Source organism: Apteryx mantelli, chromosome Z (assembly GCF_036417845.1).
Source record: "Apteryx mantelli isolate bAptMan1 chromosome Z, bAptMan1.hap1, whole genome shotgun sequence".
Taxonomy (NCBI): domain Eukaryota; kingdom Metazoa; phylum Chordata; class Aves; order Apterygiformes; family Apterygidae; genus Apteryx; species Apteryx mantelli.
Genome location: NC_090020.1, coordinates 26720957 through 26792578, shown reverse-complemented (window position 1 = coordinate 26792578; position 71622 = coordinate 26720957). Strand labels below are relative to the sequence as shown.

Below are 71622 nucleotides of genomic sequence, written 5' to 3'. Positions count from 1 at the left end.
TCATAAAGTAAATGTATGACCGTTGTCATAGTACACAGTCAATGAAGAACCTCAGTCAGATATATAAAGAAGGGTACTTCCCGTTGTCTGTTAGGCATCATAGGGTAGCTTTGTACTTTTTTAAACAAGAAACAGTAAGCTTCTTCCTAAGATATCTACAGATAATATCATCCCAGATTGAATTCTGTAATTACTTAAAGAATTATTGTCTTTAGGTAACATACATGAAGGAATGACCTCTTTGGTCATTGAGATCAGCCAGCTGATACCACCTCATAAAGTCCCATAAATCCAGGCAATATCAATTTCCATCTTAAAGCTAGCTGGGCTTTCTGTCCTGACTCCTGTGAAGTGGCAGCTGTTCCAGAGCCTCATTTCTCTAATGGTAAGGATTTTTCTTCTAATTTCTAGCCTAAATGTATTCATAGACATCTCAGGGACTGGATGAGCAAGGTAGATGAAGATACAGACATAATTCTTTCCATGCACTAGCAGGTTTGAAATCCAACTGATTTCTGTTAGCAATTATTTATAAATGAGTTATTTGATTTATCTTTTTTTTTTCATGCAGCACTAAAACTATAATTAGGTGTCTCTGCTTGCTTTTTATAGGTTTCCAGATTATAAACATTTCTATCAAAACTCACCTTTTTTGCTTTAATTATTATAAAGGAAACAGTAACAGAGGTCTGAAAGCTTCCAAAACGTGGTGCCAGGATACAGAGTCTCTGTAACTCAATACGAGGTTCTTAATAGCTTTTATTACTCCCTGAAGGAAGCATAGTATGGAGTGGGAAGAGGATTTTTGGCCTCAGTCTCCATGATTATGGCTGCTATATACTGTCAATACTTGAGAGGCTAAAGTAAAGGGCAGAGCAAGGGAGCTTTCATTGCTACTGGTCCTATGATCAACAAATATTAGGAGATTTGTGAATTGTGAAATAATAGTGGCAGCTCAACACTGCCTATATGCACGATGTATTTATTCATCTTAGTTTTCGTTCATAGACCAGACATTTTCTTAAAACTTTATTAAGTAAATGACTTACATGTGCTGAAAGGAAGGGAGAGAATGTTTTGTTATTTTTTTCTAAGCTTGTTACACGATGGCACTGAGAGGATAGATGAAAGCAGATAAGGCATGTAAGTTTGAAAAGACAGTGCATTCAGATCATGCTTTCAGAGACTGCACTAAGTCTGTTTCATGCTGCTGCCCTCAGAGGCACAGTACTGTGGCTGCAGATGTGTGACAGACTTTCCATCTGTCTTATCCTTCTGTTCTGCACTGAGACTGAAATCAATACCCAGGTCATCCTTTGATTTGTTCAGCAGCCAGAAGGACAAATAGTTATAACATAATAAACAAATATAGAAACAGAGCAGACATAAAGGCGTTTTGTTTGATCAGCACTATGTATTTCTGTTATGATGACAACTGAATAAAAACCAACCTTAACCAGTCAGATTTAAATAAATAGTTCTCACAAGTAGGTATTAAATGATCCTTAAAGGAAAAGTTCTTTAATGAGTGCCCAACATGCCCAAAAGATTTCCATTCTGTGGACATGCACAAATCCATCTTTTTGGATTTAGGCAGTTTTAATGCAGCTTACGATCTGAGCAGTTGCTCAGCGCTCTGGCTTATAACTTTCAGGTTTACAGTAGCTGTGCTGCACTATTCATACATAGCAGCTATTATCAGTCTATGGTATATTCCTTTACAGTTTATCCTTCTTGCTTATACATCATAATAATCAGATGCTCAAATGAGAAAAAGTGGGAAAGGGGTTGAAAATGGAGATAATGGACATAACGGAGTTGAAATCACCTTTATAAAAAGTAACGGTTCTGTCCATGTCAGCTAGCAGAGACAGTTTCCTCCCATGGTTCTTCTGCCAGGGACACCTCCATCCCACTCCAATTACAAAGAGCTCCAAGGCAGTCTGAGACTCACAGCGCAAGGCAGTCTGCAGACAGGCCAAGGTCTGTTTCTGCTCCCAATAGGGTTGCAATGATAGCCCAGTTTTGTAAATGCTCAGCAAGCAGTCTAGCTCCTCCTGAAAAAAGCAGCTCACTTCGCTGCACCCAGTCTTAGTATTATTATTACTGGCCCCACTCTGAATGAAGAACATTACTCTGTAGCACTGCTTTCTTCTTTGACTGGTCTGTGCCTGCACTCATTTTGACCCAAGAGTCAGACAGGTCTTTGCAGGCCCTACCTGGATGTGGATGCCTGAGTTTCTTTTCAGGCATTTTTTTTTTTCTGTTCTATTGCCAGCTGGAAAGGGCTGAAGTAGAAGATCTTGAAAGCACTGTGTGACAGAGGACACATGGAAGAACAGTGAAAAAGGCAATTCTTGCTTGCAGGCTTGGGTACTTTCACTCCTGTGGGAAGGACAGAAGTCCCATGTCTGGGGCTTTTGTGCTAACACTGTCATTAAAATATCAGTTGTAGGAAGAGGAATTTCTCAGAACAGAGAAGCTGCATACAATATTTTAGGATCATAGGATCTTAGGAAATTCAAGTTGGAATGGACCTAGGAGGTCTTTGGCCCAACCTCCTGTTCAAAGCAAGGCCAGAAATGAGATCAGATTTTATCAGGGCTTTACAAAGTCAGGGCTTGAAAACTTCCATGAAGAGAGATGGCACAACCTCTCTGGCCCATATCCACTGCTGGGCTGTCCTCAGGAGGAGAAGTTTCTCCTCTTCTTTCGTCTGAGCCCCTGGTGCTCCCCCATGCCAGCTATTCCGGTGCTGCTGCCATGCAAGCTGTGCCAAGCCCAGCTCTGCAGAGCTGCCCCCAGCCCCAGCCCAGCCCACAGCACTGCCAGGCTCTGCTGGCCTGGGCAGGGTTGGGCCCTCATCCCAGCTTAATTTCTTCAGGTCCCTGTGGCCCCTTCCTCCTGTCTGACCGGGGCCTTCTGCATGGCAACTGCCCTCTCACGTAGCCGTTGGTCATCCCTCAATTCAGGGTCATCTGCACACTCCATGGAGTGCACTCCATCCCGTCCTCCAGGTCACTGATGGATGAGTTGGACAGGACAGGTCCCAGCAGAGACTCCTGCAGTGCCCCACGTGACATATAACCACAACCCTCTGAGCCCAACCCTCCAACCAGTTCTTTACCCATCTAGTTGTCTTCCCTGCCAGGCATAATGTCCCAGCTGGACACAAGAATATTGTGGGAGACAAAACCAAAAACCTTGCTAAAGCTGAGGTAAATGATGACCGCTGCTCTCCCCTCATCCACAGATCTGGTCATTTTATCAGAGAAAGCAGTCAGGTTGGTCAGGAATGATTTGGTAAATCCATGCTGACTGTTCCCAGTCATCACTTTCTCCATTACATGCCCAGGCATGTGGTCCAAGAGGACTTGCTCCATTTTTTTCCCAGGAAGCAAAATGATGATGACTAGCCTGCAGTCTTCCAGATTGAGGTGTTTGCCCTTTTTGAAGGCGGATGCAACACTCGCCTCTCTCCAGTTGTTGGGAACCTCCCCCAGTCTCCACAACCTGTCAAAGCTGATGTATAGTGGCCTCGCAAGGACATCTGCCAGTTCCCTCAGCATCTTCGGTGCAGCCCAGAGGGTCCCAGGGACTTGTGTGGGTCGAGTGCTTGCAAGTGATCCCTGACTTGATCCTCACCCTGGCTGGTGGCTCCTTTCCTCCTTGAGCCCTGTCACCAGAGGCCTGTCAGACCTTGCTGGTGACAGCAGAGAAGGCAGCAAGAACTTCAGCCTCATCTGTGTCTGCTGTCACTGATTCACCCACCCCATCCAGCAATGGGTGCACATTTTCCTTGTTCAGCCTTTTACTGCTGAAGTAGCCATGGAAGCTCTTCTTGCTGCCCTTGACGTCCCTTGCAAGTCTCAACTCCAGCTGGGCTTTGGCTTTTCTGATACCATTCCTATGTGCCCAGGCAGTGTTTCTAATTTCCTCCTTTGTAACCTGTCCCTGCTTTCTCCTCCTGTCTGCTGCCTTTTTGAATTTTAGCTGTGCCATGACTTTCCTGATTAGCCGAGCTGTCCTCCTGATATATGTCTTTGTTTTCCTGAGAATGGACCATTCTTGAGCTTGGAGGATGCTCTCCTTAAAGATCTACCAGCTTTCCTGGACTCCTTTGCCCTTCAGAGCTGCCTCACATGGGACCCCACCTACCAGTTCCCTGATAAGCCAAAGTTTTCTTGCTTGAAATCCAAGGTTTATGCTCTGATACTTGCCTTCCTGCATATGTCATTAATATTAAACTGGCATTCGAGTACTTTTCAAAGGCTGGACCAACAATTGTTAACTCCAAAAGAATCCTATCTTCAGCAGACTTAGCTGTGAAGTTTTTTATTCCTGGAAGAAAAGAACACACTCTCTGTTTCTAGAGAATTGTTTTCTGTTTGTTCGTTTTTTCCTATAACATCATTCCAGTTTTCAGCAAAAGGTATGAGAAAGACAAGCAACTATACAGAAGATTAAGCACAATCACTGCCTAAAATCAGATTGGGAAATATGTGTGTATGCAGTTTTCCTCCACAAGAATATTCTGTGAAACAAACAACTAAATTTCCTGTTATTATCTCAGCTAAATTTGTCTAGAAAATAAATCTGTGCTTCACACTTTCTAGAGGGTTTTACATGATATAGCAGTTGCTTAGGTAGTACTGCTTTACCAGAATGGAATAAAAGACACATTGAACACAGATAATTTGTCAATTTGACATTTCTGACATTATCCTCCTTCGTTTTATTTTTAACGTATTAGAGGGCTGCATTTTCTATTTTAATTCTGAATATATAAATCTAAAACATAATGGTTGAGCCACTTGCTATTTTTATTTGTTCATTTGTGTGTACGTGACAGGAGTTGCCCAGTCACGTGGAGTTCACTAGACCTATAGTAGTGGAAAAAAGACACTTGTATGAAAAGAGGTATTTTCCTGAAACATCTCTAGCTAGATGACTTAAGATAAAACAGGCAAACTACCATTGCTCATGAGCTTGAGTTAAACTTAATTTGGAATCACACTGAAAACTGTACATATAGCAAAACTGAGAATTCAAAGAACATACATTTTAGATTTGAGTTTTTTTAAAGGAATGATGTTGTATGGCTGTTCACAATGCACACTTTGTATTTGAAATCATGAAATCATGCATGCCAAAGATCTATCCCGTCATCTCAGATTCTACTTCTCTTCCTTGATCCCAACCTGAAGTGTCCAGCTAGCCATATGCTACCCCTGCTTCTCGGAGACCCAGCAAAATATCATTTTTTCCCATTCCACTAAGTAACTTCAACAGCTGTCACCTGCTCCTGTTCAGAGCTCTGGGAATGAGAATGCTCTTGCAGTGTTTGCCATTTTGCTCATTTACAGGAGAGGTGACAGAAATGGGATCTTTCCTCAATGACTCAGACTAGGCGAGGTTAGAAAATTATGTGCAATAAAATCAAAGATGCTGTTTCCTAGTTCTGATGCCTGAGTCATCTGATTCATGCCACATGGGAACTGAAGGAAATAAACACTACTAATAAAAACTGTAAGGTGATTAAGAATTGATTATAGGAGGGAGAACCAAGGACTGAATTAATAGATCCTCCTTCAGGCTAGGGAGATGTCAGTAGTGGAACTCCTCAGGTTCCAGTGGTTTTGGGGGGGACCAGTCTTATCTGATATTTTCGTTTAACAGTCTTGGCTTAGAAACAGTGCCTACTGAAATTTGCTGATGATTAGGAGGCATTATAATTCTAAGAAGGAAAATCTTATCACTCAAGAGGAAGCAGACTATATTAACAGAAAAAAAAAGGAAAAGGTGATGAAAAGTAGAATGACCCTGAGGCACCAAACTGCTGCAAGCATGAAAAAGACACAGACAAAATTAGAATATGGCAGGAGATATGTTCCCAGGAGAAATAGGGACATCTTAATGATATTGTCTGGAAATATGTTTGACTGTGTATAGCTGGCCATCATATGCAGGAAGAATGGATTCAAAAGGGTAATTTTGAGTAGTAGCAAGTGAAATTCCCATTGGATATACAGAAAAAAATTCTTCACAGTGATGTTGGTCAAACACTAAACAGGTTTTCTGAAGAGGCTGTGGAGTCTCTATCCTTGGGGATGGTCAAAAATCAACTAGACCCAACCTAATTTTGAAGGTGGCCTTGCTTTGTGCAGAAAGTTGCACCTGATGACATCCAGAGGTGCCTTCTGACACAAATGATGCTGTGATTCTGTGGCCAGTGAAGGAAATCGAGAAACTCCTTGGCAATGAAAAGATGATGACTTATTTGGCAAACCAAAGCAAAAGGGATGAAGCTTTAAAAACATTGATTTTGCAAGAGTTTCCCTTTGTCTTCTGACAAGGGAGTGTCAAGCACCTATTCAGCTGCTGCCTGTACTGAACTTGAAAGGCCTCAGGACTGAAGCTTGTTAGGCTTGCTCTGTCTGACCTTTTTTTGACAAAATCTGCAGCTTTGTTTCACTTGGTTTAGCTGTGGCAACAATTTCTCTAATTCTAATGTCTATGGTTCATTTATTTTATTTTTTTTTATCTTTGTGTGGTAAAACTATGGTTTTATACAGACAGCAGTAACAAGCAGCTGTTCTAGGTATAATGAGATATTTACAACTCTAGCACAGTGATGTAATATAGAGAAATACAGGCCTGGTCTGACAGCAGAGACCTTGAGAAATGAAGACACATGATGGAGTATAGGGAAGTACAGGCATGGGATGGTAAGAGATGGGGCACAAGCTTGGCATTGGAGACCTCATGGCTATAAACAACTAACCCATAATCAGTTAAAGTAATGCAAGCCTGAAGCTGAACAAAACTGGTTTTAAGGGCCACAGAGAGAACAAATAAATAGCAGCTAACATATATAAAGGGCACTGTATATAGTAAATATGAATGTAACATGGAGTTGCAGAACAGTGAAGAAAGAGAAAGGTGCAACTGCATCTTAGCAAGCATATAAAAATGACTGCAAGCTGAGACTATAGTGAGGAAGAAGAAACTACCACCATCAACAGCATATTCTTCCTCCTAACAAAGGACTCCGGAAGCTGCCAACTTACGGCTGTCCCCTCTCCAGCAGTCCAAAGCTACTGACTTTAAGATGCAGAGGAGCAATGGAAGGGTGGGCATAGCACCAGGGACAGAAGATAAGATGTGTGAGTGTTACAATTTTAAATGTTTTACTACTTTTATTGAGATTTTTTTTATGTACAGAAGTTCTGTAACTGCATTATTATTCTTTCTTTTTCTGTCATAATTTGATCTAGACTAGTAATGATTAGACTGTTAAGACGTCCATTATTCTAACAAAAAATTCTTGGCTTTATTGTATATAAGGTGTGCTTCCTTGTTGCCCATAAACAGGATTTGGTGTGTAACGCCACCCAGCTCCCAGGTCACAACAGTTGTCGCAGTGCAGCCAGTCCCAGGTCTCTGCCAAAGATGACGCAGTGACAGGGTGATGTGGTGCACAGCAAGGTCTCCCAAGCAGGTGAAGCGACGGTCCATCACTCATTAGAAGTCTCAAGCCAGCGCAGGGGAGGATGCTGATGATGTCAGAAGGTGTCTTTTAACCTTTTTCATTTTTTTGGAAGCACCAGCAGTGAAAATTATTCCCAAATTAGGAGGTTTTCAGTTTCGCTGCACAAGGCTGAGTTGTAGGGGTATTCTTATTATTCAGAACAAGCTACAGTTCACTGAGATCAGCAGCGTAAGATTTGATAACTTGTTCAGGATGCTCAGACTGGTTACCAGCACTTTTGATATCAGCATTTTAGTAAAACATTTGCAAGGTTAACTTGTAATAATAATGTAACCATGGTAATAACGGTAATAATGCTGATGTTCATATTCTGTTGATTCTGTAAAAGATGTGAAGATTAGTGTGCATAAAATTGAAAATAAATATGTAGAGTAGATAAACTGTAAAGGACATTGTTTGTGGGAGGAAAGTTCATTCCTCAGATCTTCCCCTGAGGAGATATTTATCTTAGGTCCCTGATGTGTTACAACCTATAGAAGGTTGTAGGGACATGAGCAGCAGCTGAAATAGTAGTTCCTCAGCTGTTGTGTAATTTGTATTTTGGTGGTGTTGCAACTGTTATTTTTAGGTGCCTGGGGACTGCCATGATGGGAATGTTCTGGGAGACTGAGCCAAACCTCAACACTTCTAACAAGTATTTATTTATGTTCAGCTAATAGGCAATCTGTTAACAAGTAAAAATGAAGCATTAATCAGATATATTCATCAGACCCTAGGTATACAATACCACATGCCTGATGCTCTTTTTCTGGTTCTGGTGCCCACAGTTTTTGATGGCTTTAGGTCTCTGAGGTCAGGATGGCCAGGCTCAAGGTTTCTTTGATGAAAGAAAACAGAAATGAAATTGGCCAGTTTGGTCCAAAGGGTTATTTCCTCTTTTTGTAGATCAAACCCAGTCCATTTTGGCTCCTCCAAATACATTGGTTATTGGTTTGTCCAGAAGGAAGTTGACTATTAGATGGTGTAGTGAGAAACACCTGCAGAAGACCTAGTGAGGAGTCAGTGACTGGCAGAGTACGTGGTAGCAGCCCCAGCACGACCAAATTCCCATCAGGGCCAGGCAGGCATACTCTGATTTGTCAACAACCTCTAGCTGCTTCCCGGGCAGTAGCTAGAGATAAGGAAACAGTTCTAGTAGATTTAAGGGGTCTTTACAAACAATGAATTGAGTCCCACCCATGCGTCCACCCTGTGTGTCTGACCCATACCTCCAGCAGCCTCCCATCAGTGACCCCTCCTTGCATTTCCTGGGGCTCTCCATGCAGTGTGTAGTGTAAAAGTCCTTTATTAAATCAATCCTGTTTAAACCCTTATGAGCCTTGAGTGTCTCTCTCCACCGGTATCCGACCCTCTCTTGCCCACCTTGCAGTCACATTTGGCACAGTCGGCAGGATACTGGTGTGGAGATGCCTCTTTGGGGGCGAAAGGCTCAGGGGGAGGCGGGGAACCACGTTCCTCGGTGGCCTGCTGCAGGTTGGTGGGCACCTATGGCTTGCAAGCTGGTGGGTTGCCCCCGCAGCATGGCCGGAGCTGGAGAGTGAGCCGGGGGCAACCCCAGAGCGGCTCGTTCAACTGGTTTCCAAGCTCCAGCTGGAAAAAACAGGGCTGGCGGTGCGAAAGGCAGCAGGGGATCTGGGGTAGGTCCTACTGACTGCGCTCCGCACCCTGGACGAGGCGTTGCTGCCACAGTGCCAGCGAAACAGGCAGTTGGGATGCGATCTCACAACCGGTTAGGAGGCTCACCAGCTGACCCAGGAGGTTGCAGCCGCAACCACAGATTGAGCCAGGAAGCTGCAGCACCAGTGTGCTGTTTTGGCCACCCGCAGTGCAAATTGCTGGCGGTGACAGGGCGGGCGGCGAGATGTCCGTCCCCTGGCACTGTGGGCACTGGTGCAAAAAGCGGATTGGGATCCAGAAACTTGGGGTGGAAACCTCTGGGACCCCGACAAGCCCCCCAGCTCAGAGTCAGGCACAGAGCAGGAGGGGGAGGCAGCTGCTCGTCTGGTGTCAGAGCAGCAGCTCACCGGCCCAAGTGCAGCCAATTTGCAAGGGACCACAACTGCTCATGATTTTAAAGCATCAGAGCTGCAGCGGGACATGCATGGGCGCTACCAGCAGCAGCCCCGTGAAGGGTTGTTAGCATGGCTGTTAAGGGCTGTGGGATGATGGGGCGGAGGCAGTTTATTTCACTAGAGAGGAGCTCGGTGGGATGGGGGCTCTGCCCCAGGACCCCAGGCTGCACCCTCTGCACCCTGCAGCACAAAACCAAAAGGTTTCCCCCTCCCTAGTGGAGCGGGTGCCGGGCATGGCCCCCGGGGGTGGGGGACCGTGGCAAGCAGCCGGGAGAGCGCAGGAGGAGACCCGTGACACTCACAGCCCTGCTGGCAGCGTGCACGGAGGGTCAGCTGCCAGCAGCACAAAAACAGACCAGGCAGCGTTGTCCCCGTTGTACCCGCTTAGCTCCACAGCAGTTGCAGACCAAAAAGCATTATATCTGCAGAAGACAAAAGCCTGAGGAGGTGTGGCAAATTGATTATATTGGGCCATTACCGGAAAGTCAGCAGCATGGGTATGTCCTGACCACTGTAGATACCTGCCCCGGTCTATTGTACATCCAGTCCTGCACCACAGCTACCCAGGCTCACACCATTAAGGCTTTAGAAGACTTGACTGGGTTATATAGTTCCCTGGTGGAAATCCAAAGTGATCAGGGCACTCATTTTCCAGGGAATGACATTCAAAGTTGGGCCAGAGAGTGAGGAATAGCCTGGGCATATCACATACCCTACCATCCGCAAGGGGCAGGGTTGATAGAGCAAATGAACAGGCTGCTCAAAGAGCAGCTGCGCAAGTGTCCCCTACTGGTACCCTCACAGGTTGGAGCAAAAACGTTCATCAGGCAACTGTCTGCCTCAATGAACACCCACCGCATGGCTCTATGCCATCTGCTCATTTCAAAGGGGAATCCGTCGAGCGGCTGTGTGTGCTTAGAGCTGCATCCCCAAGCCTACCTCCCCGTGTGAGCCGTGCCTAGGAGTGCAGGGTTGGGTCTGCGACTGCCACACAAAGAAATAACCCTAGAACCAGAGAGTTGTCATCTTGTGAGTATGGGGTTGGCCATCACCATACCTCAAGGGTATTGTGGTTGTGTGGTGCCCTGTAATAGTTTAGCTCTCCAGGGCGGGTGGACATCGTTGCAGGGGTCATTGATTCAAACGGCCTTGAGGAGGTGAAAGTTGTGATCCATTACACTGGATCTCAATCCCTGCGATGTACACAGCGAGACCAAATAACCCAACTGATATGTGAGCAGACAGGGGTCTCCACTACCCAAGAATAGATTCCTTGTGGTTCACCCAGCAACCAGGTGGTTTCGAGTCTACAGGACATACTGTGTGGGTGCATGATCCAGCTAAACCCGAACAGTCGGAAGAGGAAATCATTGGTGATGGGCCAGGAGACACCCACCTGGTACTAATCAAAGGCGGAAGCGCCCCAGTCTATGTCCCCTCTAGGAGACTCTCCCCAAAAAACTGAGACCTGATGAATACGCCGAGCGGAGCCACAACATTGCTGCTCTCCATCCCAGCCCTGTACACTGACAGAACCTGGATACCAACAGAACTGCAGTGAGAGCATCGAACCCAACATCCACAAGATAAAGAGCCTATTTCAAGTACTACATGATGTAAAGTCCAAAGAATCAGCGCAGGACAGCCCCTGGCAGTGACTGTCATCATGGCTGTCAAATTTAGGACTATGGGGAAAACACATTATGCTCCTGGTCTGCTGGGCTGATTAGTTATGTGTGCATATATGTTATAATTTTCTATATATATATTCACTATGATTTAGTTGCTTGTACACCTTAGCTGTTGGTTAGGCTAATACCAGAAAGGCATGTCTGAACCTTGTCCACACACTGGTGGCCCCAATACCACATCTCTGTCAGTCAGGGGGTAGAGTGTAGTGAGAACATCTGCGGAAGACCTGGCGAGGAGTCAGTGACGGGCAGAGTACGTGGTAGCAGCCCCAGCATTTGAAACTACACACTGACCAAATTTCCATCAAGGCCAGGCACGCATACTGCGGTTTGTCAACGACCTCTGCTGCTTCCCAGGCAGTAGCTACTCCAGGGTAGCAGAGCTGAGATAAGGAAATAGTTCTAGTAGATTTAAGGGGCCGTTACGAACAACGAGTCAAGCCCACCCGTGCGTCCGCCCTGTGTGTCTGACCCATACCACCAGCAACCTCCCACTGGTGACCCCTCCTTGCGGTTCCTGGGGCTCCCCATGCAGTGTAGTGCAAGTCATTTATTAAATTGATTCTGTTTAACCCCTTATGAACCTTGGGTGTCTCTCTCCGCGGGTATCAGTCGGTCTTGAGGTACATCTGGCTGCAAGGTAATCAGAACAAAATCACAAGCAGGTCTTGATGCTACGATGGGAGAGTAACGTTTGGATTTCATTAATAAGGCACGTTAAGCCATGCATAGGTTTCTGCTGAAGTCAAGCTGTGAGTTAAAGAATTTCAAACTAGTCTTGGAAAAATTAAGTCTCTGTCTAATTTGAAGTTTATTTGATGGTCAAGAGATTCCACAGAAAGCAAAAGAAAGTAATGCCTCCTGCCTCCCAGATACCTCCCTCCCAAAATCTCTCACACCCTAAATTTAGAAGAGTTTGATTAAACATTAAGTGGAATAAAAACATAAATAATGTGCTCAGAATCTAGCACACATTTTCTTTGTTCACATCTTTTCCCTCTGACTCATCCTTTTAAGTCTCTTTTCATTAACCAGCCATGCATGTTTATTTGAGAATAAAATAACCTCATTAATTCAAAGACTAGTGTAATCTTTTTTAGGATATCAATTTTCTTCTTTGCAGCTCAGGGAGTGTGGTAAAATCTAAAGTTTCAGCTTCTTAGAAAAAGGTATTATTCCACTTCTCAAAAATAAATTCAGCTTTGTTTAAATGGAACAAAAAGACTTGAGTCAAACACATATTTGTTTTCTACATAAAAGGACTGGAACACCTACAAGCTAAAGGATTTAAAATGTTAAGCACTTTAACACCTTTTTAAATTATGGGAATTGGCTTGAATGTCTCTTGACAGATAGTATTCAATAGAACTGCTAAATGGCATATATTTTATTTATTACAGTGCATTTGTGAAATCGAGGAATAAAACTTTGCCATCTCCAAAGCAGCCCTTGTATTAACAAACCAAAGGAACTGACTTTCCAGACAGGTGACCTCTCTCAGCTGCTATCTTCTAGTCTGTTAAAGCTCAATGCAAGTGGTTCAGAGGAAGGCTTAGCTGAAATCAGGATATAAACCATTAGGTGTTAGCAAACTTTTGGGGAGGTTATCCTCAACTAAAGGCAGGTAGGGTTTGGCATACACCCAGAGGAACGAGGGCTGAATTTTTATCCCATAGTTTTTATCGTGTACCTCCAGTTTGACTGAACCCCAGTTCCCAGCAGAGACGAGGAGAGGCGGTGGCCCAGGGTGAGCAGCTACTGCCACCAGCCCACCTGCATGCCCTCACTCCGCCAGCATTGCATTCACAGGCGAGCGGGCAAGCATCGAGAAGTCCTATCCTCTACCCCAACAGGACCCTAAGAGCCTCCCTGTGCCCCCAAAACCACACTGACCTCCCCACCGTCCTTTCTTCCACTGCCTCTTCCACAGCCTTCCACTGTTGGCCTGTTGACCAACAATGAATGAAAGGTAATTTTCAAGAAAGATAATTTCAGGAAAGATAATTTATGGTGTCCCTTTTACTTGGAACAACAAAGTACAGTTTTACTGAAAGTGCTGAGAATCTCTGTAACTTTGCAAGGGTTGCTTATGACTCCTTCAGGAAAATCAGCACAGATCTTATAGCTAGCAGTACCATTCCTCAGCCCCATTGGATTGCCGATCCAGTAATGTGGCACTCTGTCTGCTTGTGGGGCTAATCCCCATCACAGCCTTACAGTGATGAACTGTTTCAAGTTTTGTAAGAAAATCTGGATTACAAAAGCAGGAAGCCTTGGTTTCCATTTTGCACTCGCAATTCAGCAGACATTTAAAATGCAAGCTCCCTTCTTGGCTGGGATTTTGTTCAGTGGAGTTTTGTTCAGTGTGACTTTTTCTCCTTCTTTAAAAAGGCTATAATGAAAATGTTTGAAAAAATGTTTTATATAATTATATAACAAAATTATTATGGTACCTCTATTCTAACCCTTTTCTCAGGATTTTTTATCTTTCAGAAATATGGCCTAACTCAGGTTATTAAAGACCTGGGAGGCTTCTTTAAAAAATGATTTTGGAAAGTGGGATCGTGGCTATCTTGACCATTCTGTTTCTTCTTCCTGACAAAGCTTTTTAAGGTAAGAGAGATTTTAAGGTTAGCCAACTGAAACTAAAATATATGAGTATATTGGATGTTGAATATAAAAGCAACTTATTCAATTTTAAGTCATTCTTCACATTTCCAAGAGTCATGGAAGCAAGGAAAAAAAAGGGAAGATATTTTCCTATCAGTTGATTTCAGCCATCATAGTGATGATAGACCAGCTAACTAGATAGATCAGTTGTTGCAAAAATTTTATCACACTGAGCCACACAATCTAGTATAGCTGGGTGTGCTTCCTGTAATCAGAGCCTTTCATTAGTAGCCCTCCCATTACTGCAAGGACCATTTACGGAGATTTGTATTAAAAGCTAAAAAGGTCATCTACAGATAAGATATCCCACTGTTTATATGCTTATTCAGAGAAAAATATAAAGGTCTATCCATGACCTTTTGTGGAGTGAATATACACAGTCCACGTAAGCTGCTGTGCACAAGGGGTGTGTGCAAACACTGATATACTACTGTAAGAATAGGAAGTACATAAAAAATACATTTGCGTGATTAATCATCAGTGTTAGGGTCAGCCATGATTCCTCACTGGACTGGAAATACCAGTATTTGTCTCCAAATAATGCGAGCTGATGTTCCTTTTTGGGATGAGGCTGCTGAGTGCCTTGGGAGGGAGGCTCCCAGCAGCTCTGCTGCTGTGCTACCGCTCAACAAGGGAGACCTGACCTGGAGCTGGATGGGCTCCTGCCCCACGGGGAGCGTCCCTTGGAGCACCTTCCCTTGTTTCGGCATTTTGAAAGGGGCTTTCCAGCACGTTGATGTCACTCCAAACACTTGTCGTTTCGGGTACAAACATGCTGGGTGCCAGTACCTCACAGATACTGGCAGTGCACTGGCCGATTTTAAAGGGTGTATCAATGAGGGGTAGGTAGGCTTCACATCATTAGTATCCAAATCACCCTGGGAAATGAGCACAGGCTCTGCCGTCATACGTGTGCTTTGGACTTGCCTTTGGACTTGTTTGGTCATCTTTTTTCCAGTTTGCCATCAGAATTACCATGTAGATGGGAGATTACAAGTGATCTGTAGCACAATACAATAATTGCAGTTAAAAATGAGGATAAATTATAATAAGATTTGCTATTAGTATCACATTATGGAGCAGCCAGAATTATTTTGCCAAGACAATTCTTTTGGGGGTGAAGGAAGGAGTAAAACTGTGAGAGATGACAATCTCAGAGTCTGTGTAGAAGTTAAGCATTTGCAGTCGCCATGGTTACCTACTTCTAAGTGAGAAATAGGAAGGGAATGTATCATTTATCTTCTGTAACTGGCCTGCCCCACCAACACTATATTACATTTGGGCTCGGCCCCACTTGGGTCAGCTGTTCAAATGCTTGAGCCTGTTTTAGATATGACAAACCACAGAAATTAGTCAGCGTGTTCATGCACTCTGCAAACAGGAATCATAAAAAAAGAAACTGATAACAAGAACAGAAGAAAATAAACTAACCAAGTCAAGGCTTTTTTTTTTCCTAATTAGCACAAAAATATATTTGATTTTTTTCGAAGGGCGAAATTCAGCTCCAACAGATTGCTTGCAAAAGGCCAAGAGGACTATTGAAGCTTTTAATGTTAGTTGTATGTGCTGCATAGAGTGTTTTTTAGGCCTTCTGCATTGATTTAAGTCTCCTCCTGTAGGTGCCTTCCATAACAGAAAAAAGTTGCTAGTAAAGAAGTTAATGACCTAAAATGATTATTAAGGGAGTATTCAGGAAAACAGTATTTATGTTTATTAATTTATATCCACCAGCCAAAGAAAGGACTTTCTTTTTCTGCTCTATCCACTTGTTCAAATTCTCATTGATTCACTCTTCATCAGAGAGGAGAAGAGGTGGTAATTCTAGGAAAGGAGTTTTCTTCCACCTTTATTCAGTTTGAACTTAGGAAATTCTTCAATAGCTGCTTAACTGACTGAGAAATACCCATTTAAAATTGTATCTGCACTGAAAGTTTCATCCAACACACAAAAGCAGCAATAATTCTATCCTGCACTTCTGTCATCTGCCTACCTACGTGCCACTTGATAACTTGCCTTTATAAATGTCCGACAGTGCTTAGTGCTAAACAACATTATCACCTTGCTATGTATTTTCTTACTTAATCAAGAGATAATTTACAGAGGAGGAAGCAGTTTTTTCTACTACTTTCTGTCTGATCAGCTATGTCAGATAAATCATTTACTGCTAGAGCACCACAGCAATAGGCATCATCTTGCTTCACAGAATCATGCAGGGCTAAAGATATGAGTAAGTCTAGGCCAGTAGATAGATATATTATCTTTTATTAGATAAAAAATTAGCTATTAGCAATTGGATGTTACAGAGGTCTGCCATTTGATGAGCAAAATGAGTACTCCTGTTATATGTTATTTTATCTAAACCCGGAAGGATTTGCAGAGGGAAATGATTTTCTTATGTTATATCTAATTTGGTCTAAAAAGATATAATACATCTCTTTCCAAAACATGACTTGCCTGATTTTCATGCACTGCAGGTAACAGTATTTTGTTCAATATATAGTTATTTATGGGATGGCCTGTGCCCTTTACAGTAGTGCCATTTGCAACACAAGTAGCACTGTGGGTCAAACTCAATGTTCCTTGAAAAAAACCCTGCTTTCAACATTTAAGAGACCCAACCAACTGCATTGTCCATTTTAAAAAGCGCTAAGAATATGCTCACTTAGAATATCTACTGAGATACAATTAGATTTATGACGTGATAGCAAATATCTATTTTACTTCATTTTAATATTAAGAATTTTATTTGTACATCTGTCATTATCACTAGTACTAAAACAGAACTGCATTGTAAAAGCTGTAGATTTCATGTGAATTTTCATTTCATGCTTTTGATTTGGTCTTTAATTATTAATGTTTGCTTGCACCATAATTCATGACACAAACATAGTGACATCATCAGGCACGACTGTGACCAGACATTTGGTTTTCAGACCGTTGTGCTTTCCATTTTCTCAGGGAAGCGTTCTTGACAGCTGAATCATTGCTAGTTTAGCTAATCCAGTCACCACATTTAGTGCAGTCATGGCAAGTGATTCATGAGCTAAATTGTGAACAAAATGAACTTTTTGTCTGCTCTATCTTCCATGCCAAACAATAAAAAGCATCATTTTTTTAAAGCAGCTCTCTTAGACTTTAACTATAACAGTTCATTTGCAAATACCTTTTAACAGAGCACACTGATGCCCAGCCTCCAGCGTGATGTTATAAATATAGAAATACTGTTCTCATGTTACCATAGAAATGGTTCAAGATCACAACAACAATTTATTGGGGCATTTAGAGAAGATCTAACTGATGCTGTTAAATTTCATCTGTTTTGCTTTCAGTGCATGAAATACAGCCAATGACAAAAGCAGCGCAGCCTTAAACTCTGTGCATTAAAACTGCCCTAACTGGGGAGCTGGAGATTGTCCTGACATAGAAAAGTTGTGTCGACTGTGGGTACTGGGTAGCACGTGGGGGGACATCCGCCTGCTCCACAGCCACTCTGAGGCTGCCACTTGCTGAGGAAGGGCTAGAAATCCAGACAGGTGGCTTGTAGCCATCTCAACCTCTCTGCCCTCCAGTCTCCCGCCAGTGGAAGATGGATCCTCTAACTCAGAGACCTGAGATTCGGCTCCGAGAAGTTACTTCAGGAGTGTATTCGCTCCTGTTATATCAGTTTTATGGGTTGGAAAGAATTTCACCCAAAAACCTATACTGGTCAAGAGCCGAGACCTCCTCTGCAACAAAAACCCAAGAAAACTGCACATCTGATATTTACCTTCTCTGAAATATATACTGATGCAAGAGCCTTTCAAAGTAATTTCTGCGTGACCATTTTGGATAAACCAGGTCATTACTGACTGTGAGCAAATACCCTTGTGAATTACTTTACAGTGAGACTCCACATGCCCGTAAGGGCTTCTCAGTGGAAGCAAGATTTGTTCTAAATGTGTACAATTGCATAAGGCTTCACAATAAAAATAGCAATTAATACAATATAAATTTGAATTGTCAGTTCCAGAGCCCATTGCATTTAGTAGCAAAACTCCCATGGATTTTTATACAGTCTGGATTTGGCCCAAGATAAATGAACAAATCTGTAATTCTTAGAAAACCCTTCGGTACTTCCCAGAACAAAAAGCCTATGCAGTGCTGCTCTATACCCAGACCTTTAAATAATAATTAGAAAAACACAACAGTGTGAATATGAATGCCAGTATTCGTATGGCTAACTGCCAGAGATCACAGATAAAAGGAATAATATAAAAGGAATTGTGAGAGGAATAAAATATCTCAGTTTTTCAGGAGTGGCCAGTAAATCATTTCCAGATTTCTGTTCCCAAGGACTTTTGATTGCAGCTTGTCCTGCTCATGTAAAAATGACCACGCTTATATTCAAATTTATCCAGAACACACATATCCAAGAAGCTATTCAGAAAGTTTTGAAAGAGAAAACCCAAGCCAGCCCACCCCAACTCAAATATCATCATTTTTGATTCCAAATGTTCAAATCTTAATAATCAAGAATATTATGGGTATATTTTACACAGTCTTCAAATACTTAGCTAATGAAGAAGACACTGTTTTTTGTTTTTTGCTTTTTTAATATAGGTTCAGATCATTACTTATCATGCATTTTACCTAGCAGTGAACAGCACAACTGACTTTCAGTGAGGGACAACTGTTTCATCAGATTGATGCATATGGATCTCCATGTGTACGCTCACAAGTTTTCTTAGCAACTTGCTCAGTCTGTGCCTAGGAAGGTCCATATTGACAGTGTTATAATAACTTCTATGTTTGGCACTCAGAACCAAGATTGCTGTAACACTGAGACAATTCAGAAAGCGAAGTTGGTGCTAAATAAGCAGGTGCTTATTTAGATAAATTTTCACATGCCAAATCAAACCAGTTCATCTGCTGATCTGTTCTCGGGGAACTGATGAGAAAGGTTCAGATTTTGTTGGCTCTAACACAAAGATTCACCTATTTTTGGACCCTGTCAATTAACAGCTCATCTCTTCACTCTCAGATGGCCACAGAGGTGCTCCAGAGAAGCTGTTGCTGAAAAGCTATTTCTGGTGAAATGTCATTTGGTGGCAACATTTTTCATTTTCTGGGTTCTTCCTCTTTCAGCCTCTCTATCCCTGTTTTCTCAGGTTATTGAGGAAAGTAAAGAGCTGAGGTTAAAATACTAAAGTGTAATCCTTTTCAGTGTCATTTATATGTGGTTGTTTGTTTGTTTGTTTTCCAGCATTTTGTAATTAACATGGCAGAAGGCCAGAGTACTGAACAAACATGAAGCATTGGCTTTTGAAAATTCACTACATGAATATTAACAGTATTCTGCTACAGGTGTGGAGAACAGGCTGAAAAGAATGGGTTTTTAAGCTTTCCCTGTAACCAGCCTCCAAGTCAAAAAACGAATTCCCAGCTCAGGTGTCCACAGTTGACTCTAGCTCCTCTCCTGAGCCCTGTAACCACTCATTACACGTGCAGAATATCAGGATCAGAGAGCTGTATCAGTCTGAAATAAAATCCAAACAAAAGCCACCTCCACCATATGAAAACAAAGCACTTCTCAAATGCTCAGCCTGGAGCCCTGAGATGAGCAGAGGTTTTAAAAGTCATTATCATCATATACTAAACCAGCTTTAAGCCAACTTTTTCACTTTGTTCTAGTGACACCTGGTGTTGTAAGGGAGTTTCTGTGACACAGAAAAATGAGGATATGATCAAAAGGAAAACTAGAAAAGCTTCCTTGTTCAGTAATTTACCATACACCACTGCCAAGCAGATATAAACAGATGTGGTATTTTGAATGAAAGAACTTTTCTATCCCTTTTTTTCTTTGTTCTGCATTTGTTAAGGGGGGAAAAAAGAGCTAACTTCCTTCTTTTAGATTCTTAGACTATAGCAGTTGTACTTAACACATTGTGTGTAGAAATTACACAAAAGGCAGCAGAATCAAAGGGGCAAGGCATGAAATTGGGATTCAAGAGTTTTGGGTTCTGTTTGCTAGTCTCTTGCTTACTTTTCTCATGTGAAACCTTGCAGCTCAGGCGACCCTTCAAGCACCTATCCTAACTTATTTACACAGTAAACTCACTGGAACAGCAATTGCTACACAGAATTAGGGCCCCTTTCTTTAGTGGAGTATCAAAGGCATTAAAAAGACAAAAAAGAAAAGAAAAAGAAAAAGAAAAAGAAAAAGAAAAAGAAAAAGAAAAAGAAAAAGAAAAAGAAAAAGAAAAGAAAAGAAAAGAAAAGAAAAGAAAAGAAAAGAAAAGAAAAGAAAAGAAAAGAAAAGAAAAAGTCAGAATAAGTTAAACATGATGACTGGTAGACTAGCTTGATCTTAAGTCAGTTAGGAAGGACATATTTAACCACCAGTATAGGTTAGTCAAGATCAATATATCAAGCTCTCTTGCAATATAACTTACCTTTAGGAAGGGGCAAAGTCCCAGTTGTAGAATAACATTACTCAGTGGTTTTGTCCTTAAAGCAGTAGCTTTCTGCAGACCAGAACATTGCTCAATGATGTAACTAATTGTAAACATAGCTTTAATATAAACAAGAAAATGAAGAACAAAAAAAATCAAGTTACAGAGTTAAAGCAGCAATAACACTATACATCGACTTTGGAGAGGCCTGGTTTCATCTCCAAGAATGGAGTTCTTAATCTGAATTATTCCTTTTGGGTCATTGCCACTTAGGCCCAGGAGAACAAGTGCATTACAGAATAGTTACTATCCATTACAAAGTTCTGTTTAGGTTGCTTCATTTTCCATTAAAATTAAGAGTGTTCCAGCAGCAACAATGTATTTCATTTCTTGGAGCCTGCTTGCAAATCTTATTAAACATGCTAGGGGGCAATAAACACTAACTTGTTGTCAGGCCAGTTATGGTAAAGCAGCAGATTTATTATTAGGATTAATTACCATGCACATTACAGTGACAGCTGGAGACTGTGAGATGAAGGGAGGCAGTTGCAGGCTGTGTGAACCTCTATATTTCCTTACTCACAAGCTCAGCGCTGTGTTTATTTCAGTGAGTAGCTTTTTCTTCTCTTTTGGCCTCTAACTGGCATGTTGTACAGTCCTGGCTTGGGCAGCCTGCCTGACAACCTCAGCCATTTGGCAGAGGCCCTTCTCTCAGTTTAAAGATGAGAGGCATATACATTATTCCTCCTTTCGCACCACACACTGCATTCTCGTTAGTGGCAAGCGGGACTTTTCTGCGCGGCGGGTGAACAATACATGCTTTTAATGCTAAGGTCTATAAAAGAGAGCGGTCTGGCCTGTCACAGGCTAAGGGTGGCAGGAAACAAAATGCCCAACAGGACACATTTCTGACGTGCTCTGGGTGAGCGCTGCAGGCCTTTTTGTCCCAGCCAGCGGTTGCTAATGTGATTTTTAGAAGTTACGTCCACAGACAGTCATCATCTTTGTTTGGCTTCCCCAGACCTCTGAGAAAATTTGAAGTGTGATGATGTGAATGGAGCAGCTAGTTGAACATAGTGACCCAAAATTTAATGCTTTCTTGATGCAAGGAGGTCACAGTGTCAGTACTATTTATACCTAAATGCAACCCAAGCTATTATGTAAACTGGAGATCATAGAAAGCTTTGTTCCAAAACACTGTAGAAGCAACAGACCTGAAGTTCCAGTCACCACATGCTTTTGAGATGGCTTAATCCTTGATGTTATACTTTCCTAATACATGAAAATCCTAGCCATCAAATCTTTCTAGACATTTATACCAAATTCCTCATTGGTATCAGTCTTTTCAGGGTGCAGAATTATAGATTTATAACATAACAAATGTATTCTGTCTTTTCTCCAAATAATGCAGGCAGAAGCTGGTTTCATTTGAAATCACTGGCAGGTTTTGTAACTAACTTATAGTAAGAAAGACTGAGCTGTTATCAAACAGTTATTATCCTTAGAGCATGAGATGTTAGCCATGCCCGGAGAAAATGTTTTTTAAACTTTGTCATGTAAGCAATAGAAAATTTGCTATTGCTAAAAGAGTAGATTTAGTCTTATTTTATGGGTTCTGTTTTTCCATGGAATTGGAAGGCTTGGGGTTTTTTTTACACTACTCTACTAACAAAAAAACGTTATAGGGGCCTTTTTTTCTTTCCCCATGACCTGTAGCCTCATTTTATTTCATATGTATCTCACAAATATCACCGCTTCAGAGCAAGCAGTTTGCTTTATGGTTATGGCAGCAACTATGTTGCTGCTGCTGGGAATAACCCAGAGTAATCTATTGTTGCTGTCAGTCAGAGGCTGTATCAGCTTTCATTCACGCCAGCAACTTACACAGTGCAGAACCAGACCGTGGGACAAAGATAGAAAATGACCCTAAAAGGAACAAAATACCAAGGAGATAGACTAAGGTCTATGAGAAGAAGCATCTCAGACTGACACAGATGTAGCTTGCAATTATTTATGCAATAAATGTTACAAGTTTCACTAATGCTACACATATTAATATGCAAACTATGTATATTCTTCATAGATTCTCTTCACACATTATGTCACATACGTTCACGTAGGATTTAGGAAACAGCAAGCTAAGTGCTAGGCACAGAACTGTGACAATCTTGAGACTCAGATATGCAAGCCATCCTAAAAAGAGAGATTTCAAGTGAATGCTACCATTCAGGAACACATAAAATACACATATTTTTCATACAAAAGCATAATCTTGCTTGCTATAGCTATAAGAAAAACACAAAAATATTTGATGCTGCAATCAAAACACATTAAGTTATGTGATTTTGCCAGACCCTTCTAACCTGGGTTTCTAAATCCATATCAAAGAAAATAGAGATGGTACGTGTATCTGAAAATCAGGCCAAATCTTAATGTGAAGGATGCAGTCTCCAGTCCCTATTTTTCAGGTCTTCAAATTCAAGCCTTTTATCTATGACTAAATTATGGATCCTCTCCCTATTATTGCAAATAGCATTCTTCTCATGGACTTCAGAAGAAAAAAAAAGCAACTCCCTGTGTGATTTCATCTAAACTTTTTTAGAGACTCCAGCAAGAAAATTTGCTACCTGAAATAATATACCAAGTACTTCATTTCTAATTTATGGTAAAGCTCATTTGTCCAAGAATATTTTACCAATCCCTACACAGAATGACTTCACTTCAAATACTAGTTTATGCAACCATTCTGAGGGTGGGAACCCATCTTCTCATATCGACTATATATGATGAGTTGTGAAACTTTCTTTTTTATATACATCATGTGTCCTTTTAATAGCTGTCAGATAAAAGGTAGGCAGAAGAATGAAGTGAAACAGATGTTGAGAGTGTGCATGACCAGCTCACTAAACACCTGGATATTAAGAATGTCTCTCCATGCTACTCATAAACCTTTACTCATTAACTCCGTAAGTCAGTCTGATGCTTCCTATAAGCAGAGGTAGATTTGCATTTTCTGCCAGAGTCCATTTATGTGAGAACTCCTGAACAAAGTAAAGGCATAATTGTAGGGCTAAAGGATTATCAGGTGGCTCATGTTTTGCTACCTGATATTTTTTCCTCTATTTTCCTTGCTACTACAATGATTTGCATCTCAAGCACATGCCCAATACAGGGAGAAAGCAAATTTTCTTTTTTAATTAATCAGTAACCCTACAAATCTTCAGAGCCTTGTATTGCACTAGTAGTTTAGAGGAGTTAATCAGTAATCAGGACAAAAATAGAGAAGTTCAGCCCCATGCAAAGCTAAAAGTAAATCAACTAGCAATGTTTTTTGCATAGCCTGATACTTCAGAAACATTTGATGATAGGATGTCTGCCTGTGAACTTTTAACAAAGGTCATTATCCTAGGACTCAGCACTGCATCCATACTGGACTCTTCTCATGCTGCAGTGAATCTGGACTCCCTTAGGAAATCGTCTTATGGGAATTTGTTTTTGCAGAAATCTTAATTTGCTCAAGTTAACAATGACAAGTTCTGACAGCACAAGCCTATGATAAGCATTTCCCTTGTGAAGTGAGAATGATCTTGCATGCCTTATTTCCACATGCCGACGGTCCATTAACTAATTAATTACTGTCAGTGTTGAGTCACACTAAATGAGAATTGATAACACTCAAAGGACAATCAGTTAACAGGAATCCAATTGTGTCAGCAGCATCACTGCATCTCATTTATTCTTCATATGACTAATTATTAACATCTATCATTCTCTTCTCCAGGAATACATTAGGTAAGGACCAACAAGATACAGTTCAATTCCTGATTCTGCGACCCGTCCCCCAATCAGTCATCCTGGCTAGAGCACTTAAACTGCATCTCAGTGTCCTGCAGCCATGGTGATATTACTATCCCCCCTCTCTTAAGGCTTACAAATACAAATTCATTATTCTTTGTGAAAGAAAAGAAGAAAGAGTAAAGACCTTTCAAAATCTCAAATAAAAAAAGTAAAAATCAAAAGATGATTCCTATTACATAACTACCCTAAAAAATTTCTCAGAAATCTCTTATAAGACTTTTAATCTCCTCTCTTCTTTTGATTTTCTCATCTAAATAAGATTTTATCTAAGACCAGGGTTTAAAGCAGTTCTGCCCCTCGATAATCCTCTGTTCAGCAAGTTGTTCACAAGGAACTTGAAATTTGGAACTATTAATTAAAAGTTTTATGAAAACCAAACCTTACAGTCATTCCAAATATGTTCCAGCTTTGGTCACAAATTAGACAATAAAATCAGAACTGTTCCTTTTCTTTCCCTGTTAAAGTTGTCTCCAGGAAAACAAAACTCCTTTTCTCTATAATAGCAAATGTACACAAACCCTTCTAAGTTAGCAATTTTGAGAACTTTATCATGTGGTTTTAGTTGCAGTAGTCATTTCCAATAGCATCTCTTTTACGCACAGGGATCAAACACAGGGAAACCTTGCCAGAATCACATCTTGTTTTCACAGAGACTAATGCTAGCCAGCTACCACTGTATCTGTCTGTCATCTAAGCATAGTTTTATCATCTGCAGTACCAACTGCCCAAATAAACTCTGAACAGAGGATTAGGAATATGATGAAAAGACATTAACTTGAGGGGATTTTTCCTGCTTTTTGAGCTTTGTGGTTACATGTTGCTTATCTGTGTGCCATTGCTCTTCCCTACTATTGACAGATTGTCACTGCTTTGACCAGAGAGCCCTTCCCCTTATTTTCAGATTATGCAGGTATTGTCAGTTCCATGACACATTTTGCTATCATTTCAGGATTTCCTCTTACCTTTGGGCAAAGGGCTAGACCATGACCAAATTTTTCCGCCTGAGGGAATGTTTGCTTTACGTATATCACTTTCAAAAGCCAAGTTCATTTTGTATGAAACTCACTGCTTCCTCTTCACAGAGCCCCTTTCTGAAGCTAATTCCAGTTACCTATTAACTTGCCACCCCCGCTCGTCCTGTGCGTGGAGGGGGTTATTCCTTGTTTACTCAATGTCATTACTGACGTCAGCTGGCAGGACAACAAGCGATGTCACACTAAGGCAGGCATCACCGCTGTCCTGTTGGGAGGACTCATCTGTCAGCACAACATAACCTTCAGCCCAGTTTCCAATCACTCTGGCGGGGCCAGACAGCAGAGTAGCCAAGTTGACCTCGCTTTCTGCCACCAAGCACCTCTTGGTGCTCTGCAGCTTCCCTATCTGACTTGGCCAAGACAAACCGTCACTCTTCTACAGATCTGTAAATTATGCATTTCTTGTTTTTTATTAGTTGAAGTGGAAGAACCTATGCGTTTGATTACAAAACTGGTTGTTTAGCTTATAAACAACAAACTTAGTGACTGGGTGGGGAAAGCAGATGGGCTGTTTGGGTCATCAACCCCAGTTCTTTATGACAGCAGACAACTATGCAATAAGCAACTCCAGAAGAATAGAGAAAACTCCCCAAACACTTAGTAAACTTTAGACTTTGTCTCAGGGAAGAGCCATAAAAATCATGATGCATCACAACAACAAAGAGCAGAATGCTTATCAATAGCTTGCTGCTAAAGGTTACCACAAAACACTTGGCAAAATCCACCTGTGTAAAAGATCCACCCGTGACAGAAAAATTAAAATAATCTCTTAGGTAATGATGTTTGATCAAACTTGTGAACAGCTGAAGGGTATTAGGAAAAAGGAACAACAACAACAAAAGAGAAACAAAGCAATTATTGGTTCTCAGAGATCATTACAAAAGCATGCTTTAGCTATTAAGATACAATTTTACAAATGACTTAGAAAATGCAAATGAGGTGTTTTATTGTAGCATTAAATTATATAAAAATGAAAGACGAACTTGAATAAATAAAAAATAGTAAAAGAAAAAGCCTGTTCTTAAGGCCTGATATGTAGTGACAATCACCTAGGCAGTTAAGAAAAACCTGTATGAGCTCATTGTTCCATGGCTGATTATAAAAATTTTGCAGTTGCTGTTGGCCATTAGTCTCATTAAATGCTAAATAGATAAGTTGTCCTTTAAATTAGAGTAGTTTCTGTCCTAGTGACTGCTGAATGTCTTAGTGTTCTTTATCTTGATAACTGAGGGGTTTTTTTTTACAGCTAAGGCCAACTACAACAGCCATGGGGTGGCAGAAGTTCTATCTCCACCAGAAGAAACTAAAATTTCAGTATTTCCCTCATTTGAAAGAAATACAAAATCACACAGTCCAAGTCTCTTACAATTCATCTGAAGAAGCCAGTCTGGGAATCAAGTCTTTGCTGTGCCTGCTACTGAAAACCAGGCACAACACCAGTGAGCATGTGTGGCTGTTATGTTATCATCTGTTCACAGGTTAAGTCCAAATAAAATATTTTAGTTAAATCATTTAATTACCAGGAAGCATTTCTTCAGCTTTATTTATTGAAGTAGTAGAGTCTTAATCTACATTGATATAACCTCTAGAAAGATTTGAAAATCAGGGAGAAGTAACTATACACCCTGCACTATAATGCATCTATCCGTATCTAAAATAGCAACAAAAATAAATGCAGTTCAATATGAGCATCTCTACATGATACACAAGTATTTTCATATCAGGAAAAACTAAATTAGATCTGCATTCAAAGGAAAAGAACATGTGAAAACAATTATGAGAAATTAAAAAAAGTTTTTTTATTTTTTTTTCATTTTCAAGACATTGCTAGTAATAACAATCACAAATTTTAAATCCATATTTATATATGGTAAATAAGCATTAACTGCCCATGAACTGTACTGGTGATGGCATTCAGGCCCTCTCTGCACACAAAAGAAACAAGAGGTATAAAGGTAACGGACACTTGACTTCTCAACTCTGGAAGCTCATTGACAAGAGTAAGAGTCTCAAGTTTTTACTTCAGAAAACTGCCATAGTTGGTTTAGCTTTTCCTTTTTATGACAGGGCCCTTTATATATACTACAGATTTTCCACACAACTTTCCAAGTGGCTATACAACAGTCACATAATACTGAATTTAGAACAATTCCACAAAGAGGCTTTATTCCAGAGAAACAGGAAGTTGTCACAGGTATGCAAAAAACATCTGTGCTTAAAGATTCAAGGTCTGAATCTTTCCACAAGAATTTCTGCTTTAATATAGGAATATGTACTTATTAATGCCCCTCCCCCCCCAAAACTAACAAGCATCAATAGACAAAGTGCCAACTTTTATATGTAAGAATTGTAGATGTCAAACCAGGCTTTCTGAACAGAAATTCAAGGCAAACATCAGTTCACTACATTTTATTTTATTCAGTCTCTTGAGTAGAAACTCAACTTTTAGCCTTCTGTCCTTTCAAAATTTATGCTTTTAAATCTTTCTTCAAGCACATCAGAATCTTCATCATTGTCTGTACTACTGAAGTTTGCTTCAAAATCCAGTTCATCCTCCAATCCACTTCTCTCTTGGACATTTTCAGTAGTCTTACTCTCAGTTCTGTCTTGTCCTTTATCAATTCTACAGAAAGCAAAATAAAGGTATCACCAGGCTACTTTTGGAATTATTTTTTCTTTTAAACAAGAAAGGAATGAAAAGTAGAACATGTTACTTGGTACAGGAGTGACAACTTAAAGTTACTTTCATGTTAAATAGAAAAGACAGTACGGAAAAAAAGTCTCTGAAGAAAAAAAAATCCAATGCATAGGTTGACCAACTAAACAACTGCTGGCCAGCTGACAGGTACTAGTAAATAAATTCAGGATGCTCAATAAAGATAGAACTCTAGTAAAAGGGTAATAAAAACAAAATCCCACTAAATACATTGTAGCTACTGGGCTCAGCATCAGCCCTTGTTTAGTTTACTTCTGTTCACTAGTAACTGAATCATAAAATGACAGACTAAATGCAAACAGTAAATTAGCTTATGTATATTTTATCCATTTTAAAGTGCTTTGTTCCTAAGGAGGAGATGCAATTTACCCTTTGATATTACAATAAAGTGTCTTATCCAAGCAAGAATTATTTAGCCTAGCCACACTAACATTAATAAGCATTTCACCCTGGCTTCAGCAGAGGAAACCGAAGCTAATGACTCTTAATGATTCCTGTCACAATTATTCAGAACATGGGCATGAAGTACAGCAGCTCCTAGGCAGTTCCAAACATGCTTTATTAAATGAGGAAGACAGAAGTACAGTACTGAAGGTGTGTAATCTAAGAGCTACTTACGGAATTACAATTTCTTCTTCCTTTCCACATTTTGCACAGATTCCTAGTTTACAAGCACAGGGTCGGCAAATAATATAGTAAGGATCTTTTACAGCTTTCTGGAGGCATTTGACACTGTAAAGAGAAAGAAAACAGCATGAAAACACTATTTGTGGGCACTTATTAAGCATTGTATGCTCAAAGACAATACAAACGAACTACTGTATTCTTCTGAAGAGGCATGGTTACAACCAGTTACATATGAAACAACTGTTTTAGATGCTTGCTAAAGCACGAAGAATGTTGTCTGTTTTCTCTCTCCTTTAACTTTTTCAGAAATAATTTTTAAAACTAGAACTGAAAAAGAAAAAATGTAAGAATTTTTATATTTGAAGTGGCAAAACATTAATCTTTCCATTCATTTCAACAGGCTGTTTGGCTTTGGAAGCTGCATAACTTTTTCCTCTGGCTTAACAATAAAAGAAAATCAGAATACAGTATAAAAAAGTACAAACACTTTACAAATAAAAGCTTTCAATCCAAACAATACAATGTCTTCTTCTTGAACTTCTCAGAATATAAACAAAACCAGTGCTGGAGTTTGCTTTCTAGGAATATAAGTCTGCAAGGAACAGTGTTCTGCTCCGAAAAAAAAAAACCAATCTAATTAACCAGACATTTTTGGTTGTGCTTTTTGAGACATGATAAAACCCTATATATTAAATCATTTCTAAATTGCTATGGCTTAATATTCACCTGATATCTTTAAAGCTTTGCATTTTTGGAGAGCAGAATTCAGAACAATATATCCCATGTAATGTGGCTGGCCTAAAAGATACCTTTCCATCATTCTTCAGGCACTCCAGGTCCATCAGAAAAGATTTAGCATACAGCTCTCAACAGTGAAATTGCAGACTTGGCTAAAACAGGCTGAAGAAAAGTGTCAAGTGTTTTTTGTATGCCTTATAAGAAGAAACACATGAACCAGCATTTTCTGAAACAGAATTTTGACTTGGTTTCTCAGTTCCATTCCTGAGCACTATCTTCTTCTCCCTACTATCTTCATCTAGGCTCTGCAGAGTTTTTATATTAAGATGCACATATCCAACTCCTTAAGAAACTGTGGATTCATATGAACTGAGGGGGTGACCTGCTGGAGAGCAGCACTGCAGAAACTCCCAGACTCTGGGAGGCCTGGTGGACAACAACAACAACAGTGAGCCAGCAAGAAGGCCAATAGTATCCCGGGGAGCATTAAGCAGAGCATTGCCAGCAGGTCAAGGGAGGTGCTCCTGCCCCTCTACTCAGCCCTGGTGAAGGCACATCTGGAGTGCTGGGTCCAGTTCTGAGCTCCCCAGTACAAGGGAGGCATAGAACTACTGGAGTGAGTCCAGCAAAGGGCTATTAAGATGAGGAAGGGACTGAAGCATCTCTCGTATGAGGAGAGGTTGCAAGTTCAGCCTGGAGAAGAGAAGACTGTGGGGTGATCTGATCAATGCATTCAAATATCTGATGGGAGGTTGTAAAGAAGACGGGGCCAGACTCTTTTCAGTGGTGCGCAGCAACAGGATGAGAGGCAACAGGCACAAACTGAAATGCAAGAAGGTCCATTTGAACACAAAGAAAAACTTCTTTACTGTGACAGTAACAGAGCACTCAAACAGGATCCCAGAGAGCTTGTGGAGTCTCCTTCCTGGAGACATTCAAAAACCATCTGAATAGGGTCCTGGGCTCTAGGTGACCCTGCTTGAGCAGGGGGGTTGGACTAGACAATTTCCAGAGGTCCCTTCCAGCCTCAACCATTCTGTGATTCTGTAATTGCTGTAGGATACATTTGACAAAAGCAAACTCCAATTTGCCTAACGTTTCTGGTCTTTCCTCTCCCCCAGTAAAAAACTACAGTGAGAGCTCACTGAAAATACCTGTTTAGTATTTTTCCCCCCCATTCAGTTGCAAAGACCCCCTGTTGCCAAACAGTGGCATTATCAATGCAAAGCAGATAGATTTTTTTCTTTTAATAGTTTAATTTGTAATGTTCAAATACGTGAAATAAAAGTGAACTAGATCTTGGGATAATTCATGCTTGCTGTACTAAAAGTCATGATTTTGACAATGTTAAGAAAAAAGAAAGGTCAAGTGCACGGAAGTCCTTCATTCTCACTCTCCGATTTGAAAAATTCAGTCTCTCATCAGATGGCAGTTACATTCTTAAATACAATACAGACATAATCTAGAAGCTTCACCCATTGAAATTCTTCACAGTCTTGTTCTTCCCTTCAGTCACTATACTGCTATAGACAGGGCTAGAGACCACTGCCTGTAGATCTAGAATGGCATGGAGTCTAATTTACCTGTTCATAAATATGACAGAAAATATAATATATTTTGATATAGGCAGTGTTTTCCCACAATGTCACTTTCTCTGTTCCTTATGCTTCCATGATTTACTTCTTTTTTGCCTGCCTTTTTTTTCTTTGAGGTGGGTGGAGATGAGACAAAAGAACCAAATTCACCACAAAATTATTTATTAGAGTTCATTATTTCTGTACAGGATACACAGTCATTTGAGAAAGAGTTAAAAAAAAAAAATTCTCAACTTTACGAATTTTGTGTACAACCCAAAATATTTACTCTGGGAACCAGTGAGACTCCTGTTTAATCAGGACTAAAAATTTTTTACACAAAAGGATAAAATAATTTATTTAAAAATATATATATTTATTAGATATTGTTTTATATTAAAAAGTAAAACTTCTCACAACCATGGGAGATAATATGAATGGACATTCCTTTCCTTTTAACCTACCAAAAAGCAAAATAAAATGCACAGTCATTCAGGGAGCTGCACATGTTACATTTAGAACCTCTTCATAACTATTCTATAATTTTGTATTTCAGAAGTACAGAAGTACAACACGCATATGCAAAGAGAATTAGAGTAACAAAGCTGGCTATATCATACATCACAGCCCAGCTCTTTGAGTTTAGCTTCATCGTTAGGCCTGTGCCTACAGCCACAGAGGTAAGGATCTCTACAGCCGAGCATGTACAAGAAAGGTGAGAATATCCACTTAGGAAAATTAACCTATCATATGCCTATAAATTATTTCAAGGTGTTTATTGTTATGTACACATCCCAAACCACCTAATACAGCTCTGTATACAAACAGTGCTAAACACTAAATATTTAGGATTATAGTTTCATGTAAGAAAAGAAAGAACATGCTAGGATATACTGAAACACATGTATTGCAAATATTTTGTAGGAATAAAGGTTCTTGTAATGCTGAGAACAGTGTTGCTGATGAGTTTTGATAGGGCACACAATTAAGATGTCTTTCCTCGCCTCGTTTCTCTGCCAAATAGTCTTTATCAACTATGAAAATCAGATGTGTGGTTTCCTCTTATATTGACTTGCCATAAAGTCTTAGAAAATTTGGTTATATCTGGTTAAGGTTTCTCTTTTTGTTAAGGAAAATGCACTGACATGCTTTCAGGTCCACAGTGAGCGTTAAGAATGTTCAAGCATTTTAACAGAAAGCAGAGGGAATCAATTGCTTTTCTACTGTGTTTTCTTTTCAAAACTTTAAGATGGAAAGATTAATGAAGTAGAAGATTAACATTGCCTTTATATTATCATTTCAGACTACAAATTTGAAGAATGTCGTATAATAACAACTACTACTTTGAAGTTTCCCAAACCAGAATATTCTCCAAAAAGTTCAGAAATTATATTGCCAGTGATTAACACAAAGTATCTTAACTCACCATTTTTTGGGTTTTGATAGCAGTTTATACTTGCTGAATTTTACCCGCCACTCCAAGATACCTTTACAATGCTGACATACTCCATCATGAAGCTTGGCATTTATTTTCTGAAAAGAAAAAAGAAAAAGCGAATGAAAATGTTTTTGTGATTCATATAGTATTTGGAAAGATGTTGATTGGTATTAAAGTAAGTATTTCATATATATTTGCTAGTAGTAAATTTATTCAGCAGGAAGAGAAGCAAGGTAGTCTTCCTGAACTATCAATAATAAATAACAAAAGGTGGGTTTTTTTAATTACAATTATGAGGTCACTTCCATCTCTAGAGATTTTACAAAACAGATATCTTTAAGTAGAAATGGGTTCTGAAATATACCGTTTTTATTCAAAGACAACGTCTCACAAGACTTAACATTTAACTTGTTATTGCTCAAACTGTTGTTACACTACATAAAGCGGGTTGCCTCAGGATTTTTTCTCCTCATTTTTTCTCATCAGGCCTCCCAGAGTCTGGGAGTTTCTGCAGCGCTGCTCTCCAGCGGGTCACCCCCCCCCCCCCCCCAGTTCATATGAATCCACAGTTTCTTAAGGAGCTGGATATGTGCATCTTAATATAAAACAGAAGTGACACTTCATTTGCCGTCAAACCATTCAACATCTTTATCATCATAACCTTTCCTTAATACAAAGTAATATATGTTTGCTCTCAAGTGTCTAAGACAAAATCCACAAAACAATCATTTAAACTACAGTATAGCTTCAAGACAAGGCAAAATTTACTGTAGGATCTTCTGCAACGTTTTGTGTTTAGTCTCCTTGAGAATATAAAAGGTCAATAGGCCACCACTATTTGCACAAGAAAAGTTACTCGGAGAACAGGAAACCATACAGTTGCCTTAAAGAACATGCAACATATACCAATTCAATCTACTTTTCTTCTTCTTTCTCCAAAAGTCCCAACAGCAATTTTAACAGTAACTTTTAACAGTAACTGTTCCCCAAAAATTTCTATTGTGTCTATTTTAATATAGTCTAAAAAACAGCTATTGTATGAAAATTACATGATTGTCATAGTCTAAATGAACATCTAATGCTTAGAACACCTAGGAGTTCTTTGGGACAGATTCTGCATTAAGCTTAAGGTGTGGATTATTCTTTTACAGATATGTCAAAAAGTTTATATGTGCATACAGTAGCTTCTGAAGTAATTGCCTAATTTTATGACCCAGATCTTCTTACTACTCCACAAAATGCTACTTCAGTACAATAAAGAAAAGAACAAGCCTATTTTTAAAAATAAAGTCTGTATTCTATTCCCAAAATAGTACGTGGCAGAGAAAATGCTGCTTAGAAGCGAGACCATACTATAGGACCTGGTTTCATTGTTTCTATCTTTACTAAACTTCAACCATGCAGTATGAATTTTCCCATGCTTCATTTACCTGAAACTGTAGTGCTTTTTACAAGTCAGGTACAAGTCAGTTATCTTTCTTTCACTGACAGAGTTAGTGTGTTAAAAAAAAAAAAAACAACAAACCACAGGTTTTGCAAAATGCTTAAAGAGGGGGGGTAGCCATGGTTCTGATGTCGGGAATGTATTATGAATGAAATTTTCCAGAAAACACAAACATGTAGCTAACCTAGAAACTTTTTGAGGGAAGAAAATCATTGGTAAGTTCTCACATATTTGTTAAAAGGCTGGCAGTTCAAACTTCTGTCAGCACTGACTGTGCTTCATTCTTTCAAAATTCACACAATTTGAAGATAAGCCTTCTTTTCAGTGCTTAAATAGCACAAAGTAAGACTCCAAGTAGTATAGCCTGAATAAACATCTAATAACCTGCAAATTAGCCTGAACTTCCCCAGTTCTCCCTCTTGCTCTACTGATTTGCATTAATTAGTACTGCAGGAGGGGAGCAAAACATAAACGCTGTAATTTGTATTCCCAGAAGCACTTTACTGTAACTAGCTATTTTTAGTATTGTTAAGGAGAAGCCCAATAAACTTCAAAAGACTGCAACAGTTTGATCTGAACACAGCTGGCTGCTGATAAGTGATGTCTTTAAAAAGGGAGTTAAGCCTCCTTGCTGATAACTAACTAGTTTCCAATAATACATGGTGGCATCACAACTGGAGACGGAAGCTGTGTTACTAAGTGAAGACACAGATAGGCTCAATGCGCCACATACTTGAAATGCAAGAAGCCATGCACAGAAGGGCTGCATACAGCACAAGCAATACAGAAGAATGAATTTCCTTCAAACGGGAGGTAAGAGTAAATCCTATTTTAAAGTTTGTTGAACTGGTAGCTAACTAAAAATTCTTCTTAAAAAAAACTGTACTAAACATTAGTTATGAAACAAGAAAACAAGAATAACCCGTATCAGTAGACCTTTATGATGCTTTTTTTCCCCAATGCTTATCATGTGGCTGCTGAACACAAACAGTGATGAATATTTTTATCACAGACAATTAAAACAAAGGCCATCCCAAATTCCTAAGAGGCCTTTGCATATTACTCATAGTATAGGTCTTCTCTTTGCATGGCAATACCAACATTCACTTTACTGGAAGAGCAAGAGGCTACTATGTGGCATAAAGGCTGAGTTATTGGGACTTCTCCACCTTTGCTTTTACATTGTGCGTATGTTTAACGGCAAAGCCCTGGGTTCTCATCTGATGTCCTCATCCCAGAGATCAGTGTTCCCTCTATATTCTTTAGGACATCGTTTCACCATTAAAAAAAAGGCTTTAAGATGAATAACACACAAGAAGCTATAAAAGAAAGTAAAATAAAGTTAATGTAATTCAATTTCAAAAACAGTCCCACTAGCCACTTAAAGAAAAAGTCAGTCAATCTCGATCAAAGCTGGTCTATGTATTCAGATTATTTAGACATAGTCCATTTTAGTTTATTTAGATACACTGCCCATTTTCTTGGTATGAGCAGTGACACTTCAAATATTCACTGAAAAACTAAAGAGTAAGAATACTGACCAAAAAACTAACAGCTATCAGCTTATACACTAAAATTATGAAGAGAAATGAATCCAGTGTTATCAAGTCGAACTTTTACTATCACCTTGAGTCCCTAAGAGACATTATCATATTTTGAAGTGCTAGATACCACTTTTAAATCAAGCTGGTGGCTTGACTGAGCCACTAGCTTCAGAGAGACAGTGCAATGAAAGTGAAGATTCCCTATGGGAACTGCAGAAAAACGCAATTTAAGTAGAGGACAATGCCATAAGAATGAAGCTGGCTTGTACTCAGATGTATTATTGAGTAATAGTGAAAGTGGTGACTAAATTTAGAAAGATTAGAGAGCTAAGGGCCAGCTTTATCCCATGCACAAAGATGGGAGAGCTTGTTAAGCATTAGAGCAATACTGTCACAGGAAGTATGCAATGATGCTCCTGCCAAGTTCTTGGTTCTCCACCAAAGTCCTGTATACAACTCTTGTGCACAGCATTTGTAAAGATTCAGAGGGGAATTTAATCAGTAGAATTGTTAGACTGAGAATAAAGATAAGATGGAAAAACAAAACTCAGAATTCAGTTATGATGATTCCTAAGATCAGTAACAAAAAGAAGAGCAGTTTCTAACCTCCCCTACCCATAGATCTTGAAATGACATCTGTTTTTGTATTAGAACTCACTACAGCCATATTGTGCTAACAGTCCTCCTTCATAGTTAAGACACGTAGCAGACAAAAAGAAGAGAGGCCTTTATTAAGGTTTAAAACAAATATAAACACTGTTCTCAAAAATCTAGACTCAGAGAATCACAGGGTGAAATAAAGAGTGCACAGCAGTAAAAGCAAACTCTTCTAAGCATTAAATAGAATGACTGAGTATACAACACTAGTAATTAAAGTCATTTTAGTTATTCTTCAGGAAGAAAGTGTTTTGTTAGAAGGCAGTCTCAAGCAGATTTAATAAAATATCATGTTAAATCACAAACATATATTCATAATAGAAACCCATCATTCTTAAAAGAAAGGATGCTGTAAATATTATGGCACTACTAATAAAAGAACAGGACACCAAATTAGACTGTATCTATTATAAAAATCACATTTATGTATGACTAAGATCCTCATCCAGGCATACAGATTCCTGGACTTATCTCAACATGATCAACTGTAGAACAACAAGTCCTACTTAAAAATGTTAAAAAAGTACATAAAATATCTGCTCAGAAGATAACAATTGAAAAAAAAACACTACAGCTTTTAAGTTCTAATTTCCTCCTTCTAACAGGCACATGTACAGCAAAGTCTCTTCCTCCCCGTCAGCAATTCCTTTATTTTTTATATGGTGTTGGCACTTTAAATATGGAGTGGTGTAGTTAATTATTGGCTCAACACAACAGAATATGAGAGAGACTATGATTTTTACCATCCTTTGCTGGTTGTTGATTTAGAAAGTCAATAGAGAACAATGGACTGATGTAAAATGAGCAAGCAGGAAGCATTTGCCAAGTTTAACCTTAAGCTGTATGTCTTCTAAGTTTATTTTGCTCAGAAAAACATACGATTGTTAAATGTTACTATTACTGAAACAAGTTGATCTGTAATTTCCTGCAATTTTTACACTAAATTCAACATTTTCTTTTGACAAAAAGTATCAAATCACTTTCAAAAGTAAAGCATGCTTGAAAAAGCAAAGTCATCCATAATTAAAGATTTGAATCAACCGTTTTTTCACAATTTTAGAATTCATAAAAGCACATATGAGAATGAGTTCTCCTAACAAGCAGGAAAAGAAACTTTCCTGCTTTCTCAGTTTCCACTCAGAACGATGAAGTTATTCATTAAAGCAAAGAAATCCCCCTGCTACTCGCTTTTCCTGCTAATATTCACTTCTTATTTTATATATTTTATAAACTTTCATATATTCCTTTTTTTTTCCTTTCACTCATTCAAGAGGTTGCTTTCCTTTTAACAGTTAAAAAAAAGAAAGTTAAAATAAACACAGACCTGAACAAAGGTTGTCAACTTTGTTTTTCTATTAAAACTTTTTTACCTAGGTAATTAGCTCTCATACACGAAGATGTGGTAAGACTCATGGTCTGAAATGGATTTCTTGGCATAAGAATTACCTTAACAGATTAGAATCTCTGTTTATCACAGTAGTAGCTTTATGGTTTTCACTCTTGTTTCCCTGTTGTATCCAACAGTTCTTCTTTCCTCTCTCCCACTGCCGTACTTTCTCCAAAGACAAGAACAACTCATCCAATGCTTACACTATTTCTATATATCCTCCACAGAAACGGCAATATACAATACAGACAAATATACATAGTTTTGAAGTACACAATCACAAAATATTCCATGTGCGCATTATATACACACTGCCAGGTCAACTACACTAAGAAAACAGCATCTTCTTTGTGTCCAAGTAACCCAATATTAAGTCATTTAACAATCTGCCAACAGCAGTTCAGAATGTATTAAAATAAACACACACACCTACACCTACTAACTCAGCACACAAAATAAATCCTAGCTTAAGCTACCATTAAAGCAATCAAAATCAAGACGTAATGATGGGGTTTCAAAGAAGCTTCACTGTCTGTTTGGAAGTTTCTAATTATTTGTGCACATATGTGTATTTCAATTCACTGTATTAAAAGCAGAACTCTAGCACTGAGGACCCATCAGTGGTCTGTTCTGCTACAAATACTTGTGATGCCAATGCCATCCATAAACTTCCTTAGCAGAAGCACATGTAATATTGCTTCAGTCAACACGGCTCAGTGCAGAATTTCTGAATAACCATGCCTCTCAGAAAAACAAAACTCCACTCATGAACACCAGAGTTTGATTACCAAGCAGATAAAGCAGAACAGTACAACACAGCAGATGCCAAACACTATAATACAAGATGGCAGCTTTTGGGGGGTTCTAAAAACATTTCAGTCTGAAATAAAGTCCTCTAAAGAACTTCACTTGCTCATATATTGTGCCAGTATTACTTTAAATTCCATTTTCTACACAGATTATTTAACAATTTAACACAAGTTTTAAAGTCTTCCTGACAATTACATATGGATAACTATAAAGTTATTTCAGGCACTTTTGTGTTTTATTGCTATGGACCTTTACATACGCGAAACCGAAATCTTTCTCTAAGCCCAATTCCAAATGCTCACCTTGGTGATCAAGACATTTAGCTTTGTACAATCCAGTCAAGAACTTCATAACAACTCCATTCTCCCAGAGAAACCATGGATCTCAAAACATACAAAAGTAACCAGCAAGAGAATGTAGTGCACACTTGGAAGGACTGACAGTCAACTCCTATCCTCTTCCCCCCAACCAACTGAACACAGATACTCACTGCAGAGTTACATTAGAGGCGAAAATAGATGCTGTGTTCTCTCCTATTCTCCATACAGAAAAGGCTATAATTCACCTTAAAACTAGAATAACAAGGATGGCTAGAGAACAGACTTTAGCCTACTGACCTCCCCTACTATGCAGCAAGAATGCAAACTAACCAATAGTCACAACACTGTAATCTGACAATTCCAGCTGGAATTATCTATGTCTTCCCTTCTAAGCTTTAAGTCACGCTCACTGACTCAGCATTTAAGTCCAGCATTCACCTGTTCCACTCCTACTGGCTTCCCACAGTGCTCACCAGTGTCTCCACTAAAACAAATTATTCATCCATACAACCAGCTGAAGAAGTAGCTGACACCAATATTATGGTAAAGCTGAGGTTCAGAGCTAATAACCTCTGAAATTTAGGGAAACATAGATTATCTGGGGCGTATATCTGGAATGTATTTAATGAGAGGAAAGAAATGGAGAAACAGATTAGTCATTTGAGCGTAAATATGAATCACTTTGTGGTTTACCATCTTATTACAATGGAGTTCTAAAAGTTCTTGTTGAATGCTACTTGCTCTCATCTCTAGAACAACCTTCATTTCCAGTTCCCATGTTGACTTACATAATATACTTTATATAAAATTTATATTTATATAACACAGTGTATATTCCTCATTTCAATGCCACAAACAAATGTTCTGAGATATACTATGTAAAGCAAGCATCCATAAACAAATTCACAGATTTGATTACTAAGAACACACAGGGTGTCTTACACAGTCTGGCTCTTCCTACTTCAATTCATCCTAGCACGCAAGCTTTCCCAGCACTGTTGTAGGCAGTTACCCAAACACTGTATAGATGCAGTGTACTTTGCTGCGAGGGTGTTTCACCTCAACTTGCCTAACCCAGAATAAAGCTGTAGTAAAGATGCATCATTACAGGAAAGACAGATGGATCTGTCAGCATGACCTGCAAGTAATCACATCTATGCTCCTTAAGATTACAAAAAGGATGGCAAGGTCACTGTCAGAGAGAGCACAAACCCCTTAAAATAAATACATAAATAAAAAACTGGATAATGACTGCCAGCAGGTAAAAGTCAAAAAACTATTAGATCAATTTCCTCTGCAGATATTCTTCCACAGAGAGAAGCAGCAATAGCACTGCAAATAACTACCTGAACACCACCCACAGAATAACCTGAAGCTAGTGTAGTTTATTCAACACTGCTAATGGAGTGCATAAATGCAGCATAACATGAATCTTAAACTAGTAAGTGTTCTGCAGCCTTTCAAGATAGTTTTGAGATGTACAGTGTTTAACAGTAGTCAGAAACAGGTCACAAACCTTAAATGAGGGGTTTTTTTTAAGCAATGATTTGTCGATCAATGCTCTTTCAGTAGCTGTAAGCATTCTTTTGACCATGGAGAGGTAGGAGAGAAATGTGTCCACTCCTTCATCAGTTCTCATGATCAAACTGATAGTGTTTTTTCCTTCTCCTCATCATGGCCTGAAAGTCCATTGTACATCTGATCATTCAGGTCTACACGTATATCAAGGAGAACAAGAAAGAGATGCAAAGCTCAATGTTATCAATTCTGTATCTAAACTACAATGTTAAACGTCACTTAATATTTGTTAATCCAACTTCTTTTCAAACTTTCTAAATAACAGGATCAGGCCTAGTTATCATTACAGGCAGGCCCCTGTACATCCCTTAGCACTAGATGCCAAAAAATTGAATTTGTATGTGAATGTGTGCCAAATGAAAATACATCCTTCCCCCCTTCTTCCCTTCTACCCCATGTTATTTTACTCTGTATTAGGAAGCAGCTTCTTCAAAACCCTGTGTTCAGCCATCTCCAAGAACTGCAAGGACAGAGGGGAAGAAATCATTTGCTTGAAACAGAAAGGAGAAAGCTGCAGTCCCATATCACAGTTAATGCCCACAGTGAGTCTTGGCTACTTTTTTGTTATTGTTGTTGTTAAGTACATTGTACTGCGTAGCCAGTTTTATATAATGTTAAATATTAAAAAAGAAAAAAAAAACATTCTTTGTGGTTAATAAGGAGTACTTGAGTTACAAAACTGATGTCAGAGCTCCATTTTTCTTAAAAGACTTTTTCGACAGACTGACTATTTAGGATATTTTTTGTGTGTGTGCAGGGCAGATGGGAAAATTTGTTCCTATCAGAGATCATGTAGTGACACACAATTAATAATATCAGCACTGCTTGGAGCCCTATGAAAGCAGCCTGTTCAACCTGTGAAACCAGTCCTACAACCATTTAAAAAAACCTTCCCTCCTTGGTGCCACTGCTTTGATTTATTACTTTCTTCCGCTCCCCCAGTTATTTCTTTTTGACAGCTCAGTCAGGTTCACTTAAAGGTTCACTTAAAATACTGACATAACAGCAACAGGAACAGCATCAGATAAACCTTTTTCAGAAAGCTCATCTTCTGTTTTATTCTTATCCTTCAGTTTAGCTATGAAGATGAGACATCCTGCTTTATTGTTACTGCTCAGGCACACTTCTTGGTCTTCATCCTCTCCCACACTGCTATTATGTTACCACAACTACAAGCATATTAAGCGTGTTCCAAAAATATATTGCAAACTACTTCCTTTTCCTTGCTTAAAAACAAAGAAGAGACAACAATGGTGCTTTACAACAATAGTGTGAAATATCAAACCAGGGCAATGTGTGTGGCAAAAGTGCTAATAAAACAACTGTAGACACCTCTTTATGTTTTTTTTTTTCTACCCAGAAAACACATGAATATTTTTTTAAGCCTTAAACGAAACATGAGTCTCTTTTAAGTTACATCAAAAATATGAGAGATGGAACTTGCTATTTATAGGGAAAATGAGGTAAATTGTGCAAAATAAATTCTCAAAACGTGAAGATGTCTGACGTGACATCCGATAGTTATGAACTTTGAAGGAAAATACTAAACATCTTCCCAAAGTCACATTAATAACACTGCAGGAGATGTTTACTTACTACGTTCACTACACAGTAGTAACCGTTTTATTTTTATCTGTCTTTCTAACGCTTTGGCTTAGCTAGGCCTTTCCATTTCATAGATGTGTTTCAGACATGACACAGGATATTTGCTTTATGCGACAATGTAAGACCAGGGCCCGGCGACTGCTGACCCGGTAGGGACGGCTCCTTTAACGCCGCAGTGACTCTTTTGAGGAGAACTGGGCCAAACCGCCCCCCCTCCCCGCCCCCCGCCGCCAGCTCGCGGCGCCCAACGGCTCGCGGCGGCGGCGGGCGGCCCGCTCGGGCCCCGGGGCGGGAGGGCGGCGCGGCGGCGGGCGCGGCCTACCTTCTGCCGGGCGCTGGTGTCGTACTTGTCGTTGCGGAAGCCGTGCGCATTCTGGTGGCGCTGCGGCCGCCGCCGCGCCACGTTCCCCCGCTGCGAGCTCATCCCGCGCCGCCGCCGCCGCCTGCCCCGGAACCGCTCCGCCCCCGCGCCGGCTCCCGCTCCCGCTCCCGCTCCGCCGCCCCCCATTGGCTGCCGGCGCGGAGCTCCCGCCCATTGGCCGCAGCCAGCGTCTGCACGATCACCCCGCGCGCGCCGATTCGCTGTCTCCCCGTCCGCCCCGCCTCAGGCGGCCCCTCAGTGGCCGGAGCGGAGCTGCGGGCTGCGCTTCCATTGGTGCGCCGCGGCCGGCGGCTGGTCACCGCGGGGCCGCTCCCGCCCCGCCGCCCCCTCGGCCGCTGAGGCAGCTGCTCTGTCGGCTCCAGTGCCTGGGAGAGGCGGGCGCCGCTGCCCGGGGCCGCGCGGCAGGGCAGCTCCGCCAAGAGCGAGGCGGGGGACGGCTCGGCGCGCCGTTACTCAGCACAACCGCCCCGCGGCCCGGCGCTCGAGCGGCGGCCGTTGGGCGAGCGCGGGGTCGCGCGCGCGCGCGCTCCGGAGCGGGCGCCAGGCGGAGGTACGCGCTCCCCTCCCCCTCCCCCGCCGTGCGCGCGCGCGGGGGGCGGTTGGGGGGCGGCCGCGACCGCGGCGGTCGCCAGATCCGCTTCCGCGGCGGGGAGGCTTCGCGGCGGCAGCGGAGCCGGCCGGCAGGACACGGGCGCCTTTGCTTGCGAAACCGGCGCCCCGAAAGGCCCCTTAAACGCTGGCTTCCAGCAGGGGCCTTGCGTCAGTGCCGCCGGCTTCCGCCCAGTCCTCCTTCAGTGCGGGCGCTCGCGGAGCTCGTCTGAAGGGTGAGGAGCCTGCCGCGATGCGCTGCTTCAGCTGGGGCTGTTGATGTGGCGTGGGCGCTGAAATTGCTCGCAGGTGCTGTTTATTTAAATGCACAGTTTAGAAGTGTTTGGCCAGGAGGTGACTACAAAGGCATGCGACTGCGAAAGACGGAACAGAGCTGTTTAAACACAGACCGGTTTTAAGAACGTGGGCCTTCGTCGCGGAGGCGTTGCCTGGTGCAGTGGAGCACCGGCCTGATGCCCCGAAACACAACAGGGGCTGCGGCGCCTCGCCGTGCGCGGGTCGCTGTGGCCGCGCAGTGCCACGGTGCGCTGTCTCACTTGGAGCCGGCAAAACATTATGTAATCTCACTTAATCCCACGCTTGTCTGTCTGGGGGCTTTTGAGGGTTGCTTTGGTTTTTTAGGTGAGTAGGACTGGCTGGGTTTTGCAATCTGTGTTTCCCTCGTCCATTCAGCTGTGCCATTAGGGTCTGCTTTGAAGTATACAAAGTAACCAGCAAAACAGTCGCTGGTACAATTAAAAACGTCTCTGTATTATCTTGAATGCAAGTTAGCCTTTCTAATACTCTTTGAATTTGTGAGACTAGTAGAACTGTATTTTTGTTGTTGTTTAAAATCAAACTATTCCAAAAATCCAGTCCTATCAGGCTGTTTAGTTTTTATGTAGGTCGTTGTGCTCTTTGAGAAATATTTGGAAGGTTAAAGAGCTACTTCAAGGTATTTCTGGGTATGGGTTTTTCGTTATTGAATAGACTTCCTCTGTGTTCTTTTCCAGACCTATTGTGTGTTCTTTCTTAATAGTTCTGTTAGTTTAATGCTTTTTTATATAATACTTAGTCGACAATGATTTTTGCATTTTTTTTAAACAATGCATGTTCATGTTTTGCTCCTTTAACTATTAAACAAGTTGGAAATGTTCATAGCCTACTGTTCCATGATCATATAATGCAGATGTTGAAATAAATATTAGTGTTTCAATAGGGGCTTAAACTGAAGTGTCCATTTCATCGTCTTCATTGAAAGGATGAGATCCACTGTGTTGTAGTTTCTTATTTCAGCAATGTATAATGAAAAATGATGATTAAAAAAACCCAGCAATGTGAGATTTTGCCTGTTGCTCAGTTAGGGCAACATTAAATTAAATTTACAAACTGACAGCTGTATTTACAAGGTTAACTTTGTTCTTGTGAATAGTTCTTCTGAAAAAAGTAATTTAATTTAAATACAGGGTTAGAATAATTTATATTTGATGTAAATATAAGATCATTTCTAGGTAAGTGCTTGCAAGGGTTGGGCTTTTGAGGCTAAGCTACTAATATGGAGTGAAGTATTCGGAGACATAAATAATGGGAGTCATTCTCCTGTTATGGTTTACAGAGGTAGGAAGATTGAAATAATTGCTTATATGAAAGAAATACATTTGTGTTATCTTGGGAGTCCCAAGATAAATATTTGAGGTGTTCTTTCTGATTAGACAGACTTTTTTCCCCCTCTTCTGTCAGCCTAATGAAAAGGTTAATTACTAAAGAATGGATTAAAACTACTACCTGTAGGCAGTTTTAATTTTGTCATTTTGTGCATTACTTTTTTATTCATGAGAGAGTTAGAGATATATTTGATAAAGTGATCTCATTTTCCTCTTAAAATCTATTCCACAAAGGGTGAATATAGGTGATGCTACTTAGATATGTTTTGTTTCTTAGCCTATCTAGATGCAATAGCAAAAGTTTATGCATTTCAGTTTCTTTTGTAGATTTTTTTCCTACTCAATAAAAATGCAAAGTTTTGCATTTTAAAGGATATATACATTTCTCTTAGTATACTTATTTTTTTCTATAAGTAATTTTACCAGCATCAGGAACTGTCTTTGCAGAACAGTGCTGGTTTCTTTATTAGCACTGAATTAACAAGCAGAAGTAGTGGGATAGTTATGTTGTTGGGGTGTGCAGATCTCTGTATCTGAAGATGCTGCTGTAATGAGTGCAGAAATTTATTTGCATCATGCCTGCTAAAAAGATGTTAGATGATAATAGGAGTGTTTTTCTAATATATGATTTGAATAGATGAGTTAAAATCATTCACCTGTATCCATGGAACTGTCTGCTTGAGGGAATCTGTGGTGGGTGTTGTTTTTTCCCTTGGTTTTAGTAAAAGAGTTCAGATAAAGCATTCATCAGGCCACTTTGTTATTAAAGTGATTTTTAACATAAGTTCAGTCATGATACTTTCTTAATTTTCCATAAATTTTATTTTAGACTTAATGAAATTATTGGTCTTTTAAGGCTGTTGATCTCCAAATGGAATTTTGAACTGCTATTGCTAAGGCTGAGCAATACCAAATGAAGGTTTACTTGTGACTTTTTTTATTAACCTGTATCTTAATAATTCTTGGCTAGGTGAAGCATTAGGAAATCATTTTTAAATGCTTTTTGTTCATTAAAAACACTTTTTTAACACTAAATTTAATCCCTTCAATGAAGTACCTCCCCTGTATACCTTTTGAGGAAAGATAATGACTATTTTAATTGAAGCTAAATGATGACATCTTGTGGATAACTACTAGGTTGAAATGCTAATTCAGTTGTACTTTTAAACACTGATACCAGAATTACTCTATACACCCTGGGGATTCTCTCACATCCTGGTTTCTTTCCAGATCTGGAGGTTAAGAACACACTCATGTGAATACAATGAATGACAAACCAGTTTCAGTATAATGAAAATATTGTTTGCTTTTAGTTGAAGATATCCTCCTGAGGGAGTTCAGTAGGTGTTGTATGTCAAATTTGTTCAGTTAGTGGGGCTAGGGATCTACTGTCTTTTTAGGACATTCAAGTAGGGAAAATAGCAATAGTATTTGTTTAAAAAAGAAAAAGAGCTGTTGCTAGCTATGATTTAAATGGAGAACAATACCAGGATCAGAATCTTTAGACTGAAGAGAGTTTCCATTGGATTAAGTGGAACATTACCTTAAATCTATGTTAGTCTAGTATAGGAGCAAAATCATACTTTGGTTATATTCATGGGCATGGGTCACAATTTCCCATATGTGGCAAAGGTCCATTTTTAGCACATTTAAGCTATTTGAGGGAACTATACCACCTTAGCTGATTTTATTTAATCTCTGGTATGGCTTGAAATGGTTACTGCTGTACTGCCGTGTATGTGAATTTCACAGGCCAGCTTTCAGTCTTCTGAAGTGACTATGACAAATAGCAAATATTTTCTGAGTGAAATCGTGTTTGTAGTTTCTTGTGTTGTTTATAGTTATACATCAAGTAAATTCCTGTTTTAATTCTTTCTGACAAGTAGATTGAGAAGAAAATAAGAAATTCTATAACAATAGTTCTGTTGCTGGGATAGAAAGCAGTCTGTTGGTCTTGGCTGTAGCAGGCTATTTGTACCTCACTTTTGGAGATGTAGCTAGATTTTTCACGTAAAATATAAATAAATATTTCACATAAAACAGTTTGTATTATCTATAGCTTTCAGTTTTTCTGGCAAAGTGGAAAAAAATCGCTCAGAACAGGTCAATGTAATTGCTCTTCTGGTAGAAATAGAAGAGTGGTTTAATTCTGAGTTACAGAATTTTGTCTTTTGTAAAAGAGCCTTCTGAAGCATTAGAACAGTTTCTTTAGGCTGTGGTCATGAACATTCTGGGTAGAGCTGAAGAAAGTGGCTCCTCTGGTGCTCACAGCTCCAAGAGAAGTAAAGAAGGTAAAAACACTAAGCTTATTGTATGCATGAGATAGTTTAAGCCTTTTGCAAGTCCATGGTTCTCTTCAATAGACCTCATCTTGTCTTGACTTGCAAATTAAAATTAAACTTAATGTCCAGATGATCTTGCCTGGCAGGGAACAGATGAGCCATTACGAGTTTCAGTGATTGCTTGTGCTGATTACATACATAGGTTATTGTTTCTTTGGCTACCAGAAATATGGTCATTTTTATTTAGTATCTGTCATTTAAGAAACAATCTAATTTTTATGGGAGGTGACCAGTGTACCCTTTCTGCTATCTCATCTAAATTAGTAGTGATGGCTACCCATGATATCTAAGAATCTGTGGTTTCCCTCTGTTTCAGAGAAAACTGGAGGTCTAAAATGAAAGCACTGAACTCTAGCATTCTTAGCAAAACACTTATTTTTGTGCACTACAAAGAGCAGTAGTATTCCAAGAACGCTCATGTTGTTCATCAGACTGTCTTGTGGTGCTTGTTTACTACTCTACAAGTATGCTTTCTTTATGAGACATTACATGCGGTATACATTCATACCTTATCATAGGGTAGACACCACTAAAAAATTCAAAATAAGGATAGTTGTGCTGTGACCTGTATTCAACAATCCCTACAACAGTATTCTATGAAGCTTTTCAAAGGAGTTGGCAATGCGTACAAGCATGAAAACTACGCTTATATACAAGTTAGAGAACCAATTTTGAAATCTGATTCAATATTGCAAAGTATTATAGTTAGAAGAAAGATTTTTCTGTTTTTGTTGGTTTACACGGATATTTCTGAAACAGCATGTGGCCATGGATGCTAGTAGTTAGCTTGTTTTGTTCCTGATCATAGACTTAGATCTAGCTGTTGAAGGTGGCACATCAAGCTATAAGAGTGTTTCTGTTTGCATGATCCAGTGGGAACTGAACTGGAGACCTGTGGATAGAGTTGGGATGGAAAAGCTGTTTAAGCTGAGATGAAGTGTCAGACACCTTAGCAGAAAGAAAGAAAGAATGCTTGTCTTAGCTGTGCTCTGTGGCCAGCAGGGGTCTTGGAAGATTTCGTCACCCCTCCTTCCTCAGAGAAAGTGTTATCAACAAAGGTGGTTTTTTTTGTTTTTTTTTTCCCCTTCCCTACTCCCTAAGAAGGAAAAATGTCTCTTTGTCAGGGTAGCTGTGTCTTTATTAAGCTTGTTTCAGGTGTATGTGTAGTATCTTTTTATTATTCTTATTCTTTTTTTCCACTTTACTAACCAGTACCTGGAACTGGTAGTGTGGGTTATACTGATTTGCCAAATATCTTAGGATACAGCATTTGGGTACGGGATGTTTTTGTTAAAGCACAGAGTAAAAATAGCCTTATCATTAAAATGGATAATATTAACATGATCCCAATTCCTACCTGCAAGGCAGGAAACTTTGGCTAATAATTTCTGTCAGGGGTTCAGAAACACTGGTGCCAGCTAGCGTGGGGAGCAGGTGAGAGTTTATTGCTGGATTTTAGTGTACTGAAGGTCTCCAGTGCTCTGTAGGCTAGTAGAAGTGTCCTGTTTTGCCTCCTAAAAGTTTTAACCTTCATGCATCTTTCATACTGCTGATACTGCTTGCAGGGGCCCATTACTCATATTTTCTCTATAGTTGGGAAGCATTGTAGTGATTCTTGGCTACAGAGATCCTCATTGCCTTAGTATCCTTCAAACATGACAACATATTTTAATGGTTCTTTATAAGATGTATATTTGTCAATGGGGTGAACACTTCTGTTACTGCCTTGAGGGGAGGGACTTTATTTCCTCAAAACAAACTCTAAAATTCATGTTTGTTCTTGCCCTGGATGAATGTATTTTGATTTTCAGCTTTAAAACTAGCAGGGCTTTAGAGTTACCATTCTTCTTTAATGACATGCTCATTTTAAATCAGTTAATAAAATCAAATAAACTGTTGTGCAGAAATTTGTTTATATAATTAAACCTATGTTTTGTTAAATACTTTCACTAAAATTACTCATTTACTGGAGAGGTTAGGTTTGTATTTTCCGTGAGTTTTTCTTTGTTCTTTTTATATGGGATTGTAACTAGAAATTGATACCACTCTCTCTTCCTATTTCAGATTAGAAGATGAATAATCTTTCCTTTAGTGAACTGTGTTGCCTGTTCTGTTGTCCACCATGCCCAGGGAAAATTGCTTCCAAACTGGCATTTTTACCTCCTGACCCCACATACACACTGATGTGTGATGAGAGTGGTAGTCGCTGGACTTTACATCTCTCGGAGCGAGCAGACTGGCAGTACTCTTCTAGAGAAAAAGATGCCATTGAGTGCTTCATGACTAGAACAAGTAAAGGTAACAGGATTGCCTGTATGTTTGTGCGCTGCTCGCCTAACGCCAAGTATACTTTGCTCTTCTCGCATGGAAATGCTGTTGACCTAGGTCAGATGAGCAGCTTTTACATAGGACTGGGTTCACGGATTAATTGCAACATATTCTCCTATGATTACTCTGGATATGGTGCAAGTTCTGGGAAACCAACAGAGAAGAATCTGTATGCTGACATTGATGCTGCTTGGGTGGCTCTTAGGACAAGGTAAGATATTATTTGCAATTTTTATCTTCCAGCATGCTTTCCGAATGGTTATGCTTAATCTGCATTAGAATAGAAATATAGAATAGAATATGCTGTAGTTTAGGATTAATGAAAACATATCAAAGCTGGTTGATGGTGTCTTATACTGAAGGCATTGTCAATATTGAGCAGGATCAGTATGTAGTGCTGATGTGCTAGAGAAATAGAAATGGGATGAAATTTAATAGTGTGTATTTCAGTCTTGCTTGAATGATTAGAAGATAATCCTTGTTATCATAGTTTGGAATCCCTTCATTTGGAGATGTAAGAAGAGAAAAGAAACCTATAATAAATGATTCTCCAGTAACTGAGCCATCAGTGTGATGTGGGTGAGAGAAAATGCAAAACTGTTCTTCAGATGTTCTTCATCATGTTTATTTTGTGTAGTGATAGTGGAAAGGCCATTACAAGAGATCCTGATGAGACTGGGTCTGGATTTCTGTTTAGTGTTTTGGCCACCTTTGTTTCAGAATTGAGACTACCAGCTCTAGCCTTTTCAAAGATTGCTTTCCTTACAAAGCTAAAAGAGCTTTTATCCCAGTAAAATATGATGTCAGAGAGGTTATGGTTGATTTGCATAAATACATTATGGTGGAAACAAAGAACAGGAATCTGAATCAGTGCTGTTAATTCAGATAAATTAAAACTGGACAAGAAAAAATTCCAGACTGGAAGGTTGTTTCTAAATGTCTATGTTCTAAACTCTGATTTGGGAGAGATTAAATGATAAGTTAAAAGGTTGTGGAGGCATTCTCCACTACAGGTGGGAAATCCAAGCACCAAATATATACAGCACTGAATGTCCACTTCTAGAATTTGAGAGCACTTCTTTACCATGGTTTCTTCCATTTGAAAAGAAAGCTCATTTCATTCCATGAGTACCAAACTACAAAAAGATTTTTTTTGAAAATTCCCATGGTATTGTATATTTTGCAATAGAAGAGCTGTGAAAAACTGCATTTAATATTATGCAACTCATTATGGTTAGATCATTACAACTTGAGTATACTGTTTAATAATGTAATATCAAGGATGTGACTTAGTGTAGGGGCATGCATAGAGATTCTGTAAATCCTGAGCCTGGAAGTTGTCACAGTGAATTTAGAACTTGAGCCATGAAATTCTAACTACTTCTCTATTCCTTGGGGGGGATATCCCTTTTCAGTGTTTTAAATACACGTATTGTCTTGCATTTCTCTTACATTACAAGGGTGTGATACTTTCTTTTGAAGGAATATATCCTGTTCATATATTAAAACTGGGGGAATGATTATAATTGTAAACCTCACAAGCAGAGGGGGCCAGTGTATAACTCAGATGTTATTCTAAAGCTTTCGTACTCTGCAGTTAGAATAGTTTTGGGCATTTTTCTTGATTGTAGTGAAAAGTTGAACTGTAACTAAGTATCTGTTCTGTCAGCCAATATTTAGAACAGGTGCATTGGTGACTGTGTCCTGTAGTTGACAGGTGATCTGGAAGATAGCCACTTGGCAAAGTACACAGTAACACTGACCAAAACCGTGTGGTTTGTGACCAATGAAGAAAACAGTCTGAATTGTTTAAACATACCAGCAAAACAGAAGCAAAGTAGATGATGAAACTTAATCACTGATTTACGTCAGTTTACAGGCTCTGTTATAGGAACTAATTGGTAATTTTCTCTCCCCCCCCCCCCAATAATTTCTGACTTAAAACCTAAAAGGTAACATGACTGCAAGTTGTATCCTCCCCTCCACACTCGAACAACCCATAGTGTACCTTCCCCAATCAAATAAGATTATTAATCACAATAGTATGTTGTTTGAATATGCCTTTAATATATTCAAGTATGCCCTTTGAAGGGCCCTTGTGAGGGGGGCACTAAACATATTTTCCATCTATTTGCTTTTCCTTTCCCAATTCAAGAATGACCTCAAACACATTTATTGCCTACATTTTGATGCAAAAAATAAATCTCCTTTAGAAATACGTGATTCTATAGAGTTGATAGCACTTGGGTTGGTCTGCTCAGTTTGTGGATTTCTCAAACCTGAAATGATTTTTTTTCCATTGATAAAAAGTGTTTGCTATTACTGTTTTCCACTGTGCTACTTTCAACAACTTTCCAACTGGCAGACCTGGTATTTTTTTTGTAGCTGAATGCTGAATGGAGATGACACAAGTTAAGCATATGACTTTGGAACTGCTGGTTCCTGGGTCTGCATCACAGTTTGGTTACCAGTCCATGGTATTTTCTGGAGCACTGAGACAGTGCTCAGCTGTGTTTAACTACTTGATGAATATCTTGACCAGAATGTAGCCTTTGAGCATTTGCTGCAGCATTGATTCACTTTTCTAGCATAGCCTGTTATGTTAGCATTACACTGGCACCATCTTTAACATTTATAATGTCAGTGTTCTGCAAAAACAAATTAATTCTGTGTATTGTTTGTAAGATAGATGTTAAATATAGCTGTAATTCCTTTGAAATTCATGTTGATGGCATGAGAGAAGAGAGGGCTACTAGGCTTTCAAACCGTTCCTCCTGGATTATGTGATGGAACAAAAAAAGGAGCAGAGAAATTGCCTCCATGGCATTGATCACAGCCACTCACAGCTAACTCCATTCCCTGTTGTGAGAAATGGGATCATGGGACCCAGTATTAAAAGATGTTTCTGGGGCAATTGAAATACTGATGCAGACTTAATTCTTCAGGCAACACAGCTGCTTGTGGTGGAGACATGTTAAGTGTTGTAAGTGATGCTTTGGAAGGACAATCCTGATAGCCTTCTGTAAATTGGTATAATTTTTCAGTGGGGACTAGAAACCCAAGACAGAATAGTCTGTGAGCTAAAAGTAATATTCGGGATGATGGTGAGGTTAGTCTGTACTAACCTCATTATCACCCTGAATATTATCACCCTGAATATTATTCTTAGTTCTGTTTCTTAACTGGTGTTAAGAAACTATTTTCTTAAAGGTGGTTGCTATAAGGGTGTGTCAGTATTGTGATTCACATAGATGTCTATAGAAAACTAATTTGGCAGCCAAATGCTTACTGAATCCTGAACATATAGAGGCAACATGTTAGTATCTTCTTTTCACAACCTTGAGTGCAAGTGTGTGTGTTTACAAACCGCCCCCCCCCCCAAGTTCCCCCTACCATGGGACTATATAAAAGCTGCAAGTGAGGACGTTCTTTTTCTGACTGTCATAGCTACAAAGTGTTGAAATGCCAGTAGTCATTTGGGGATACGCCTATCTTTTGCTGTCCTGTTTTGTGAATGCCTTTGATGACACCCTAGCAGGATGCAGAGACTTAACCAGCCTCAGGCAAATCCAGGGTGAGTGGTGCTCATTCAGAAACCTGAAAGCTTGCTAGAGTTGCCTCATGACCAGATTTAGCTTCTGGAAGCCAAGCACCCTTGTCATTGCTGCTTACTGTAGACTGTATAATATTGGTGAAATTAAATTGATGTGTCGAAGTGGACAGAATGTACATAATTTAAACAACCAAATATAACAATAACAAGGCTATTTTGATGTTGGCTGAAAGTGTTCTTTTGAGAATTCATGAAATACGTATATATTTTTTTCCATTTAAAGTAATTTCTTTTTTGCTAGAAGATGGAAAGAACGTGAGCTTTTACTTAAAGCGGTGGGGAAAAGTAGATTCAATTTATCATGAACACGTCTTACCAATAAAACAAAGGTACCAGTAACACTGTAAAGTTTAGAAAAGGCCAAACCATTATGAGGAAGGTGGAGGAGGTGCAGTTTGTTGATCAGTGCATGCATGGTCTGTGGGTTTGCCTCTCCTAAAACATGAGTTCCCTTTTCCTTCTAGCAATGTTATATGTTGCATATGCAGTAGGGGAATATGCATCTGAGTTTAGGAAGAGGTGTATGTTCAAATTATATTCATGGAGTGGAATGTTGATAGTTTAAGGTGTGGAACATATTCATGCCCTTCATGTCTTATAATTTGCAGCTGTAACTTCTCATGCTGTGCCTGATGACAAAAGGTCCTGAAACATGCATTTGAAACTTCCTCAGGATGTTCCCCTTTGTTCCAGGTGCCCTAAGCCTTGTTGTCACTTATCCTTGTGTTGCAATAACTTCACAAGTGGTAGCCTGTCTAGAGCGTCTCTTCCACCTCTTTGTTAGTGGAGCCTGAGTGATACTGTTGAAAATACACCTTTTTAAGGAGATTGTACTGATATCTTGTTTTATTTTTGTAATAGAAGCAAGTCTTCTAGATTTACAGAAGTAGTTCAGAGGGAGGGGAAAAAAGTGGTCTCCCTTAGATATATCAAGGGCAAAATGGCATGTACTATAAGAGCCAGCAAAGTGTACTATGGTAACTTTAGCTGATAGCTTGTTGTTAAAGGTGACTAAAGTCTAGAAAACACTTGTTACAGCCAGACACACATTTGTAGGTTGCATGTCAGTTATAGGAATACAAGATATATCCAATAAATAGGAAAAAGGAAGAGAACTGTCAATAAGTGTTTTTAGAAAAGCCTAGAAAGGATCTCTTGTGGCAGAAGCAAAAATGTAAAGGAAACAATAAAGGAGTTTCTGCTAGAGCATGTTGTCACAAAAACAAAAAAAGAATATTCTGTGTGATTGAACAATCTCCCCCCACTTCTACCCCCCAAAGTTGAAAAGATCAGGCAGCATCATTCAGGGTTGACTCCACTACAAGAATCCATCTATATCTGGGTTGCCTCCATTAAAACCGTCTATATCTGGTCAACATATATAGGCTTGTAGAAGACGATTGTTACTGCAACAGCAAAATTTCATTCCTACTGGCTTTATCAGTGGTCCTGTGTTAGCTTGTGTGCTGATACTAAGGACTGATTTGATGGTACAGTTGCAATGGTATATTGCCTTGGTCCTTCCTTTACCTCACCAATGGCATGTCTTTTCTTGTCTGACCCTAAAGACAGCCAGTTGTATAACAGAAAGGAGCAAAAAAATAGTTGCTACCCTGATCCCAGAAGGGATTAGTTCAGTTTCCTGAACTAGCTGACAAGCCCCAGTTAAGGGAACATGTGGCAGAAGATGCAAATAGGAAAGTGGTTCTATTCTCTGTGGCAATTTTTGGTTTAGCGGTAATATTAACCCACACCTTTAGTGTGCTGGTAGGGAAGAAGTTTGTGAACTCTCAGATGCTCTCTGTGGACACTAGCAAATTTGTGTCAACAGAGCTATGTAAATATTGCTCTTCAGGTTCCACATGCTTTCCATGCCAGTAGTCCTTAAGTGCATAAACATAAATGATTAATTGGGTGTTGAAAGGAATTAAAATCTCAGTTGCTGTGAGAAAGAGAAAAATGATGTGGCCACCCTTTAAACTGTGGAAAATATCTGTCCAAATTTTATGCCAGACTCAGTCAGAATAGTTTATCCCTTAAGAAGATTGCTTGTACTGTGCACAACTACTTCCAGGCTTTTTGTTGCAAGGTCCATTTAGGTGACCATGGCTTAAAAAAAACAAAAAAAGACCTGTCTGTCCTGACACAAGTTATCTAAGATTACTTGAATGGACAATAGTGTTTACATTACTGCTACAATCAACTTTCAAAGATATCAGTATCAAAGATATCTATGCCAAGGAGGAACTGGGCACGCCTTCAAGTGAAGCAACTGGGCTGATAGAACCTGTGCCATGCAGGAACACCCGGAAGAAGAGAGTGATTGTAGTGGGTGACTACCTGATTCAGGGGACAGAGACATGCATCTGCCAAGCTCGCCTGTTGTCTAGAGAGGCTTGCTGCCTGCCGGGGGCTCGGATCCAAGATGTCATGGAAAGACTTCTGAAGCTTGTCCACCTCTCTGACTATCACCCCCTGTTACTCTTCCATGTGGGCACCAGCAATACTGCCAAGCGCAACTTGGAAAATATCAAACGGGATTACAGAACTCGGGATGGTGGTCAGGGGTGTGGGGGACCAGGTCGTTTTCTCCTCAATCCTGCCACTGAGCGGAAGGATGGGAGGAGGAGTAAACGGATACTCCAAGTAAACAACTGGCTGCACTGCTGGTGTCAGCAATAGGGTTTTGGTTTCTGTGACTGTGGGACCCTGTTTGAAGACTGACAACTGATTCGGAGTGATGAGATCCACCTCACTAAATGGGGCGCACACATCTTTGTCAACAGGCTGGCCAGCCTGGTAAGGAGGGCTTTAAACTAGGAAAGATGGAGAAAGGGGAGAGTTACAGAGACCATGCAGTCAGCAAAACAGGGCTCAAGTGGGGATACCTCCAGCAATTGCATGCAACTAAGGAAATACCTACAAGACAACACAATGGGGAAAGCTCTTGCACCCCTCCTGGGAAATCAGTATGCTCAGTTACCTCTCTGAAGTGCCTGTACACCAATGCACACAGCATGGGGAATAAACAGGAGGAATTAGAGATCTGTCTGCAGTCACAGGGCTATGATCTCACTGAGATTACGGAGACATGGTGGCATAGCTCACATGTCTGGAATGCTGCCATGGATGTCCTTTAGGAAGGACAGGCCAGGAAGGTGAGGAGTAAGAGTCACCCTTTATGTGAGAGAGCAACTGGAATGTATGGACCTCTGCCTAGGGGTGGATGATGAGTGGGTTGAGAGCTTATGGGTAAGGATTAAGGAGCAGACTAACATTGGTGACACTGTTGTGGGCATTTGCTACAGCCCACCTGATCAGGAAGAGGGAGTAGATGAGGCCTTCTACAGGCAGGTAGAAGTAGCCTCACAATCACAGGCCCTGGTTCTCATGGGGGACTTTAACCAACCTGATATCTGCTGGAGGAACAACATAGCAATGCACAAACAATCCAGGAGGTTCCTGAAGAGCACTGATGATAACTTTCTGGCACAGGTGGTGGAGGAACCAATGAGGAGAGGGATGCTGCTGGACCTTGTACTAACAAACAAGGAAAGGCTGGTTGGAGATGTGAAGGTTGGGGGCAGCCTTGGCTGCAGTGACCATGAGATGGGGGAGTTTTGAGGATCCTGCAAGGATGGAGCAGGGCAATAAGTAGGATCGCAACCCTGGACTTCATGAAAGCAAACTTTGGCCTCTTCAGGGACCTTCTTGGAAGAATCCCATGGGATAGGGCCCTAGAAGGAGGAAGGGTCCAAGAGAGCTGGTCAGTTTTCAAAGATCTACTCCTCCAAGCTCAAGAATGGTGCAACCCAATGAGCAGGAAGTCAAGCAAAGGGAGCAGGAAACCTGCATGGATGAACAAGGAGCACCTGGCAAAACTCAAGCAGGAAGTGGACAGAAAGTGGAAGCAGGGACTAGCCACTTGGGAGAAATATAGGGACGTTGTATGCAAGAATGGGACTAGGAACGCCAAGACCCATTTAGAGTTTAATCTGGCAAGGGATGTCAAGGATAGCAAGAAGGGCTTCTTTGAATACATCAGCAGCAGAAGACTAGGGAAAATGTGGGCCCACTGCTAAATGAGACAGGGGCCTTCGTGACAAAGGATATAGAAAAGGCAGAGATATTGAATGCCTCCTTTGTCTCAGTCTTTACTGCTAAGACCGGCTCTCAGGAACCTCAGACCCTGGAGACCAGGGAGAAAGTTGGGAGAAAGGAAGACTTTCCCTTAGTGGAGGAGGTTTGGGTTAGAGAACATTTAAGCAAACCTGACATCCACAAGTCCATGGGCCCTGATGGGATGCACTCATGAGTGCTGAGGGAGCTGACAGGCAATCATTGCTAGGCAACTCTTGATCATCTTTGAAAGGTCGTGGTGATCAGGGGAGGTACCTGAGAGCTGGAAGAAGGCTAATGTCACTCCAGTCTTCAGAAAAGGCAAGGAGGAGGACCCAGGGAACTACAGGCTAGTCAGGCTCACCTCCATTCCTGGAAAGGTGATGGAGCAGCTCATCCTGGAGGCCATCTCTAAGCATATGAAGGTTAAGAAGGTGATTGGGAGTAGTCAGCATGGCTTCACCAAGGGGAAATCATGCTTAACCAATCTGATAGCCTTCTCTGATGGAATGACTGGCTGGGTAGATGAGGGGAGAGCAGTGGATGTTGTCTGCCTTGACTTCAGCAAGGCTTTTGACACTGTCTCCCATAACATCCTCATAGATAAGCTCAGGAAGTGTGGGCTAGCTGAGTGGACAGTGAGGTGGATTGAGAACTGGCTGAATGGCAGAGCTCAGAGAGTTGTGATCAGTGGCACAGAGTCTATTTGGAGGCCTGTAGCTAGCAGTGTCCCCCAGGGGTTAGTACTGGGTCCAGTCTTGTTCGACTTCTTCATCAGTGACCTGGATGAAGGGATAGAGTGCACCCCCAGCAAGTTTGCTGATGATACCAAACTGGGAGGAGTGGCTGATACAGCCTGTGCTGCCATTCAGAGAGACCTGGACAGGCTGGAGAGGTGGGCGGAGAGGAATCTCATGAAGTTCAGCAAAGGCAAGTGCAGAGTCCTGCACCTAGGGAGAAACACCTGCTGGAAAGCAGCTGAGCAGAGAACTTGGGAGTCCTGGTGGACCAGAGGACCTGGTAGTCCTGGTGGATGACAACAACAACAACAGTGAGCCAGCAATGTTCCCTTGTGGCCAAGAAGGCCAATGGTATCCTGAGCTGCAATAGGCAGAGAATTGCCAGCAGATTGAGGAAGGTGCTCCTGCCCCTCTACTCAGCCCTGGTGAAGCTGCATCTGGAGTACTGTGTCCAGTGTTGGGTTCCCCAGTACAAGAGGGATGTGGCACTACTGGGACGAGTCCAGCATAGGGCTACTAAGATGATGAAGGGACAGGAGCATCTCTCATATGAGGAAAGGCTGAGAGGGCCTTGGACTGTTCAGCCCGGAGAAGAGAAGACTGAGGAGGGACCTTATCAATGTGAAGTGAGGGCGTAGAGAAAGACTCTTTTCAGTGATGCCCAGTGACAGGACAAGAGGCAACGGGCACAAACTGAAACACAGACGCTTCCATCTGAACATGAGGAAAAACCTCTTCACTGTGAGGGTGGCAGAGCACTGGCACAGGTTGCCCAGAGAGGTTGTGGAGTCTCCTTCCTTGGAGATCTTCAAAAGCCACCTGGACACAGTCCTGGGCAATGTGCTCTAGGTGATCCTGCCTGAGCAGGGCGGTTGGACTAGACAATTTCCAGAGGTCCCTTCCAACCTCAACCATTCTGTGATTCTGTGAACAGTTTTTACAGTGTATCTTTGAGCTCTTATCATCTGAACTGCTACTTAGAGCATATAGCTCTTTTACTGTCACTTCCCTTTTCTTCCAGATGGCCTGTAGTTCTAAGACGCTGTTAAAGAGAAGTTATTGCCATTTTTTTTCTTGATTTGACACTTCTTAATTTAGGAGACCAGGTCTGTAGCTTTTCTCTGCTAATAATTTTCCACTGAACTTCTTGGAGTTTACCTGTTACAGGACTGCCAGAAGGAGGAAAAGACAAATTTTCTGAATAAAGAAATTATCAAGAGCTGTTACTTTGAGAATTCTTCAATTTTAGCTTGAAAAGTTATATATATATATATATATATTTTTTTTTTTTTTTTTTTTTTTTTTTTTAAAAAAAGGACCTGAGGCACACTTTGGCTCCTCCTTTCTCCCCCGCTTTTCAAAAGTCTGTTCAAGAGAAGAGAGTAGAATGGAGAAATGGACATGACAGATGTTGTTCTCTGGATTCCAAGTTTCCTTTTTTTTTTTTTTTTCTCTTTCCCTGAGCCAGAATACTAAAAAGTCTGACTGCTTTGAATAACTAGTACTGGTGATTGGCTTCACTATTTTAGCTTCCAAACTGTGAAACAAGTTTCTGGCAGATGCTGTGAAGGCAGTCTGTTTGGCTATGATGGAGAAAGGATTACTTTAATCCAAAAATAGTAAATGCTGTTCTTGGATTACTTTTTCCAGCTAATATTTAGATCCAAATCCTTCAGCCTAAAGATAGTTCAAATATAAGGGGAATAATAAAGAAAACGGAGAGAATATGAGCTCCAAAATGTACTTTTAAGTTTTGCTTTAAATTTCTTTACAGGGGCCTGCATCTTATAAAACTCAAAACTTGAGGAAATGCAAGTGTAAAAATTTGCAGGGTGTTTTATTTGAGACTTTCATCTTAATATGCTGTGCAAACTCAATGCTGTATTAATGATGCAATGTGTGATGTATGTAATGTGAGGTGTGTTCAAATAAATTAAAAGGAATAGAAGGACATACTGTATTTTTAGAATGGACAAATGTGGCTTGAATTGTTTGAATTGGAGATTAAATAATAGGAATGATGTTAAGCTGTTCAGAAGAGATACAGAAGTAGCGTGAAGACCTTACATGTGTTTAGGCTTCAAAGTATTAATTTATTGTATTTTTGAATACTTGAATGAATCTTGAGGGTTGGTGGGGTTTTTGTTTGTTTTTTTTTTTCCGTTCTCTGAGGACTGTTGTAAGGTGGAGGTTTTGATTGTAGTTCAAAATTGATGACTGAGAGTCTTAGTGTTTAAGAATGTCTAATTTGACTATAATTCTAGAAACTTTTTATAGAAATAATGTTAGTAATTAAGAACAGTCACGGTATAAAATGTGTATGTGTGTATATATTCATACATATGTGCATGTATATATTTTTTTACTTTGTCAACTGCAAACAGTGGGTTTTAGCCCCAATTAGAAAGTTTTTGGAGGTGCCTATTAATATCTGTTAATGATTTTTGTATTTTAGTAATGCTTAAATGTAATTTGATGTTTTTCTTGAAATCGTTCTAGCTTTTTTTTATTGACTGTTTATTACATGCTGATGTAACACGCAGAATGATTTTTGGCTTATTGAAAAGTACTTGTGGATTTTTGATTTTGCTTGGTTGGTACCTTTTGTATATTTTGGTATACATGAAACATTCTTTTTCCTAATATTCTGGATTTTAAGGCTTTTAGACTTTATTAGTAATTCGACTGTTTTGTGTCCTATCCAGTAATTATACAGTCATTTAGCCATATTTACAAAATACTGGACAATTTTTCTTCATCTCTGTTGCTCTGGTTTTACTGGAGCTGTGCAAAAAGATGACATATAGGCAACTTGAGTCAGTTTGAAAATTCCTCTAGTGTGGGTGTTCTCATCTGATCCTAGTGTCCTTTGACAGAAAGGATGCATGCATCCATTGTAGCAGAGCCTTTCTTTCATAGCCTTCTTTCACTTCATCTGAAAATAGTTGGTAGTTGGTCCTTTTAGGAATATAGCCAGTTGGTAGATGTTAAACTTATCCTCACACTATTCCACCATGGTTTTAGACCAGTCTACTCTAGGCTCAAGCTCCTGATAAAACAATAGAACAATTTTTGGTTTTTGAATGCAGTGAAGCATCTCCTCTTATTTAAGGTACTTCCAATAAGTAAAACAAAGCTATCCAGCTAGATGTACCTTTACACTCTGAACCTATAAGAGTACTTTGCCAATATATATTGATGATATATCAGTAGTTTGTTTCTGCAGTAGCTGCTATTCTTGCCAGCATAGCTATCTGCTTACAGGCTTTTCCAGTACTGTTGTGTTGCTTGGGAACAAGACCCTCTTTGTATCCACACTGGTGTGGGAAAAATATTTTAGATCTGACTTGTGTTAGTATCAAACTGATGTTGACAACTCTCTTTTCTACCTCAGTTAATTAGAGGGAAAAATGGAAGTGATTTCATTTAACTATCAGGGACTTTGACGTCAGTTTTCTAGTGCTTACTGGATGGTCTCAATTGTGGGTTAGGTTAGATATTCCTCTTCCCAGCCTGCATGTCAAAGCAACTGCAATAAGTAAGAAGCATCTCAGCTATTACGTAGAAACCATAATATTCTGGCTACTGTCTGTATGGGCCACCTTTAGGTCTCCATAAATTGCTGAGTAGTGTTACCAGCTTGTCACTTTTGCCAAGTATCAGAAGAGTAAAACTGACCAAATACTTTGTGAGTTTGTCTACACTCCGTTTGGTGAAACCATAAGGCTAGTAAAGCTCTAAGCAGTTTTCTGTCACAGGTCCATTAGAGTTATCTGTAGAAGTATACAACTATTCTTATGGTCACCACATTATGTCCTAAAACATAAATACATAAAACATTCATCTCCCTCAAATATGACTGGCATCTATTAAATCTGATAGATCAGATGCCTTGGTTCTTTTACAACTGTATTCCAGAACTGTCATGAATTTATCAACTCTGCAACTGCATTCACAAATGCATATTAAAAAGAAAACAAAAAAAAAACCACACGCACATTTCAGTACCATTCAGGGTAGAAATGTTATTTAACTGGTATTTGCAGTCCATTTTTTACCTTTAAAAGAGTACTGTAAATACAGAGTAAATAACATTTCTCACTTAAAATAAAAGGAAGATTATAAAATATACTTGCTTATTCTTCTACCAGCTGCTGTTTTGTAGTTCTTGTTCATCCTCTTTAGGAAGTTTTGATCTACAGAGAGGTTTTTTTGTCTAGTTATGTAGGAACTGATCTGTTTCCTTTTATGTGCCATTTTTGTTAACTTATGTAATTTTCTAGGTACGGAATCCGCCCTGAAAATGTGATTATATATGGCCAAAGTATTGGAACAGTACCGTCTGTGGATCTTGCTGCTAGGTATGAAAGCGCTGCTGTAATTCTTCATTCTCCACTGACCTCAGGCATGCGAGTAGCTTTTCCTGATACGAAGAAGACCTACTGCTTTGATGCATTCCCAAAGTAAGTTGTGGGATTTTTTTGTGCATGCTTTCCCTGCCCCCCCCCCATTATTGAAGTTTTAGAATAGGGAAACAAGTAATATAGTAAATTTTCTGAATTTTATTTAGAAAGTTTAAAAAATAATTAGAGAATGATCAGAGCGAATTATAACAATAAGGAATATTTTATTTAAAAGAGTTTACAAAACTTTATAAATCTTCTAGGTTTGTCACATCTTTAATCATTTCAGTGATTATCTGTTTAAAAGTGATTAGCTTTGCTATATGTAACCACTGAATGCTCACAAGTAGCTCTCTTCCAGTGAATTGCTAGTCTGGGTAACTATAAATAGTCTTTTGCACGTATTTATTTTAGTTGCAAAGGCTGGAAAAAAATAAGTAGACTTTAATTGAAGGAAACAGATTACTTTCGTGTATAATTTCAGAACTATGCCACTAGTTGGCCACTGCAAACTGGTGCATTTGACTAGAAGAATTGCTTGCATTTTAAGTATTTAACTTCAGAGTTTTTTCCCATAGAGGATCAAAAGTTAAGAGTCAAAATCCTTCCAATTCTGACAAGCACTTTTTCTGCTGAAGAAAAACTCTGAAGCCATATTTTCATCAGTCCAATGACTTCAATTTTTAAAGTGAACATGGTAATGAGTACAATTTTCAGACTGATTGCTTTGTTATGCGATCCTAATAGTTTCCACCAGTGTTTTTCTTTTCTGTGTAGTTTTACATATGCTACTGAAACGGCTTCCAGAGTGTTGATAAGATCTAAATTTTTAATGATTTAAACAACTTTAAAATTAAATGGTTAAAACTACAATGTGTAATTAGAAAGTGAAATTAAGAGTCTCTGGTCCTTCAAGAAAGTTTAATAAGGCTGACTGTGTTCACAGATATAATCTTTTTCTTACAGCATTGACAAAATCTCTAAAATAACATCTCCTGTGTTAATAATCCATGGGACTGAAGATGAAGTAATTGACTTTTCACATGGCCTAGCATTATTTGAGCGTTGCCAGAGACCTGTAGAACCACTGTGGGTAGAAGGAGCAGGTCATAATGATGTGGAACTCTATGGACAGTACCTTGAAAGATTAAAACAGTTTGTGTCACAGGAACTAGTGAACTTGTAATTTTCTTTGTATATTTACATGCTTTCTCATTTCACTGCAGAACTATACACCTTGATAAATACGTAACATAAAACCTGAAGGTTGTGTTTTCAAATCATGTTGGTTGCCTTCATTAAATGTACAGGTAATGATTTGTCAACATAATTAATGAAGGTTTTAATGCCAGTATTATAAACTGGAATTACATGATCCTGCAGTCAAGCTTGGCAGTTCATATTACTTTGTGTGAGGTTTTTTTCTTTTTAGATGTACAGAAAAAATCACAAGGAGTACTGTATGAAATTTTCATTCTATAAAATCAAATGCTGTAAAAGTATTGCCAAATGCTTTAGCATATCAGAAGCAAGTTTATAAATATTTTTTAAACATCTCAAAATGTACTGTGACTTATTCTGTTGCACAGGTGTAAATTAAAAACCAGACTTTTAAGCAGTTGTCCTGTAAAAATGCAATAGCCATGAAATTTGAGCAAATACTCATGTATGTAGTGAGAATAGACATGTCACTGGAAATGACCCATGCCCTGTTATAGAGGGAGGAGGTCAAAATAGATTTTTTTCATGTCTTTTGTGCTTAGTTTTGTTTTTGTTAGTTGTTTTGTTTAACCTGAAAGGTAAGAATCAAATTTACCCACTCATCTCTTCAGCTATCCTGGTCCTCCTGAAGTAATGTCACAAGTTACCATTGTTATAACATAAATATCATTCACATGATTGCTACTGAGGCCACTAAGTACTACTTTGGAATCAGTAAGACTTTTAGAGTTTAGAAAAACTTTGTGGACAGCATAGTTTTAAACATTGATCGTGTAGAGATGCAGTATTTCAATAGAAAGAACCTGGAAGTTTATCCAGCTTTGTAATAAACAATTTGCAAGTTTGCGGTTGCCTGTTCAGGCTTACTTCTGGGTGTTTAGTGTAAAAGCTTATTTTTTGAGTATTGTATGGAAATTTTACTAATCATTCCTGGACCGGGGGGGAGGGGGGGCAATAAGAAATTGTTGACATTTGCTATTAACTCATAGTAAAACAAACTTTGTAAGTTGCCTTTCCCTTGAATGCATTTTGCTTGAATAAAACTATGAAAGATAATTATATGTAGCCTAATTTGTAAACAAAGTAGTATTCCAACAATACACACTGTGCTTCTAATTTTAAGGCCTTATGTAGTTTAACTGTTCTGCTTGTTTTTGTGATTGTTTGAGAGTATTGTATAATTAAATGTGTTACCAAGTATTGTGAAGACTTTGGTTCAGATGTGTTGATTAACAGTAAACAAAATTACATGCACTTGCTGTTCTTTCTTTCTTTTTTTCTGAAAAGAAATATTCCACGCACTTGCTGTTCTTTCTTTCCTTTCTTCTGAAAAGAAATAGCAAATATTGTAATATCAAAATAAGAAGCACCGCCCCACTAACTGTAGGAACTCTAAGAAGCAATGCAGTTGTTATTAGTTGTTGGCAAATTTCCGTATCAGCATCTATTGCTCTGATTACCCTTGTACTGCCATGTCTCATAATTCTTGTGTGTTTTTTTTTCTGTAGTCAGCTGCTTGACATACAGTTTTTCTGCAGCAGAGCTGCATTTTAAACATTCTTCTGTGACAAATTCAAATTTAGGTTTCATTTAAATTATCAGTGACTTCTTGTCCTGTTGTCCCTGGTTTGTTATTTGAATATAATGAAATTAAGCTTGTTCATGAACAACTGTTTGTGGTTTTGGGGTTTGTTTTGTTTTGTTTTTTTGATCAAGTATGGATCAGTGTGTTCTGAACTTCAGACTAGTATTCAGGCTCAATAATACCAGACCCATAGATTTTCATCTTAATCCAAGATTTTGCAACTGGAAATGTGCTTCAATAAATATCTAACTCAGCTTTATTACATCATGTTTATACACAGTCTGATTTCAGTTTTTTACTGTGTTTCAGCTACTATGTCTGATTTAGATGGAAAGCCCAACCCTTAAGTGCTTAAGGATATAAAAATCTTTTTGTTTGTTTGTTTTTATTATGAATTAACTCAGTTTTCAGAGCCTGCTTTAGAAATTTGCAAATAAACAGTGTGGAATGAATCGTGATACAGATTGGCTGGTGGTACTGCAGACAAATGACCAAGTGTCATAACCAGAACTATGTGATTTCTGAGTTTTATGCTGGGCAGTACTGTGGGACCCTGTAATTGAAAGGACAAAAAAGATGGCATAGCCATTTTGCTACTCTTGTTTCTGTTTTGTTGAGGCAGAACAAAAAGCTTGACAAACAGTGTTTTGCCTTCAGTCAATGCAGGTGTGCTGAATTACAGTGGTAAGTAAAGATTCTGGTCTCTTTGGGACCACTTAGGCATGGTTAATTATTGCCAATTTATTCTGATTTGTATTTTACACCTATTTTTTTTATAAACATTGTTTACTGAAGGAATGAAAATAGCCTTTTTTCACAGCCTAGCTCATATTGTGTAGCATATTATGGCAACAAACCTATTATTGACAAAGCAACTCTGAGCTATTGCAACTAGAAGGAAAACACTTTACATTGTGGTTGTCTTGGCTTTAAACCATCATTTTGATGAAATTGACAATGAGCTGTTGTTTTATGTTATAAAAACAATTGTCTCATGATAAATGAGAGTTGATTCATTATTCATTAAAAAGACAATGTCTGTATTTTAGAGAAAAAGAAAAGAGCATTTTGTGACCCACGTGCTCTTACTCCTTCCCTCCCCCCCCCCTTCTTTCTTTGAAAGCAAATATTTGATGATAAACTTTCTTTTCAGCTTTGGAAGGCTGGCAAATCAGCTTTAAAAACAACTTCATTTATGTAAAATGTGAGATCACTTGCCAAATGTGTGATCTTTTGGGGCATGTTTGGGTCCTGTGCCATAAGATGCACAGCAATAATCTCCATTTATGGCTTGCCTGTGGGAGCAAAGTGTTCTAGTACATGTCTGGTTAGTTACTGTTACTGACTGATATCAAACCTGATTTTATTTTCAAGCTTTTTAGTGAAAGGTTTGCATACCGTTTTGTTTTGTTTTATTTTAATTGAATGTCTTTGTGCAATGAGGCTAGCTACTCTGTGCCTCCTGTGATAGAAAAACAGATGCTGCAGATGAAAAAAATTTTCCTCACCGCGTAGTAGGCATTGCTAGTGAGTATATGTTTTGATCAGCCAAAAAGACAAATAAAATAAAACTTTGAAAAGAGGAGGAAGAAGAAGCATCCTGAATAAGTATGGTATGTAAATCCTTCTTTAAATAGTTGGCAATAGGTATATTTGTGCATCATCATTGTACAGCAGCCTAAAAGTGGAAGAAACTGTTGAATTACAAGAGAAATCTTCATTGAGTGTTCACTATTATGCATGCCTCATCTTTCAGCAACAACAACAAAAAGACTACTCTAGAAAAAGCCCACATCTGGCTGTCTTAATCCTGACACCATCTGTGCTTGATGTGCTGTTGCTGGCACTGCCTATAGTACCAAAATTTATACCACAAACAGCATCATCAGATCTCACATTGGTATCCTACAACAAAAGGAATATTGAGGAGCTAAATGGAGCACAGGCATGCTCTCCTAAAAGAGAAAGAAGTGCTTGAAAGATGTTCTAAACCTTCCCAAAGGTGGGTTACACTATGGCCTTTGTGCTTGGCAGGCAGTTGATAAGCCTGAATGCAGAGTTTTTTGTTTTTTAATAAAATTGGTGAATAAAGACTGGTCTACTTGACTTGAATAGTGGTTGTGAAACAAAAATGCAAGGTTGATTACGTTCTCATGGGGGGGTGTCAAAAAGAAAATGCTTTTCATAATTTATTAACAATGTGTCATGGGCTTGTTCCTCTTCATTTAAACAGATGAGGTAACAAAGTTTAACTTGTTCTTTAAATCATTAAAAAGTTAATATGAAAAACTATTGAGCGTAAGTAGCCCTAGATTGAAATTTCAGCATGAAATGACTTCAAAACTCTTGACAGATGTGGAACTTTTTTTACCAATTTGCATTGGGAGAATATTAATTATAAAACAGCCATAGAAAGAAATGAAGCTTCCCTGTGAAGAGATTCTATACTATGATGATGATAAGAAGTTCTACACCATGCCTTCCTTAAATGTGTTTTTCTGCATATCTAAGGTAAGGCTTCTTGCCTGCCTTCCTGTGAAAGGAAAGAAAATTCTAGCATATTCCTGAGAAAATGCCAAGGAAAACCTTTTAAGAAACAGAATAGTACAAAAATGTTCTTAACTGATTTTCCTGCCAGAGAGGAAGGAAGGGACATTAAAGAAGCACCTCTTCCCTAGAGCTGTGAAAATATCTTAACCTAATAATCTATTTCAAAATAATTGAAAATTTTCAAAAGGGTTTTGTTGCCTAGAAGAGGTTTTGTGGTTGGTAAATTAGACATTATACAAAGGAGTGTGATTTTTGTAATGTGTCTCATTTCCAAATTTTTCTTGCTTACAGAGGGCAAATAGTTTTCTAACCTTCAGCACTGAAGAAAAGACATTGGAGATTATGCAAGATGAAATCAGCTTACCTTCCTACTATGCTAGGAGCTATGCATAAATTAAGCAGGTAGCTGCGCCCTGTGTCCTTCTACAGCATAGGGCATACACATATGAATGCAGAGTAGAGGTTTTACACTGGGACAATATTTTGTGAATCTTTTTTTAATCTCCCAAACTACAAAGCCACAAACACTTTTACCCCAAGTTTTCTAAGGTGTCAGATAAATAATAAACTTACTGTATTATTCTTAAAAAAAAAGAAATATACCAGTAAACCAGTTGCGTTTTAAACTAAAACAGCATTATAAGTTTATTACAAAGATGAAAACCATTCAATCGGTAATTTATGTAGTACCTCAAAGGCATATAATGGTAGCGCAAGTCTTAGCAACGTATCTGTTGCTCTCCTCTGTGAAGTAATGGAGAATTATTCTTACATTATTTTTTGTAAAACATTAACATATTATTGTAATAGCAGCTAAGAAATTAAGTTTGATCATATGAATGAATATATACACCATTATCTTTGTTAAGCATTTCAAAGGTCCTAGGTGAGACGAGTCATCTAATTTTAAAGATCATAAAGTCTAAGTACACTCTAAAGGGTGCATCCAAGGGCTAAAGGCATCCAAGGGAGAGCAGAAGAAGATGGACTCAAAATCTCCAGCAGGTGGTCAAAGTATTACTGTATTAGAAGTATATGAATATATGAATATAATTGAAAAAAATATTGATAATACTAAAACTGAATATATGATGCCTTGTGATTTTTGCCCCAATTCTTGATTAAAATAAGTTTTTAAGGTCCATTTGAAAGATTCTACACTGTTCAGAATAGGAACAAAACTCTGCTGGTTGCTGGCCTGAAATGATCTCCCAAGCTGGTGTTATTTTATTGTATTAACAGAGATGTTTTAATGCATTAGAAGTATATTTAGAAAAGTTTGGGGCAGTAAAGCCTGAGTGCTGGCAACAGTCATTGTGCTTTTCAACCAATTCTGCTATTTGAGATGGCACATGATAATGCTAAATAGTTTATTCTTTCATTTAGCCTTTAGTCAGTTCTTCTGTACCATGCTGTACAAAAAGGGCCAAGTATTGCACAATTTGCTAGATTCATGTTTGTTTTATAGTGACGCTTACAGTTAGCAATAATTTTAAGGAAAGTCACTACTTCTGAGAGGTTTTGTGGCCACTCTAGTGGTGTAACAGAACATCTGTGTAAAATCAGTACAGGATAGATCAAGAAAACTGTCTTGAAAAAAACATGAATTGTGTTTCTGCTGTAGTGGTAGAACCCTCTTTTTCGGTCTGCACCTATTAGTAAGTATGTAAAACAAATAGATAACCTGTCATTCTGAAGCCTAGATCAGTTCTGGAAAACAAAAAGAATTGGAGTCATTCTGAGAGCTAGAATGACTTGTAGGCTGTATATTATGTGTTTCTCTGCAGTCACAAAGTCTAGAAACTTAATCTGTTTTAGAGGAAAGTTGAGATTCTGATGATAATCTCTTGTCTTCAGTAGCTGGAGCTCTGAGAGATGTGAGATATCATAAGACATGGCAAAACCATGAGGACTGGGAAATCTGAATATGCAGTCTGGGAGGCACTTCCAAAATAATCCGGGTAAGGTAAATGTTAAATCTATGCCAGGGCCATTTCAGACATTGCTGTTAAAATGTGTTATTGCCATGCACAGTTTTCACTTAGTAAGGGTAAAGAGATGGATTTTATGTAAGGTATTGTTCATAAATAACAAAATCATATTATAGTTGCCCATGACTCTGCAACCTTTATGGTTGCTTTCTACAGAAACTTGCACAAATAGGTTTGTTTGGTTGAATGTTTGGGGAATAGCTACTCTAAGGAACAATCGGGTATGAAGAGGGGTGTTCTTGTGTGAACAAAGTATTATGATTCATTTCTGATTATTCCTTAGTCATTGATCATTTCCGGGCTGAGTTGCCTCTCTTCCTTTTTGTAAGTATGTGAGGACTGGCTCACCCATGAGTATCTGTTTAATAATAATTTGTTGTTCTTAAACTTTATCACCCACTCGGAAGCATAATCAATACTGTATGAATTTGAACGATTAGGTTTTATAAATAACAAGAAATCACTAGGGTGTAGTGTGTTTACAGACTACAAGGTGCAATGTGTTTATAGAAGCACTTGATTAATATTTTCAAATAAATACATTTCCATACATCATTATCAGTTCACAAAAGACTCTAAGCTAGATGGCCATCCAGTATGTATCTGTACAGTTTCACTGGAGTTAGGACATTGTTTAGGACAGCTGAGGATTTGATTTTTGTTCCTAACTGGCTACTTTGTACTTTTCTGTGCTTCATGTGTCTGTGGTTTATTGGCTTGCTCTTGTTAGGTCTAATTAAGATACAATTTTGGTCATGATAGGAGCTCACTGACACTGTTAGACTTCCATGAAAATGTACAGAGGTCTGTACACACATCTAAGTCTTGTGTTACTGCAGCTTTCTATGCTATGTAGACATTTGTAAAGTGCTCCATCTCCTTAATCATTTTACTTGTCATTTTCTGTATTCAGTGTCCTGTTTGAGAAGCAGTGATTAGAACTGCACGAAGGAATTGCGCAGCAGCTGCCCACTGAAAAAGCAGGCATATGCTTTCAAATAATCTGATAAAGAAAAAAGACCCAAAGTATAGAAACTATAGAATTTAGCACTTGTCACATATGGTGGATCAGTACTCTCAAAGCATTTTTATTAATTTTAGATGTTAGTAGCATGAAAAAGGGGGTGACATTTAATGGAATGTTGATGCCAGTAATGTTTCTGCATTTGAATCATTAAGGAAGATCCTTGTTAGAAGGAAATAAATTAAAAAATAAACCATAATCTCCAAGGCGTGTTGTTTTTTTTCTTTTTTTAAGACAAAGCAATAAAACCACAGTGCAGCTTGTATTTGCAGGCGGACATGAATGTTCATCCTTAATTTGTTAGTAAAGTTATCTCATATGTACTGTAATATTTTGATATTCATTTTTTTGACCAAGGATGTGGGCCTACATAGTTAATTCCTGTATTGGTCCTTTCTTTTTAGCTTTCTTTTAGCTTTTAGCTTAGTATCTAAGTTAATACTTTTTTGGCTTACGTTTCATTGTAACTGATAATTTCTTACACCATCGTGTACGTTGAAACAGCAAGAGCAGTGACTTTTTGAAAATTACAGCAGTGGAGAAGCAATGCAAATAATCTCAAATACTTTTGACTTCTGACCACTGAGTTGCGTGTTGCCAGACTGCTTACTGTAATGATTGCTATTGTAACAATACTGTCATTAATGTGCTCCGGCATGTAATTGGATGTCATTATGCCACTTGTGAATACCAGAAGTCTTTTCCTGAGTTTAGGTCGCCTTACCACTTCTCCTTACATATTCTTGTCTCCTCACTTTGTCACCTTTGCAGCCTGTCTGGCTGTCCCTATGCTAGTCTCGGTGCTTCACAAGCAAGTACATCCACACAGAAATCTTCCAACCTGCTGTCAGAAGTGGCTAAGGCTTCACCAGCTGCATATTGTATTCTGCATTTCAGTGGTGCGGAGGACCTCAGACAGGAAGGGATTTGTTGCAGCAAACGGTCAGCTATTCCCGCTTTCATAAGCAGAGGGTTTTGCCAAGAGAAAGGGTAGCCGGAAGGCTAGAGGAAACAGAACACCACAAAGGCATGTCTCTACTCCCAAGTATTTCTCTCTCATCTTGTTATGGAAAATGAAAACAGGAAAGAGAGGATGTGGAAAATATCAAGGTCCCATTGGGGTAAAGAAAAAAATCAAGGTGATGGAGGGCAATAGAAGATGGGAAGGCCCAAGGATGGATCTAAAAATAAGAAAAAAGAGGCTTGTGGATAGGTAAAGAAAGGCCAAAAAAAAAGTAGAATTAGACAGAAAGGGGAGATGCTGGCGATCTGAAAAGGTTATGACAGAACTAAACAAAATGCAGGAAAAGAAAAATAAGAGGAAAA

General features: G+C 39.4%; 2 protein-coding genes across 7 annotated transcripts; one reads left to right on the top strand and one right to left on the bottom strand.

Annotated features, from left to right (window-relative positions):
* Positions 1-27082: 27082 nt before the first annotated feature.
* On the bottom strand, positions 27083-42180 carry CZH9orf85 (chromosome Z C9orf85 homolog). 3 transcript variants are annotated; one of them, XM_067316086.1, is made up of 5 exons: positions 42069-42150; positions 40080-40275; positions 32390-32496; positions 28643-28756; positions 27083-27931 (listed from the first exon to the last, which is right to left on the bottom strand). In XM_067316086.1, the coding sequence occupies exons 2-5, from the start codon at positions 40200-40202 to the stop codon at positions 27754-27756; spliced, it is 522 nt and encodes a 173-aa protein (XP_067172187.1). In that variant the 5' UTR covers positions 40203-40275; positions 42069-42150; the 3' UTR covers positions 27083-27753. The 3 variants fall into 3 exon arrangements, with proteins under 3 accessions (XP_067172187.1, XP_067172188.1, XP_067172189.1); XM_067316087.1 differs by lacking the exon at positions 40080-40275 and having other exon boundaries at positions 42069-42180; XM_067316088.1 differs by lacking the exons at positions 32390-32496; positions 40080-40275; positions 42069-42150 and adding an exon at positions 29378-30281.
* A 364-nt stretch (positions 42181-42544) lies between these two features.
* Positions 42545-64400, top strand: ABHD17B (abhydrolase domain containing 17B, depalmitoylase). Of its 4 annotated transcripts, none has more exons than XM_067316169.1 (4): positions 42545-42678; positions 48787-49261; positions 61806-61985; positions 62892-64400. In XM_067316169.1, exons 2-4 carry the CDS (start codon positions 48795-48797, stop codon positions 63109-63111), a joined length of 867 nt encoding a protein of 288 aa, XP_067172270.1. In that variant the 5' UTR covers positions 42545-42678; positions 48787-48794; the 3' UTR covers positions 63112-64400. The 4 variants fall into 4 exon arrangements, with proteins under 4 accessions (XP_067172270.1, XP_067172274.1, XP_067172271.1 ...); XM_067316173.1 differs by lacking the exon at positions 42545-42678 and adding an exon at positions 42773-42952; XM_067316170.1 differs by lacking the exon at positions 42545-42678 and adding an exon at positions 42773-43294.
* Positions 64401-71622: the final 7222 nt, after the last annotated feature.

Excerpts from the sequence above, each read along its gene's own strand:
- CZH9orf85 (XM_067316086.1), bottom strand. The coding sequence starts at position 40,202 with ATGAGAACTGATGAAGGAGTGGACACATTTCTCTCCTACCTCTCCATG. Across the intron at positions 32,497-40,079 it reads AAAAAAACCCCTCATTTAAG|AAAATAAATGCCAAGCTTCA; the intron begins GTTTGTGACCTG and ends TTTTCTTTTCAG. Across the intron at positions 27,932-28,642 it reads GAAGAAGAAATTGTAATTCC|AATTGATAAAGGACAAGACA; the intron begins GTAAGTAGCTCT and ends TGCTTTCTGTAG.
- ABHD17B (XM_067316169.1), top strand. The coding sequence starts at position 48,795 with ATGAATAATCTTTCCTTTAGTGAACTGTGTTGCCTGTTCTGTTGTCCA. Across the intron at positions 49,262-61,805 it reads TGGGTGGCTCTTAGGACAAG|GTACGGAATCCGCCCTGAAA; the intron begins GTAAGATATTAT and ends GTAATTTTCTAG. Across the intron at positions 61,986-62,891 it reads TGCTTTGATGCATTCCCAAA|CATTGACAAAATCTCTAAAA; the intron begins GTAAGTTGTGGG and ends TTTTTCTTACAG.